The 60,948-nt window shown below is 44.2% G+C and overlaps 2 protein-coding genes and 3 pseudogenes across 9 annotated transcripts; 3 read left to right on the forward strand and 2 right to left on the reverse strand.

Annotated features, from left to right (window-relative positions):
- Positions 1–1,515: 1,515 nt before the first annotated feature.
- Positions 1,516–3,103, reverse strand: LOC311353096 (annotated as a pseudogene). Its single transcript has 2 exons — positions 3,097–3,103; positions 1,516–2,910 (listed from the first exon to the last, which is right to left on the reverse strand). The product of its transcript is annotated as an uncharacterized misc_RNA (transcript).
- Positions 3,104–7,804: 4,701 nt separating this feature from the next.
- On the forward strand, positions 7,805–22,154 carry LOC311353097 (annotated as a pseudogene). Its single transcript has 8 exons — positions 7,805–8,248; positions 9,193–10,902; positions 12,062–12,526; positions 18,637–18,776; positions 19,492–19,555; positions 19,848–20,131; positions 20,294–20,360; positions 20,873–22,154. The product of its transcript is annotated as an uncharacterized misc_RNA (transcript).
- A 2,584-nt stretch (positions 22,155–24,738) lies between these two features.
- On the forward strand, positions 24,739–37,156 carry LOC311353301 (uncharacterized protein). 2 transcript variants are annotated; one of them, XM_084473166.1, is made up of 6 exons: positions 24,739–24,807; positions 25,491–25,554; positions 25,849–26,132; positions 26,315–26,378; positions 26,894–28,074; positions 35,545–37,156. In XM_084473166.1, exons 2-6 carry the CDS (start codon positions 25,542–25,544, stop codon positions 36,580–36,582), a joined length of 2,580 nt encoding a protein of 859 aa, XP_084329292.1. In that variant the 5' UTR covers positions 24,739–24,807; positions 25,491–25,541; the 3' UTR covers positions 36,583–37,156. The 2 variants fall into 2 exon arrangements, with proteins under 2 accessions (XP_084329292.1, XP_084329293.1); XM_084473167.1 differs by lacking the exons at positions 24,739–24,807; positions 25,491–25,554; positions 25,849–26,132; positions 26,315–26,378; positions 26,894–28,074 and adding exons at positions 33,010–33,117; positions 33,802–33,865; positions 34,155–34,438; positions 34,618–34,681 and having other exon boundaries at positions 35,204–37,156.
- A 4,442-nt stretch (positions 37,157–41,598) lies between these two features.
- On the reverse strand, positions 41,599–46,723 carry LOC311353303 (uncharacterized protein). 4 transcript variants are annotated; one of them, XM_084473169.1, is made up of 6 exons: positions 46,656–46,723; positions 45,449–45,732; positions 45,206–45,272; positions 44,389–44,594; positions 44,164–44,230; positions 41,599–42,934 (listed from the first exon to the last, which is right to left on the reverse strand). In XM_084473169.1, exons 2-6 carry the CDS (start codon positions 45,701–45,703, stop codon positions 41,619–41,621), a joined length of 1,911 nt encoding a protein of 636 aa, XP_084329295.1. In that variant the 5' UTR covers positions 45,704–45,732; positions 46,656–46,723; the 3' UTR covers positions 41,599–41,618. The 4 variants fall into 4 exon arrangements, with proteins under 4 accessions (XP_084329295.1, XP_084329297.1, XP_084329296.1 ...); XM_084473171.1 differs by having other exon boundaries at positions 45,206–45,269; positions 46,483–46,716; XM_084473170.1 differs by having other exon boundaries at positions 44,164–44,227; positions 46,483–46,716.
- A 3,023-nt stretch (positions 46,724–49,746) lies between these two features.
- LOC311353098 lies at positions 49,747–60,727 on the forward strand (annotated as a pseudogene). The gene is made up of 10 exons (XR_014684159.1): positions 49,747–49,836; positions 52,891–53,174; positions 53,354–53,417; positions 54,155–54,604; positions 54,723–55,242; positions 55,900–55,942; positions 57,339–57,485; positions 58,325–58,420; positions 58,603–58,666; positions 59,490–60,727. The product of XR_014684159.1 is annotated as an uncharacterized misc_RNA (transcript).
- The last annotated feature ends 221 nt before the right edge of the window (positions 60,728–60,948 follow it).

Consider the following 60,948-nt stretch of genomic DNA (forward strand, 5'->3'; position numbering starts at 1 on the left):
TGCTGCGTCTACTTGATGTCTATGGGGATTGCTATCTGGTTCTCCCACTTCCGTCCTCACTCCCTATGTTTCCCGTGTTACCGGTATTTCTGCCGGATGCTCGTGCTTAGGGGAAATTATTCCAATCAGACTCCACAAAATATAGGAGGGATGTCTAAAATTCGGATTAGCAATGGTTGAAAATACTTAGGATTATATTAGTACACAAAAAAACAAATTTTATAACATAGTTCTGGACTTTTTTAGATTAAAAAGAATGCCGAAATCGTACACATTCTACCATTTAAGGAGTCACATTTTGTAATTTATATTTGTTCATTATTTCTGTTCCAGAGAACATTTTGTATTGGATATTTGACACTGTTTGATTAATGTTGTGTTAGGAACACGCACACACACGCACACACACACACACACACACACACACACACACACACACACACACACACACACACACACACACACACACACACACACACACACAGTGTTGTATCAATTGGAAAATTGTACCTTCCGTTGACATATAAATGAAGAGCTGTGGCTGGGGGCGATAAATGTGAACGTCTGTTATACAAAGTTAACACAAAACCAATCAGACTGTTGTCGCCCTCTGCTGGTGGTTTCATGACCTCGTTAAAACGGACCAGAAGGGGCAGCCTGCAAAGGATAACTTTTAACTAATATTTGAGAATATTCAATGGGAATTAATCAAATAAAAAGGTTTAAAGTCCAACACAGATCATTGTAATAATCTTTAATTCTCTTTTAGGTAACACACATGCGTCAACATGATTATACTTTAGTAAATATTATTTTTAGAGCCTTTCTTCTTGTCCTCTAATACAGGGGTTCCAAACCTTTTCACTTCGAGACCCAAAAGAGACATTTGGGGTCTCCCCGCCGGGACCCAAACAAAAAAGAATAGAAATGTATTTATCTCATGATAAAAGTACATCACAGCCATAATCCATAAGTGTGTGTTAAGTTCACATAAGAATTTGCACAATTAACTTGAAAAATTAGGACAAAGAAGCAGTGAGTCAATAAACTCAGTGTTCCAGCTGGAGTGGGGAGTGCGGCCAAGCATATAAAGAACCCAGAACAACAGAAACAAAATCACCATCAGGGTAATAAATGTTAATTTTAACATTGTGATCTAGAGTGAGCGAAGCACAGAAGTCTCACTCAATGTTATCTGAGCCAGAGAGCGAACAGGTTGTCAGGTCCAGGCTCACGAGGAGAGAAAGAGAGAGAGAGAGAGAGAGAGTGCAGCTCAGTTGCCGAACAGCAGCTGAGCTGAACAAACACTCCTCTATTTGAATTAGGAAAATTTATTCACATATAGCGTATTTATGCATTTTACTCAATAACAATTGACGACCCAATAACATTTTTTTTTTTTAAACAAAACATTTTTACCAACATGTTTAATTTCTATCAATTTCATTACTCCGTTAATTCTCATCTAGAGCATCCTTGACCGCCAACAACAGCCGCCAACAAACCCGCCCCCAATTATATTGTATTAAATTTGGGTCTTAGGCCTATGGCCCACAAATCTTTGGCTATGGCCCACAAATGCTCAACAACGTTTCTTATTTCCTCATTCTTCCTCATGTGCTGGAGTTTCTTGATGCGCTCCAGGTAGCCAGGCTTGGCCTCTGACTTCTCTCCCTCTATCAGCAGGTCGATGTATTCAGGTGTTGAGAGTGGATCGGGCTTCAGAGCGATCTCCTTCAGGGTGTTGATACACTGGGCTGAGCACTTCATCAGCCCGACCATCTCGTCCTGTAGGCAGTCGTACTCCTGCTTCATCCTTTTGATGATGTCTTCAACGGACATTGCTTCTTTAGAGGCCTTCTCATACTTTTCCTTCAGCTCCTTGTAGGTTTGTTTCTCCGTCACCTGTTCATAGTCCCAGCGATACTTTTGGTTTAAATTAACCGACCAATGGCACTTGTTCTCACATTGTGTGCATTTGCCGTCTGATCCAATGGCAGGACAACGACTCTTGTCAGTATCGTTTGATGTGGAGCAGGGAAAGTGGCAGGTCGTTCGACATTGCTGACAGTTGAAGCAATTCCTTTTTTTGGAAATGTCAACTTGAACAGGTTTCATGATGCTGACCTCATACTGAAATTCCCCGTTGGCTGTGATCATTGCCTCGTATGTTTGGAGAATTTCAGATTCTTGTTCAATCTCCACAAGTTTAGCTAAACCCAATTTCACCTTAATCTGGAGATCTGGAGATTCTGAATGGAGATCTCCAGCTCACCTCTCTGTCTGAGCATCTCCTTGGTTAAGGTCAAGCTCTTGGTCTTAATGAAAGAGTAGAAAATAATCTTTTCATGCTGTTGGTTCCCATGCCCCAAAACATTTTATCAAACCCACCCCCGCCTTCATCATTATCATCATCATCATCATTGTCTTCACCTTTGTTGCTCGCACCAGGTACCTTGTCAGCAAACAAGGCAGAGTTATTGAATTTGAAGTGAATTGGTAAACCATCTTTCCTTTCATTACATGGGAGCCCAAACTCATTTACTGCGTCGAGAACCGGAGGGGGATGGCCATCTGCGAATGTCACCAAAATATGGATGTTCTCTGCCACATCTTTGCCAAATATGGAGATCACAGAGTCAAAGATGTATTTCTGTGGTTCTGTAAGCTGAGCTAGAGACGCTTTGGCCACGAAGCAGATGGTATCAATCTCGCTGACTCCATGTTCAGCTGAGAAAAGCCTTTGTAGCTGAGTTACAATCAACCTATCTCTCTCTGTGCCTCCTGTGTCTCCAAAACCCGGCGTGTCCACAATAGTCAGGGAGTAGTCGATCTGGAAGCCTTCATGGTTGAGCTTGTACACGGTGACTTCAGAGGTCTGGCTGTGAGCCTGAGCACCCCTGGGCACCCCTGCGGTCAGAGATAGGCTCGTTCAGCGCCTAGCTCTGGGGAGACCGCAGGGGTGCCCAGAGATAGGCTCGTTCAGCGCCTAGCTCTGGGGAGACCGCAGGGGTGCCCAGAGATAGGCTCGTTCAGAGCCTAGCTCTGGGCACCCCTGCGGTCGGGGAGACCATGGTGTAGCCTGCAGGGGCGAACTGGCCATCGGGAGGTTCGGGAGATTACCCGAACGGCCGGACGATTTCAGGCCGAGCCGGCCGGCCGTAATTTTTATTTATATTTTCATTTTTTTATTATATTATATTATATATTAGAATATATTATATTATATTATTTTTTTCAATTGAAGATGTAAAAAAAGAGAACAAGTAAGCCGTTATTTGGGCTGGCCTGCTGGATATTTGCTTACAGCGCGAAACGGAGCTCTGGCCTGACGGTAAAACGGGGCCGATGTATTACTGTCAATTTAGAGGGGGGATCACCCCCACAGTGTATGGGGGCAAAGCGAGCGGCCAAAGCGAGTGGCCGAACAGCCCCTCCAAACTTGGACTGCTCCGCGGTCTGTCATTTCTGATTGGCTCAGCCTGACACACGGTGGTCACTTACTTCCAGTTAATCTCAGTTACACAGAAATACGAAAAATGTCAAAAAGGAGAAAAGGTGGTGGAGAGGAAAAATAATTGGGTGGCGCTCAGAAGTTGAGGTTGAAAAGAAAAAAAATGTTAGAGCAAGACGCAGCCAAATGTGCTAAATTAACCGACCTTTTCCGTGGAAAAGCCAAGGTTGACGCCCCTGTCAGCGAGACCAATGATAAGGCAGGAACAGGACACAGCAGCATAGCTATGACAGGTGCGCTAGCGGACATGTTTGGCAATATAATAAGACTTAAACTAATTATGGAAAAGTACCAGAGACGTCGGAGAACCCGACGCAGTCTATTCATAATATTGTAATGACCACGGAAGAGGCAGTGAATGAAGTATTGATTAGACAGCGATTTATTAGATACCACCGCTAATAAACCATTGGAACACTTCAACACTGGTAACCACAGCAACGCCGGTAACCCCAACAAACCCTGTGAAGCCCAATCCCCATGAGAGTTCCCCCCCCCCCAGCTAAAAGTATTAAAGTTTAAACCTGGGTTTGCTCAGTGAGCACAACCGTATAATAAACGTTTAACGTGTAGCCGATAGTATTTTTCATGCAGATGTAGCTCTACACCGACAGATTCAGGGTCCAGCAGAGAGAAGCTAAACACTCCGCCGGCAGAGCAGCCGGAGGAGTCGGCATACGACCGAGAGGTCGGAACAATGGAGCGTCGGAGAAATTATATATACCCGAAATGAACTGACAGCTGTCTGCTGAAACATCACTTTCACAAATGAGTTTGTTGTTGCTGGTGACGTAAAGAGGTCAACCGGTGTCTCTATTACCACTAGTCGAAATGGGCACAGCGCCACTTATCGTACCGGGTCATGACACGCTTTGGCCAATGAATCGATTTACTCACCGCCATGTATACGCGGACAATTGCAGTTGTCCAATTGAGGAGCATAATCGAGCTATGGCTTTAATCGAATTAAGCTGTGCATGTAAACGTACTGAGTGTTGGACCTGGTGATTACAGCCTACAGTTGCAATGCAAATGAAAACTTGACACCTTTCAACTACAGAGGGCAACTGTAATTTCAATGGACAGCAATACAAAATATCAAACTCCACAATTGAAAAATACAATTCTATAGAGATTCCAAACAACAGAAGAGCAAACAGACCTAACATCCAAAGCTTCTCCTCGTGTTTCCCTATAATGTATGATTGGATTCCAACTTCTGCGCTGTTGTATTGTTTTTTTATTGTAGGCCTACTCAGAACAGACCAATAAGCGGGCTAAAGCAGAATAAACCGATACGCTATAGGCCTAATTAAATGTCTCTTTTTTATTCTGTCATGATCATAGTTGCCACACAATAATTGCGTATGAAACAGCGTTTAAAACAGCTTTAAGTTGGTCAAACGATGTTTGACGCCGTTTTGCAAATTACGGCGCAATTTGCGCAATGAACGCCGTTTCAAACGCCGTTTGACCAACTTTGAGCCGTTTTAAACGCTGTTTCATATGCAAATTAATACGGCTTAAAGTTGGTAAAACGGCGTTTAATATGCCATGAAGTTGGCCGTTAACTAACGGCGAATTGTGGCATAGGCCTATAGGCCCTAGGTCATTACCTCAAGATAATAATCTAATAATCTAAAGCGACTGCATCACCTTCTCTCCCATGATGTTCAGCAGCTCGCGGATTTCACAGTCTCTCCAGTAGAAGAATTTAAGCAAAACAACATTTAGGCTTATCATTTTTGCGAGACCAACCAGCACAGAAAACCAATGCATGATAAATGGCATAGAACTAGAAAGAGTATCCAAAATATAATTGATGGGAGTATTAATAGACAACTAATTAAGTTGGAAACCTCACATACATTACATTAAAGCCAAATTATCAAAATCAATAGCGATGCTGAATTAAACCAAAGACCAACTGAATCAAACCTCTCTACAAATAAACAGCTATACGAATTATAGGCCTACATTAAACCACCTACAGAAAACCAACAAATCCATCCATTATTAAATTAAGTTCAGATAAGTTTAATGTTCAAAGCAAATAATCACCAATTGCCGCATATCATACAGGAGTTGTTCCAAATGAGAGAAAGCAAATATAAGTTAGGAGGAACCTGTATATTCCACAAACCACCAATAATAAGAACCAATGCATAACTTCACTGTATTACAACAAAGGTTGTTAGTCTGTGGTGATGATGAGCTGAAAAAAATGTACCAATATATCAAAACTAAAAAAACTATTTTGAAACATTGCTATTTCTTGTTTGATGGTTATGGTTAATCTGTTATTTTTTTTGTTGATTTGTCTTAACTTATGAGCTGAACATCATAGACACTGATTAATTCAAACGGAATATTTATTTTCTATGAATAATTATGAAATAATAAGAAGGGGTAGGACCAGAAAAGTTTTCTCCCCCTTTTGAATAGCCTATGAACTTTATTATTTTACTTATGTCTGTGTTGCTTACGATCCTGATGATGTTCTTTTTTTTTTTTTGTATTCATCTCTCAGATCTCATAAGTCCCATGGGGACTACCAGAAGGGGCGAGACTTACAAGCTATATTGTTTGAGTTATATTTTTGTTGCTTGGGATCCTGAGGATCCCATTTGGTTTTTTTTATTTAAAAAAATGCATTTTCCTTTCTCATTATTTGGTTTGTACTATTTTTTTAACATAAAAAAATGAAAAATAAAAAATCGGGGAAAGGTTACCGCCCCTTTATCTACTTGGCCCGCCCAGAGAATTTGGCCCGACCGCCCATGATAAAATGAGCTACGACCGTACGAGCGAGTCGCGACGCATTGTTTTTTTACGGAGAGACATCATGGTTTGCAAACGAGCGAAGCATGGCAGTTGCTCAGTGTTTGGATGTACAAATGAACACAAAGGTCTATTTTTAGTTCCTTCATCCAAGCCTCTGAAGAACCAGTGGGTTAATTTTAGTTTCTCTGGAAATGCGCCGACACAACTTCCCAAAGTGTTGTATGTCTGCGCCAAACATTTCACCAACGACTGCTTCGTCAACTTGGGCCAATACAGAGCTGGACTTGCTGAACTTCTGAAAATTAAGTCTAGATCAATACCAACTCTCCTCGGCTTAGCTACAAACCTCGGGCAAGTAAGTAATCTAACGCTATATCATCGTGTTTTATTGTATATGGTTACCTTGTTGTTACCCGTTGAATGTGGCTGTAGCATTAGCGCTACAGCTAACAGCCCAGTTACTGTCGCTAATGTAAAGGTAGATAGCATCAGGTATGTGTGTGAATACACACATTGTAACGCGAGTGTTGTACACTTATTTGTTATTTGGATAACCGTTGTTGTTGTTAGCGTGTGCATCTCTGCAAACCAGGATGATCAGATGAGAATGGGCACAATTCGAGGCGTCTTACAGCAAAGGGGGTACAGGCACTGATCTCTACTGCTTGGATACCAAGGGAATGTCCCGAATCTTTAAGAATGTCTGGTCACCTTACTACAAACGAACACAACTGTCTTTTACCAGCTACGTGACCGCAGTAGTTCTAGCGTTTTACTGATGTGGAGATAATTATGGCCTGATAACTCTTCCTAAATACTTTAAAGAACTAAGATACTTTAAGTTAATCAAGTTCTGCCGCGAGGAGCCGAGTGTACAGGTTGGAAATCATCTTCTCATTCACCATCCAAAAGAGATGCTTCCTCCGTTGCAACTCCAGCACACACCCATAGAAAGCACATACCTTTATGTTTCAATGTGTCGTTAGTGGGGATTGACAATTATTCTGTGCAAATGAACAAATATGTATTGTGTGTGTGTTTCCTTCCTTATGTGGAAAGCAGCAGACCCCAGACAGCATTTCAATCAAGGTTGAAGAGGATATTGGTGGAGACATGCCCACTGTAGGTTAGTAATACACATTGCATCTATGCAATCAAACAACCTGGATCCACTGAGGATGTACTTGATGCTACCTGCGCTAAAAAGCCTGGTCCTCTTTTGGGGGAGGAGGGGGCTGGAGGAGACATCCCTCTCCAAAACTCTGAATCTGTGTCTGCAGTACAGATTCTAAACCCGCTGTGTCAGTTACATACACATACATTGAAATAATTTATTTGATGTGTTCAAATACACACTGCTTCCTTTTGTGCAAATAATGTATCAAAACAATTACTATGTCTTTTTTTTCTCCCTCTGCAGAAGACTGTGATGCCTTTGGAGATCACAGCATGCAACGCAGCGCCACCTTGGATAGTCTGCGTGTGAACACCCTTGGCTCCCCCCACATGTCCAGTCACAACGGGGAGCTGAGGATCCTGAGCGTCTATGGAAAAGGGGAGGGCCCACTGGCGGTGGACGGCCATGACACCTTCTTTACGGCGTTCAAAGTGGAGGCCCTGAACTCGCTGTCTGCCGACCACAGTGTGGCCAAGAGCCTGGATTGCGGCGAGCGGTCGGTCTGCCACGAGGAGCTGAGTGTGCAGGTTGGAAATCATCTTCTCATTCACCATCCAAAAGAGATGCTTCCTCCGTTACAACTCCAGCACACACCCATAGAAAGCACACACCTTTATGACTCAATGTGTCGTTAGTGGGGATTGACAATTATTCTGTGCAAATGAAAGCATGTGTCTTGTGTGTGTTTCCTTCTTTATGTGGAAAGCAGCAGAGCCCAGACACCATTTCAATCAAGGTTGAAGAGGATATTGGTGGAGACATGCCTGCTGTAGGTTAGTAATACACATTGTATCTATGCAAGCAAACAACCTGGATCCATTGAGGATGTACTCGATTCTACCTGCGCTAAAAAGCCTGGTCCTCTTTTGAAAAGCATCATGAGCAGAGCCTTGCTAAACACAAGGACTATGTCAGTGTTTCCCACACATAGGCCAATGTGTGGCACTGCGCCACAGATTGAACAACGAGCGCCACAAATTGATTACGCTTTTCTTATTTATTTTTACTTGAACGCGATTTTTAAATGTAACTCCGCCAGCCCCCCCTGTCATCAATCCCGTCCGTCTGCATGTAATCGCGCCCCCCCCCCCCGTCAACAATCCCGCCCGTCCGCCCGCAACGCAATTCCACCCCCCCTGTCAACAATCCCCCCCGTCCGCCCGCAACCCACCAATTCCACAACAATTCCACCCGCGGTTATAACGTAAGCATAATAAGCAGTGGAGGTTTTAGGCACAGGCGAAAAACGAGACACACGAGAAAGAAAATGATCTGCGCATCCCCCCCCCCCGTCAACAAATCCACCACACATTGCTACCTGGTCTGTGGGAAGCACTGTATGTATAAAGTTTATAATAGAATGGTTTACATCTTCTTCATGGCAGACGGGTATCAGGAATGCTGAGATTAGCTCTGACTCCCAATATTACTACAGTATTGGTAAAACATGTAATTGGAAACAACAGATGACCTGGGTTGTCTTCATGACTTCCCGCAGCCTTAAAAGGCAGAGATGTAGCGGTGCCTTCTCAGCTGGAGACTTTGACCCTTGACCACCCCAAGGGGGACAAGAAAAAGGCATAATCAACAAATAGAAAGAAAGAATGTCAAAATAAAATGTTTCCACTCCACAGGTGTTTACAAAGGACATACTGTTTCCCTTCGATTAAATAATTTATTAATACCTGTCTTAATATCTTCGCAGTCCTCTCTGCAGAAGACTGCGATGACATTAGAGACGGCAGCACACAGCGCGGCGCCTCCTCAGAGAGTCTGAGTGTGGACCCCCCTGGCTCCTCCCACATGTCCAGTAACAACGGGGAGCTGCGGATCCTGAGCGTCTACGGAAAAGGGGAGGGCCCACTGGAGGTGGATGGCCATGACACCCTCTTCACGGCGTCCGAACTGGAGGCTATGAGCTCGCTGTCCGCCGACGAGCGGCTCGTCCACTGTGAGGAGCTGGCGGGCGGCCGCAAGGGCCGGCCCTGTGTCTTGTGTGGCAAGGGTTTCCCCAAGAATGCCAAGATGATCATCCACATGCGTTCCCACACCGACAAGAAGCCGTACGAGTGCGACCAATGCATGAAGCGTTTCGGACAGAAGGGCAACCTGAAGATCCACATGAGGACTCACTCTGTGGAGAAGCCCTACAGCTGTGACCAATGCACAACGCGCTGCAGTGAACGCTCCAAACTGAAGGTCCACATGAGGATTCACACCGGGGAGATGCCCTACAGCTGTGACCAATGCATGAAGTGCTTCAGAATAAGCTCCTCCCTGAAGATCCATATGAGGACTCACACCGGGGAGAAGCCCTACAGGTGTGACCAATGCACGAAGTGCTTCAGATTGAGCTCTGCCCTGAAGATCCACATGAGGACTCACACCGGGGAGAAGCCCTACAGCTGTAACCAATGCATGAAGCGCTTCACACAGAAAGGCGCCCTTGATAGACACATGATGACTCACACCGGGGAGAAGCCCTACAGCTGTGACCAATGCATGAAGCGCTTCAGTGAAAGCTCCTCCCTGAAGATCCACATGATGACTCACACCGGGGAGAAGCCCTACAGCTGTGGCCAATGCACGAAGCGCTTCAGATTGAGCTCTGCCCTGAAGATCCACATGAGGACTCACACCGGGAAGAAGCCCTACAGGTGTGACCAATGCACAAAGCGCTTCAGATTGAACTCTCGCCTGAAGAGCCACATGAGGACTCACACCGGGGAGAAGCCCTACAGGTGTGACCAATGCACGAAGAGCTTCACACAGAGAAGCACCCTGAAGATCCACATGAGGACTCACACCGGGGAGAAGCGCTACAGGTGTGACCAATGCACAAAGCGCTTCAGATTTAGCTGTGACCTGAAGGTCCACATGAGGACTCACACCGGGGAGAAGCCCTACAGGTGTGACCAATGCACGAAGTGCTTCACACAGAGAAGCGCCCTGAAGATCCACATGAGGACTCACACCGGGGAGAAGCCCTACAGTTGTGACCAATGCACAAAGTGCTTCAGTGAAAGCTCCGGCCTGAAGATCCACATGAGGACTCACACCGGGGAGAAGCCCTACAGCTGTGACCAATGCATGAAGCGCTTCAGTGAAAGCTCCGCCCTGAAGATCCACATGAGGACTCACACCGGGGAGAAGCCCTACAGCTGTGACCAATGCACAAAGTGTTTCAGTGAAAGCTCCGCCCTGAAGATCCACATGAGGACTCACACCGGAGAGAGGCCCTACAGCTGTGACCAATGCATGAAGCGCTTCAGACAGAAAGGCGCCCTGAAGATCCACATGATGACTCACTCCGGGGAGAAGCCCTACAGCTGTGACCAATGCAGGAAGCGCTTCAGACAGAAAGGCGCCCTTGATAGGCACATGATGACTCACACTGGGGAGAAGCCCTACAGCTACCAGAGAATTGGTCCTGACTGCCCATGATAAAATGAGCTACGACCGTACGAGCGCCGCATTGTTTTTTTACGGAGAGACATCATGGTTTGCAAACGAGCGAAGCATGGCAGTTGCTCAGTGTTTGGATGTACAAATGAACATAAAGGTCTATTTTTAGTTCCTTCATCCAAGCCTCTGAAAAACCAGTGGGTTAATTTTTGTTTCTCTGGAAATGCGCCGACACAACTTCCCAAAGTGTTGTATGTCTGCGCCAAACATTTCACCAACGACTGCTTCGTCAACTTGGGCCAATACAGAGCTGGACTTGCTGATCTTCTGAAGAATAAGTCTAGATCAATACCAACTCTCCTCGGCTCAGCTACAAACCTCGGACAAGTAAGTAAACTAAAGCTATATCATCGTGTTGTTTTACTGTATATGGTTACCCATTAAATGTGGCTGTAGCATTAGCGCTACAGCTAACAGTCCAGTTACTGTCGCTATTGTAAAGGTAGATAGCATCAGGTATGTGTGTGAATACACACACTGTAACGTTTTGTTGTTGTACACTTCTTTGTCATTTGGATAACCGTTCTGTTGTTCGTGTAAGAGTGTGCACCTCTGCAAACCAGGGTGATCAGATGAGAATGGGCACAATCGAGGCGTCTTACAGCAAAGGGGGTACAGGCACTGATCTCTACTGCTTGGATACCAAGGGAATGTCCCGAATCTTTAAGAATGTCTGGTCACCTTACTACAAACGAACACAACTGTCTTTTACCAGATATGTGACCGCAGTAGTTCTAGCGTTTTACTGATGTGGAGATAATTATGGCCTGATAACTCTTCCTAAATACTTTAAAGAACTAAGATACTTTAAGTTAATCAAGTTCTGCCGCGAGGAGCCGAGTGTACAGGTTGGAAATCATCTTCTCATTCACCATCCAAAAGAGATGCTTCCTCCGTTGCAACTCCAGCACACATCCATAGAAAGCACATACCTTTATGTTTCAATGTGTCGTTAGTGGGGATTGACAATTATTCTGTGCAAATGAAATAATATGTATTGTGTGTGTTTCCTTCCTTATGTGGAAAGCAGCAGACCCCAGACACCATTTCAATCAAGGTTGGAGAGGATATTGGTGGAGGCATGCCCACTGTAGGTTAGTAATTGCATCATTGCATCTATGCAATCAAACAACCTGGATCCACTGAGGATGTACTTGATGATGACGAGCGGCTCGTCCACCGCGAGGAGCTGGCGGGCGGCCGCAAGGGCCGGCCCTGTGACTTGTGTGGCAAGGTTTTCCCCAACAATGCCAAGATGATCGTCCACATGCGTTCCCACACCGACGAGAAGCCGTACGGGTGCGACCAATGCATGAAGCGTTTCGGGCAGAAGGGCAACCTGAAGATCCACATGAGGACTCACACCGGGGAGAAGCCCTACAGCTGTGACCAATGCATGAAGCACCTCAGAATAAGCTCCTCCCTGAAGATCCACATGAGGACTCACACCGGGGAGAAGCCCTACAGCTGTGACCAATGCATGAAGCGCTTCAGACAAAGATCTGCCCTGAAGATCCACATGAAGACTCACTCTGGGGACAAGCCCATGGCCGTGTTGCCCCGTAGTTTGGTCTTCATGCTCTTCTGAAAATCGTATGTCGGCCACCGTTGCCTAGCTTTCTGTCCGTTTTGTTTTTTTCTTTCCCCCCTGCTCATCTGTCCTGTCAAGTCCGCCCCAGCAACGAAACGTTAGTACATGTGCTTGATGGGTCAACACAACAGTAATGTTATCAACAAGTGTGACCAATAAAATGCAAGTGTTAAAGAGCTCTCGTTGATGGGCTGCCCGATCCGTACAACACAGCGATCCCAAAGACAACGTGAAAAATAAATGTAAGCATTTGAAAAACAATCAATAAATATTGTTGTATAGCTATTGACTAAGTAATGGGGTAGCGCCCACACAAGCTACATTTTCTCAAGCATTTCTGAAGTTCCAGAGCAGCAGAGCTTTTAACTGCACTCTGAAATAAAACTGCAAAAGGATCAGTAAAAAAGTGACGTCTCCGTCATTTTGAAATAATCGTAATTAAATGTGTAATTTAAAAATATATGTATTACTTGGCAAATTCTAATCTTATACACTAATACAGTTTTAATTCACAAAATTCAACAAATTCACTCATTCCCTTTTCAAAAAGAAGTGGAGAATTGTCACAAAAGGGCTCCTCAAGATGCAGATAAAAACTTCAAAACAATGGACAATTTCTCTAGAAGTGTTACTGTTTATTAAAAAGGCATGAATGTTTTTAGAAATGGATTTGTGGCCTTTGTGCCCTCAGAAAATTGCCCCGCTGCAGGCCAAGTAGCCTTGCCACTAAAATCACAAAATTCCAGGCCTGGTGTGCACATGCTGAAGCTCAAGAGCAATGCAGTGCTTTGACACGGGGCAACGGAACGCTTTGATTGACACCTCTATCCTGTATTCGTTGAAATGATTGCTTTAAGTTTATTTTCATCATGATTGAAGACGCTTTCCAACTCTTTATTTGCATTCTGTTTTTATTGTCAATTGATGTGTTTGATGAATAACTTATTCTTAGGACACTTCGGACAGCAAAATACATTTCATTTCAGAGCTTGATCCTGGGAAGGTACAGGCAGCGAAATGACCACGCATACATTCAATGAGACGATGGGTGTGCATGATTCTTATTTGAAACGTTCACATCGTGGGTAAATGCAAAGGTATCAACGGTGAGGAGGAGTAACAAGAGAGTTTAGGATTGGCCAGAGGGGAGACAAGTTAAATTGCAATACACTATGAGTGAAGTTGACAGTGCTGCAAGACTTTGAAGCAGTGGTTCTCAAACTTTTTCGGTCATCCCCCACTTTGGTCAAGGGGGATTTTTCAAGCCCCACCTACCCCCATCGACCCAACAAAATGCTAATGAAATACACCAAGCTTAACGTTTCCAAATTTATTGAAGTAACATGTATCTAAATTATAACTCAATAACATCAAATATCAGCACGTTCAACAATAGACCAAATAAAAGTGCAGCTGTGTCATAACTTGCATCAAGTTCAAAAATAGAGAATATAAAAGTGAAGCTGTGTCATGACTTGTATCAAGTTCAAAAAAATAACTTATGAGACCTAACCCTGCGTGGCTGCAAAGCTGCAAGCTTAAAATGTTAAAATGTATTAAAAAAAAAAAAAAATCATTGTTAGTGACACAGCTACAAAATATGCGAGCAATGCCCCCGGCCGAGAAGCGAGCTCGAGTGTCAGCGGACACACTATCGGACGTAGAGGATTCCAGTGATGAGGCTCCGCAGCATCGGGACGAACCTGCCTCTTGATTACGACACCTAAAGATGACTCTTTTGGTGTGTGATCGTAGTGGGGAGAGCACGGTCGTTCATTCCCAATATTGCTCAGATTGACAGATTTATCCTCGCCATCCCTGCTCAGTGCATCTAGCGCAGCAAGCGAGCGAGTGGTGCTGGATCTGAGAGATAGCCTATTCAGGAGCGGAGGAGTCAACTAAAACCGTCAACAGTGGATGATGTGCTTTTTTGCACGGCAATCTAAAGCACCACGCCAAACCCCGCTAGTGTAATTCCCCGGCGTTCCATCTTATGTGTCTAAGTTTCCTTCGGGTGCGGGTCTGGCGTCGGTATCAATTTATAGCGGGTCTGGTCGGGTGCGGAATGTAATTCGCGCTACTCTCGGAACACGGGTCAGATGTGGGTTTAAGTTTTGCGGGTAAGGACGGGTGCCAAAAACCAGCGTAGGGCCCCGAAAACCTTAGCAGCGGGCCTGGGTGTGGGTTTGCAAAATAAGAGCCGTGCAGGACTCTGCTCTGCTTATCTCTCTCCATCCCGCTCTGCCTCTGGCTCACACACACGCGTCACTTTTTTAGATCCCCTTCAGCGCGAAACATGTAGGCCTATTTGCCACATCTTGCTCCGACTGTTGACAAATTTTAAAATGTTTAGCTACCCTGGCCTACACCCAAATTTAGGATTGAGTTGCAATCGGCAAGGCAGGTTAACGAGCAGCGACGCGGCGCCCCGGATATAGAATGACGAGTTGGAGCGCGGCGACGGCACCTATTTTATTGCATGAACAAATATCAATATATAGGCCTATCTTATATCGACATTCTGATTGAAAATACGACATATGACTTTTGGCCAATATCACCCAGCCCTACTGTCAAGCTTTCGCTTCTACCATAATTTTCAGTGACATTTCCTTCCGTTTGTCGCGTCTCACCTGTCACGTCTCTATTCCCCACCAGTGGGGCGCGCCCCACACTTTGAGAACCGCTGCTTTAAAGGAATCTACACAACAAAGAAGTCAATTGGCCTCAGTGTTTGACCTGGTGATTACAGCCTACAGTTGCAATGCAAATGAAAACTTGACACCTTTCAACTACAGAGGGCAACTTGTTGTAATTTCAATGTAGGCCTACAGCAATACAAAATATCAAACTCCACAATTGAAAAATACAATTCTATAGAGATTCCAAACAACAGAAGTGCAAACAGACCTAACATCCAAAGCTTCTCCTCGTGTTTCCCTACATGTATGATTGGATTCCAACTTCTGCGCTGTTATATATATATATATATTTTTTTTTATTATTGTAGGCCTACTCAGAACAGACCAATAAGCGGGCTAAAGCAGAATAAACCGATACGCTCTATAGGTCTAATTAAATGTCTCTTTTTTTATTCTGTCATGATCATAGTTGCCACACAATAATTGCATAGGCCTATGAAACGGCGTTTAAAACGGCTTTAAGTTGGTCAAACGGCGTTTGAAACGCCGTTTTGCATGCAATGAACGGCGCTTCAAATGCCGTTTGACCAACTTTTAGACGTTTTAAACTCCGTTTCATATGCTAATTAATACGGCGTAAAGTTGGTAAAACGGCGTTTAATAGCCTACGCCGTGAAGTTTGCCGTTTACTAACGGCGAATTGTGGCATAGGCCGGCCCTACGTCATTACAGCAAGATCTAAAGCGACTGCATCACCTTCTCTCCCATGATGTTCAGCAGCTCGCGGATTTCACAGTCTCTCCAGTAGAAGAATTTAAGGAAAACAACATTTAGGCCTATCATTTTTGCGAACAGACCAACCAACACAGAAAACCAACGCATGATAAATGGCATAGAACTAGAAAGAGAAATATAATTGATTGGAGTCAGCGCCGTCGTATAGGGGGGAAAGGTTATGACAATTATAAGGGCCCACAGCCCGCTAGGGCCCACACACAGCCCCCAGTAGCCTCTATGACAAAATGATTATGTATACACTGAACTAATATATATTCATACGAATGAATCCGAATTAAAACAAAGCCACAAATCATACAATATTCAAATTTTAATAATTTCAATAATCCCCTTGGCCCCTTCTTAAAAAATGGTTTGGTCCACACCGCGGTTCGTTCTTCCCAGGGACGTGCACACTCAGGAGTTTTGAGGGGCAGGTGCCGAATTGTTGACGTGGGGGGGGGGGGGGAGGGGGTTTGATCGCGGACGAGCGCTATTGCGGGCGCGATTGTTGAGGGTGGATCGCGGACGAGCGCTATTGTTAACGGGGGGTTGGATCGCGGACGAGCGCTATTGCGGGCGCGATTGTTGACGGGGGGAGGGGGTTGGATCGCGGACGAGCGCTATTGTTAACGGGGGGTTGGATCGCGGACGAGCGCTATTGCGGGCGCGATTGTTGAAGAACACTCTTTTAATACGAGGCAAAAATGTGCACGTGCCTGGTTCTTCCCATGGTTCTTCCTCATCGGAAGTGAGTGAGCGATGAGACTTACAGTGAACAAACAAGCCAATTTAAACTTTAGTTGAGATTAGATTAGGCTTGTTGTTGTTGTTTTTGATATTTGTTTTACAACAACGTATTCCATGTGCTCTTTGTTTCACTTGCACATTTAAGTTAAATGCTACATATTTACCTGTGGACTATCTTGAGCCAGGACACTTTGTTTTTTGCATATCAGTGCCTGATTGTTAAATACAATAAAATACCCACACCTATTTGTTGAGTGATTAATTGAAAATGTATTTGCAATCAGAGGTGTAATAACGTGTTGCAAATCAGGGAAATCAGAATAAGACAATTAATATTACATAATTTACATAATAATACTCTGACTTGTTAAGTCGTTAAATGTAAAAAGGGAAACAAATTGGGTGTATTACACCAGGCACCGTCAAGAACACTGAAAAACAAGAACATTTAAGGTGGCAATGAATGGGGGAGAGGGGCCCACACCGATATTCTTTCAGGGGGCCCAGAATTCCTAGCAACTGCCCTGATTGGAGTATTAATAGACAACTAATTAAGTTGGAAACCTCACATACATTCAGTAGCGGTTCTACATTGAATTGCACCCCGCCCCGGGCGAGACCCCCTCCGTGCGCCCCCCCCCCCTCGAAAAGTTGTTAACGGGTGGGTGGGTGGGGGGGGGGGGGGGGGCACGCGATTGCGGTCTGGTGGAGTTGTTGACGGGCAATGCCGCCCTGGGCGGCTGCCCACTTTGCCCGTACCTAAAACCGCCACTGCATACATTACATTAAAGCCAAATTATCTAAATCAATATCAATGCTGAATTAATCCAAAGACCAACTGAATCAAACCTCTCTGTATACGTTGGACTGCTTCATATATTAGGCCTACAAAACAAATACACAGCTATACGAATTATAGGCCTACATTAAACCACCTACAGAAAACCAACAAATCCATCCGTTATTAAATTAAGTTCAGATAAGTTTAATGTTCAAAGCAAATAATCACCAATTGCCGCATAGCATACAGGAGTTGTTCCAAATGAGAGAAAGCAAATATGAGTTAGGAGGAACCTGTATATTCCACAAACCACCCATAATAAGAACCAATGCATAACTTCACTGTATTACAACAAAGGTTGTTAGTCTGTGGTGATGATGAGCTGAAAAAAATGTACCAGGCCTATATCAAAACTAAAAAAACTCTTTTGAAACATTGCTATTTCTTGTTTGATGTTTTTGGTTAATCTGTTATTTTTTTGTTATCGTTTTGTCCAAAAGCTTTGATTTGTTTTAACTTATGAGCTGAACATCATAGACACTGATTAATTCAAACGGAATATTTATTTTAGGTAGGACCAGAAAAGTTTTAAACTTCTCCTCCTTTTGAACATGAACTGTATTATTTGAGTAATGTCTGTGTTGCTTACGATCCTGATGATATTTTTGTTTTATTTTATTTTTTTGCATTTTTGCATTCATATTTTACGAACTCATAGGTCCCATGGGGACTACCGGAAGGGGCGAGACTTACGAGCTATATTGTTTGAGTTATGTTTTTGTTGCTTGGGATCCTGAGGATCCCAAATTTTTAGCATTTTCTTTCTCATTATTTTGTTTGTACTATTTTTAACATTAAAAAAAATGAAAAATAAAAAAAATCGGGGAAAGGTTACGTCCCCTTTATCTACTTGGCCCGCCCAGAGAATTTGGCCCGACCGCCCATGATAAAATGAGCTACGACCGTACGAGCGACGCATTGTTTTTTTCCGGAGAGACATCATGGTTTGCAAACGAGCGAAGCATGGCAGTTGCTCAGTGTTTGGATGTACAAATGAACACAAAGGTCTATTTTTAGTTCCTTCATCCAAGCCTCTGAAGAACCAGTGGGTTAATTTTAGTTTCTCTGGAAATGCGCCGACACAACTTCCCAAAGTGTTGTATGTCTGCGCCAAACATTTCACCAACGACTGCTTCGTCAACTTGGGCCAATACAGAGCTGGACTTGCTGAACTTCTGAAAATTAAGTCTAGATCAATACCAACTCTCCTCGGCTTAGCTACAAACCTCGGACAAGTAAGTAAACTAACGCTGTATCATCGTGTTGCTTTACTGTATATTGTTACCTTGTTGTTACCCTTTGAATGTGGCTGTAGCATTAGCGCTACAGCTAACAGTCCAGTTGCTGTCGCTAATGTAAAGGTAGATAGCATCAGGTATGTGCGTGAATACACACACTGTAACGCGAGTGTTGTACACTTCTTTGTTAATTGGATAACCGTTCTGCTGTTCGTGTTAGAGTGTGCACCTCTGCAAACCAGGATGATCAGATGAGACTGGGCACAATTCGAGGCGTCTTACAGCAAAGGGGGTACAGGCACTGATCTCTACTGCTTGGATACTAAGGGAATGTCCCGAATCTTTAAGAATGTCTGGTCACCTTACTACAAACGAACACAACTGTCTTTTACCAGCTACGTGACCGCAGTAGTTCTAGCGTTTTACTGATGTGGCGATAATTATGGCCTGATAACTTTTCCTAAGTACTTTAAAGAACTAAGATACTTTAAGTTAATCAAGTTCTGCCGCGAGGAGCCGAGTGTGCAGGTTGGAAATCATCTTCTCATTCACCATCCAAAAGAGAGGCTTCCTCCGTTGCAACTCCAGCACACACCCATAGAAAGCACATACCTTTATGACTCAATGTGTCGTTAGTGGGGATTGACAATTATTCTGTGCAAATGAAATAATATGTATTGTGTGTGTGTTTCCTTCCTTATGTGGAAAGCAGCATACCCCAGACACCATTTCAATCAAGGTTGAAGAGGATATTGGTGGAGGCATGCCCACTGTAGGTTAGTAATACACATTGCATCTATGCAATCAAACAACCTGGATCCACTGAGGATGTACTTGATGCTACCTGCGCTAAAAAGCCTGGTCCTCTTTTGGGGGAGGAGGGGGCTGGAGGAGACATCCCTCTCCAAAACTCTGAATCTGTGTCTGCAGTACAGATTCTAAACCCTCTGTCAGTTACATACACATACATTTAAATCATTTCTTTGATGTGCTCAAATACACACTGCTTCCTTTTGTGCAAATAATGTATCAAAACAATTACTATGTCTTTTTTTTCTCCCTCTGCAGAAGACTGTGATGCCTTTGGAAATCACAGCATGCAGCGCGGCGCCACCTTGGATAGTCTGCGTGTGGACACCCCTGGCTCCCCCCACATGTCCAGTCACAACGGGGAGCTGAGGATCCTGAGCGTCTACGGAAAAGGGGAGGGCCCACTGGCGGTGGACGGCCATGACACCCTCTTCACGGCGTTCAAAGTGGAGGCCCTGAACTCTCTGTCTGCGGACCACAGCGTGGCCAAGAGCCTGGATTGCGGCAAGCGGTTGGTCTGCCACGAGGAGCTGAGTGTGCAGGTTGGAAATCATCTTCTCATTCACCATCCAAAAGAGAGGCTTCCTCCGTTACAACTCCAGCACACACCTTTATGACTCAATGTGTCGTTAGTGGGGATTGACAATTATTCTGTGCAAATGAAAGCATGTGTCTTGTGTGTGTTTCCTTCTTTATGTGGAAAGCAGCAGAGCCCAGACACCATTTCAATCAAGGTTGAAGAGGATATTGGTGGAGACATGCCTGCTGTAGGTTAGTAATACACATTGTATCTATGCAAGCAAACAACCTGGATCCATTGAGGATGTACTTGATTCTACCTGCGCTAAAAAGCCTGGTCCTCTTTTGAAAAGCACCATGAGCAGAGCCCTGCTAAACACAAGGACTACGTATACAGTTCATAGTAGAATGATTTTCATCTTCTTCATGGCAGACGGGTATCAGGAATGCTGAGATTAGCTCTGACTCCCAATATTACTAAGTATTACTTACTTATGTAATTGGAAACAACAGATGACCTGGGTTGTCTTCATGACTTCCTGCAGCCTTAAAAGGCGGAGATGTAGCGGTGCCTTCTCAGCTGGAGACTTTAACACTTGACCACCCCAAGGGGGACAAGGAAAAGGCATAATCAACAAATAGAAAGAAAGAATGTCAAAATAAAATGTTTCCACTCCACAGGTGTTTACAAAGTACATACTGTTTCCCTTCGATTAAATAATTAATTAATATCTGTCTTAATATCTTCGCAGTCCTCTCTGCAGAAGACTGCGATGACATTAGAGACGGCAGCACACAGCGCGGCGCCACCTCAGAGAGTCTGCGTGTGGACCCCCCTGGCTCCTCCCACATGTCCAGTAACAACGGGGAGCTGCGGATCCTGAGCATCTACGGAAAAGGGGAGGGCCCACTGGAGGTGGACGGCCATGACACCCTCTTCACGGCATCCAAACTGGAGGCTATGAGCTCGCTGTCCGCCGACGAGCGGCTCGTCCACTGTGAGGAACTGGCGGGCGGCCGCAAGTGGCAGCCCTGTGTCTTGTGTGGCAAGGTTTTCCCCAACAATGCCAAGATGATCGTCCACTTGCGTTCCCACACCGACGAGAAGCCGTACGGGTGTGACCAATGCATGAAGCGTTTCGGACAGAAGGGCAACCTGAAGATCCACATGAGGGCTCACTATGTGGAGAAGCCCTACAGCTGTGACCAATGCACAATGCGCTGCAGTGAACGCTCCAAACTGAAGGTCCACATGAGGACTCACACCGGGGAGAAGCCCTACAGCTGTGACCAATGCATGAAGTGCTTCAGTGAACTCTCCAACCTGAAGGTCCACATGAGGACTCACACCGGGGAGAAGCCTTACAGCTGTGACCAATGCAAGAAGTGCTTCAGTATAAACTCCTCCCTGAAGATCCATATGAGGACTCACACCGGGGAGAAGCCCTACAGCTGTGACCAATGCATGAAGCGCTTCACACAGAAAGGTGCCCTTGATAGACACATGATGACGCACACCGGGGAGAAGCCCTACAGCTGTGACCAATGCACGAAGCGCTTCACTAAAATCGTCTCCCTGAAGACCCACATGAGGACTCACACCGGGGAGAAGCCCTACAGCTCTACAGCTGTGACCAATAAACGAAGCGCTTCAGTGAAAGCTTCTACCTGAAGATCCACATGAGGACTCACACCGGGGAGAAGCCCTACAGCTGTGACCAATGCACGATGTGCTTCAGATTGAGCTCTGCCCTGAAGATCCACATGAAGACTCACACCGGGGAGAAGCCCTACAGGTGTGACCAATGCACGAAAAGCTTCACACAGAGAGGCGCCCTGAAGATCCACATGAGGACTCACACCGGGGAGAAGCCCTACAGCTGTGACCAATGCACGAAGAGCTTCAGTGACCGCTCCTTCCTGAAGATCTATATGAGGACTCACACCGGGGAGAAGCCCTACAGCTGTGACCAATGCATGAAGCGCTTCAGACAGAAAGGCGTCCTTGATAGGCACATGATGACTCACTCCGGGGAGAAGCTGTGACCAATGCAGGAAGCGCTTCGGACAGAAATGGGCCCTTGATAGACTCATGATGAGCCACACCGGGGAGAAGCCCTACAGATGTGACCAATGCGCTTCAGAGAGAGCTCTGCCCTGAAGAGCCACGTGATGACTCATACCGGAGAGAGGCCCTATAGGTGCAGATCCACATGAAAACTCACTCTGGGGAGAAGCCCATGGCCGTGTTGCCCTGTAGTTTGGCCTTGATGCCCTTCTGAAAATGGTATGCCCATCGGCCACCGTTACCTTGGTGCCTAGAGCTTTTTTTTTCATTTGCTCATTTGCCTTTTTTCCTTCCTTGTATTTTTCTGCCCCGGCAATGAAATGTTAGTACATTAATGTAACAGTAATTTTATCAACAAGTGTGACCAATAAAATGCAAGCGTTAAAGAGCTCTCGTTGACGGGCTGCCCGATCTGTACAGCACAGCGATCCCAAAAATAGCGTGAGCATTCGAAAAATCATCAACAAATAGCTGTTTTCTGAATCGTATAGCTTTTGAGTAGCTTAGCTATTTTATTGACCAAGTAATGGGGTAGGTATAGATCTCAGGGATGCTTGAGTCAGTTTACGGTCCCCCCCTCTAGAATGCAGCATCATTCTAATCAGAAGTTTCCTAGCATTGTTCACCCTTCACTCCTTGTTTGTCTAACGAAAGTTAAGCGAAAAGATGATTTGTTTTTCATGTTAACTTCAGGTGTCAAAGATATCAATGAATTAAACGAGAACTATTTTTTAAATGTTAAATCAAACGTTTGACACATTGCATCAAGGGATAATATCATGTACATTATCCAGATTACATGGATACTTAAGAAATTTATAATTTGACAAAATATAACTATCATTGACAATAACAGCTCTAAAAATGTGAGATGCCCACGCCGACCTGTTTTTTTATTTTTAGATCACCCACCAATTCCATCGCTTCCAATTGGGCTAGCCAATCACACCGGATCCCATCTCACCTCATGGACCTGCAATCTGGGTCATTGACCGTTAGTTGATTTCCACGCTCCGTTGAGAAAAGATGGTATAGGCTCCTGTAGAAGCCACAAAAATCAGACATGTGCTTAGATAAACACGTTTATTCACAATTTCATTTGAAGCCACTACACTAACCATAATCCTAAAGTAGCCTTACACAACGCATGACGACACTATACACACACACACACACACACACACACACACACACACACACACACACACACACACACACACACACACACACACAATATGACAACTTGTATAAACTAGAAAAAAACATTTCCTGCAGTGATGTATTGTGCAAAGAGAGGTTGAAATATGTTTAAGTAAAGGCACATAGTTTAAATGTTAAATGGCTTAAATCAAGTGAAGGGATTTGAACATTCTAAATGGATAATGTAAACAATGTAAACCTGCACATCATTTAAAAATGTAAAATGGCGGAAAACACATGAAGTGAACATAGTGAATGTGATCCAGTTTAAATACATTTGAGATAAAATCCCAGACAATTAGAATATCAGTTACCTGTGAAGAGTAATTTGTCTTAGTGTGTGTGGTGAACAATAGGCTACAGGACATTTTAAAATAAGGTGAGTTAAAAAGGAAATAGTCCAAGGCAAATGTTTGATCCTCAGTCAAAAACTGGGACGGACAGATCATTATATTTACACTTGTATGATTAAAATGGTATTTTATAAGAGAAGGCAGGCAATGTGATCATAAAATAAATATTTAATCCACTGAATCCTCAGAATGCTCTATATAATCATTAGTGATGGATTGTAACTGCCCTTAGGCCTACTGAAGTAGGCCTACTTTATTCTTTATTTGGATCGTGGTCGCCATAGTCTTCCTCTTTAGTCACTACGCTGATAACAGCTGTTAGAGATGCGTAGGCCTACGGATAAATTGTAGTTTTCTTTGCATGAAAAATTATCATTTAAATCCACAAACAACATATGTGTAATCCGGGGCATATAAAGACTGGGACCAGAAAATAATTACTTTCTCTCCATTGAAATCCATTCATATTTTACGATCTCACAGGTCCCATGGGGACTACCGGAAGGGGCGAGACTTACGAGCTACATTGTTTGAGTTATGTTTTTGTTGCTTGTGAACCGGAGGATCCGATTTGGTTTTTAAATTTAATTTCTTGCATTTTATTGCTTATTGATAATTTTTTTTGTATTCATTTTAACATAAATAAAATGAAAAATAAAAACTACGGGGAAAGGTTACCTCCCCTTTATCTGCTTGGCCCGCCCACAGAATTTGGCCCGACCACCCATGATAAAATGAGCTACGACCGTACGATCGCCGCATTGTTTTTCTCCGGAGAGACATCATGGTTTGCGAAGGAGCGAAGCATGGCAGTTGCTCAGTGTTTGGATGTACAAATGAACACAAAGGTCTATTTTTAGTTCCTTCATCCAAGCCTCTGAAGAACCAGTGGGTTAATTTTAGTTACTCTGGAAATGCGCCGACACAACTTCCCAAAGTGTTGTATGTCTGCGCCAAACATTTCACCGACGACTGCTTCGTCAACTTGGGCCAATACAGAGCTGGACTAGCTGAACTTCTGAAGAATAAGTCTAGATCAATACCAACTCTCCTCGGCTCAGCTACAAACCTCGGAGAAGTAAGTAAACTAACGCTATATCATCGTGTTGCTTTACTGTATATGGTTACCTTGTTGTTACCCGTTGAATGTGGCTGTAGCATTAGCGCTACAGCTAACAGCCCAGTTACTGTCGCTAATGTAAAGGTAGATAGCATCAGGTATGTGTGTGAATACACACACTGTATCGCGAGTGTTGTACACTTCTTTGTTATTTGGATAACCGTTCTGCTGTTCGTGTAAGAGTGTGCACCTCTGCAAACCAGGGTGATCAGATGAGAATGGGCACAATTCGAGGCGTCTTACAGCAAAGGGGGTACAGGCACTGATCTCTGCTTGGATACCAAGGGAATGTCCCGACTCTTTAAGAATGTCTGTTCACCCTACTACAAACGAACACAACTGTATTTTACCAGCTACGTGACCGCAGTTTTACACAAAGTGAGTACATAACAGTTATAGCGTTTTACTGATGTGGAGATAATTATGGATAACTCCTAAATACTGCCGCGAGGAGCCGAGTGTGCAGGTTGGAAATCATCTTCTCATTCACCATCCAAAAGAGATGCTTCCTCCGTTGTAACTCCAGCGCACACCCATAGAAAGCACACACATTCAATGTGTCGTTGGTGGTGATTGACAATTATTCTGTGCAAATGAAATAATATGTATTGTGTGTGTTTCCTTCCTTATGTGGAAAGCAGCAGACCCCAGACACCATTTCAATCAAGGTTGAGGAGGATATTGGTGGAGGCATGCCCACTGTAGGTTAGTAATACACATTGCATCTATCAAGCAAACAACCTGGATCCACTGAGGATGTACTTGATGCTACCTGTGCTAAAAAGCCTGGTCCTCTTTTGGGGGAGGAGGGGGCTGGAGGAGACATCCCTCTCCAAAACTCTGAATCTTTGTCTGCAGTACAGATTTTAAACCCTCTGTGTCAGTTACATACACATACATTTAAATAATTTCTTTGATGTGTTCAAATACACACTGCCTCCTTTTGTGCAAATAATGTATCAAAACAATTACTATGTCTTTTTTTTTCTCCCTCTGCAGAAGACTGTGATGCTTTTGGAGATCACAGCACGCAGCGCGGCGCCACCTTGGATAGTCTGCGTGTGAACACCCCTGGCTCCCCCCACATGTCCAGTCACAACGGGGAGCTGAGGATCCTGAGCGTCTACGGAAAAGGGGAGGGCCCACTGGCGGTGGACGGCCATGACACCCTCTTCACCGCGTTCAAAGTGGAGGCCCTGAACTCGCTGTCTGCGGACCACAGAGTGGCCAAGAGCCTGGATAGCAGTGAGCGGTTGGTCTGCCGCGAGGAGCTGAGTGTGCAGGTTGGAAATCATCTTCTCATTCACCATCCAAAAGAGAGGCTTATTCCGTTACAACTCCAGCACACACCCATAGAAAGCACACACCTTTATGATTCAATGTGTCGTTGGTGGGGATTGACAATTATTCTGTGCAAATGAAATCATGTGTCTTGTGTGTGTTTCCTTCTTTATGTGGAAAGCAGCAGAGCCCAGAAACCATTTCGATCAAGGTTGAAGAGGATTTTGGTGGAGACATGCCTGCTGTAGGTTAGTAATACACATTGTATCTATGCAAGCAAACAACCTGGATCCATTGAGGATGTACTCGATTCTACCTGCACTAAAAAGCCTTGTCCTCTTTTGAAAAGCATCATGACCAGAGCCCTGCTAAACACAAGGACTACGTATACAGTTTATAGTAGAATGATTTACATCTTCTTCATGGCAGACGGGTATCAGGAATGCTGAGATTAGCTCTGACTCCCAATATAACTACAGTATTGGTAAAACATGTGATAGGAAACGACAGATGACCTGGGTTGTGTCTTTATGACCTCCTCGCATCCCCCCATCACCCCAAGGCGGAGACGTTGCGGGGCCTTCTCAGCTGGAGCCTTTGACCCTTGACCCCCCCCCCCCTTTTCCTTGTCAAATAGAAGTTAAAAAGAATGTCAAAATAAAAATGTTCCACTCCACCGGCATTTACAAAGCACATACGGTTTCCCTTTGATAAAATAATTAATTAATACCGTTGCTTTCTGTTTTTGTTTTCCTCTCTGCAGAAGACTGCGATGACATTAGAGACGGCAGCACACAGCGCGGCGCCACCTCAGAGAGTCTGTGTGTGGACCCCCCTGGCTCCTCCCACATGTCCAGCAACAACGGGGAGCTGTGGATCCTGAGTGTCTACGGAAAAGGGGAGGGCCCACTGGAGGTGGACAGCCATGACACCCTCTTCACAGCGTCTGAACTGGAGGCTATGAGCTCGCTGTCCGCCGACAAGCGGCTCGTCCACCGTGAGGAGCTGGTGGGCGGCCGCAAGGGCCGGCCCTGTGTCTTGTGTGGCAAGGTTTTCCCCAACAATGCCAAGATGATCGTCCACATGCGTTCCCACACCAACGAGAAGCCGTACGGGTGCGACCAATGCATGAAGCGTTTTGGACAGAAAAGCGCCCTTGATAGACACATGAGGACTCATACCGGAGAGAGGCCCTATAGGTGTGCCCAATGCAAGAAGAGCTTCCAACAGAAAAGCACCCTGAATAACCACATGAGGACTCACACCGGGGAGAAGCCCTACAGCTGTGACCAATGCCCGAAGCGCTTTGGAAATAACAAAAATATGAAGATCCACATGAGGACTCACACCGGAGAGAGGCCCTATAGGTGTGCCCAATGCAAGAAGAGCTTCCAACATAAAAGCAACCTGAATAGCCACATGAGGACTCACACTGGGGAGAAGCCCTACAGCTGTGACCAATGCATAAAGTGCTTCGGAACTAAATCACATCTGAAGGTCCACATGATGACTCACTCTGGGGATAAGCCCTACAGGTGTGACCAATGCATGAAGCGCTTCGGAACTATATCACAACTGAAGATCCACATGAGGACTCACACCGGGGAGAAGCCCTACAGCTGTGACCAATGCATGAAGCGCTTCAGACATAAAGGCGCCCTGAAGATCCACATGAGGACTCACACCGGGGAGAAGCCCTACAGCTGTGACCTATGCAGGAAGCGCTTCGTACAGAAATGCGCCCTTGATAAACACATGATGACTCACACCGGGGAGAAGCCCTACAGCTGTGACCAATGCATGAAGTGCTTCGGAACTATATCACAACTGAAGAGCCACATGAGGACTCACTCTGGGGAGAAGCCCAACAGGTGTGACCAATGCAGGAAGCGCTTCAGTGAAAGCTCCTCCCTGAAGATCCATATGAGGACTCATACTGGGGAGACGCCTATGGCCGTGTTGCCCTGTAGTTTGGCCTTGATGCCCTTCTGAAAATTGTATGCCCATCGGCCACCGTTGCCTTGGTGCCTAGAGCTCTGCCCGTTTTGTTTTTTTCCTTCCTTGTTTTTTTTTCCGGCCCCATTGGGCCCCATTTCCTGCCCAATCTGGCAACACTGGTGACCCCCATGACGGTGACATCACGTACACAATCCTTGGCCTCAGGCCTGCAACGTCTCTAAAATGGCAGAGGGAGGGTTATTGTCATTTTGAAATAATCGTAATCAAATGTGTAATTAAAAATATATATATTACAAATTCTAATCTTATACATTAATACAGATTTAATTCAACAAATTCACCCATTCCCTTTTCAAAAAGAAGTGGAGAATTGTCTCAATAGGGCTCCTCAAGATGCAGATTAAAACTGCGAAACAATGAACAATTTCTCTAGAAGTGTTACACTGTTTATTAAAAATGCATGAATGTTTTTAGAAATTGATTTGTGGCCTTTGTGCCCTCAGAAAATTGCGACCGTGCGATAGGTCACTTGCGAGGGTTAGGGTTAGGGTTAGTGACCAAGCATACCAAGCATACATTCAATGAGACGATGGGTGTACCTGATTCATATTAGATTTTTTTCACAGCGTGGGTAAATACAAAGATAATGGCGAGGAGGAGTAACCAGAGAGTTTAGAATTGGCCAGAGGAGAGACAAAGTTAAATTTCAATACACTATGGGTGAAGTGGACAGTGCTGCAAGACTTTAAAGGCATCTACACAACAAAGAAGTCAGTCGATTGGCCTCGGTATTGGACTTGGTGGCTGCAGTTGCAATGCAAATGAAACCTAACACCTTTCAACTACAGAGAACGGGAGGTATCTCTAGGAGGAGGAGGAGAATGTATAGAAATTCCTTTCAATTGACTAGCAATTATATAAACAGGGTTTATATAATTAAATTAAAATATGAGAATAAAAATATAATTAAAACATACAATATAAACAGGGTTTATATTATTAAATTAAAATATGAGAATAAAAATATAATTAAAACATACAATATAAACAGGGTTTATATAATTCTATATTATTGTTACGCTTATTACAAATTGCCTGCAAAGTTCACTTCTGAAATAGACTGCAATTGAATCACACATTATAGGCCTACATGTTTGTGTTCTTCTAGTTCATACCTTGGATTGTATCACAATAGGCAATAATGGTTGAAGATTATCCACTTACAAAGGTCACTGGTTAAGTGTATAGATCTCAGAGATGCTTGAGTCCGTTTACGGTCCCCCCTCTAGAATGCTGCATTATTCTAATCAGAAGATTCCTAGCATTGTTCACGAGGCTTTTCTGTTGGTCTTGGGGCGTGATACGTGCCTACCGAGTTTCATACATATTGGTGAAACGTGGCGCAGGGGCTGCTTTTTAAAGATGCTGTAGGGGGCGCTACAAACACGTTGGGTTCAACTTGTTCAGAATTTGATTCCGAACAACTTTTGTAATAGAGTCAACATCATAGGAGTCCAACTTGATGTTGATATGAGCAATTAACTCTTTTTGACGATTTTTAGCCTCTGGCGGCCATGTTGTTTTGTCAATCAACTTAATTTTACTTGAGGAGTTGGAACTTTGGGCCCCAACAGCCACTGTCCCGCTTAAATCAAACATTGCGTCTATGATCTTTGGCGATTTTAGTGACAGGCCACGCCCATTCCGATGTCACGCCCTATTTGAAAATATGTCGGGTTTAACTTGTTCAGAATTTGATTATGAACAACTTTTGTATTGGGGTCAACATCATAGGAGTCCAACTTGATGTTGATATGAGCAATTAACTATTCGCATTTTAAACCATGCCTGTTTTAGAACTCAATGGCTCATGGGGGCTTTAAACTTTATTGTACAGACTAATCTTTAGGTCAGATTTAAGATAATGGTCCATAGATGATCTGGGCTAAAGGATTTTTGTCAAAGTCAAAAAACCTGGGATCGTTAGGTAATTTACTGTTTTTAACTAAATTCAAAATGGCGGCAAATCTGGGAACCGGAAGTCATAGGTTCTTGAGGCATATTTGTTCAGCATGTAGATATGCATATGTGAGCAAAGTTTCATGAGTGTAGGTCAAACCGGTTAGGAGATATGCTTGTGCAAAGTTTGCATTTTTTGGACAGTTGGTATAGCGCCACCTTTGGGCCAATCAGTGTAATATTTGCTGTTTGCTAATTTTGGGTCAACCTCTACAGGTCTAGTAAGTTTCATAAAAAGCGTGCGATCGGTGTAGGCTGTGTAATGCAAACGCGGCGGAATAATAATAATAACACTAACAATTTCAATAGGTTGCCTCGCACTTTGTGCTTGGCACCTAAATATAACGATGCTCGGGCAGTGGGGAAGTTGGTGGTTAAGGTGGAGAGCTTGGTTCCTAAAGGAAGCCAGCAGGGGCCTAGGGGAGTTGTGTATGGAGTGTTTGCTGGCTTGCCAGAGAAGGAAATCTTGGATAATGTCAAGGGTGGCCAGGTAATTGAGGTACTGAGATTTAGGCGCAGGGAGGGAGCCAATGGGGATTGGCTCTATTAACATTCTCAGACAGTGTGCTTCCACAGAGAGTGTTTTGTATGAAGTATGGCCTACCAGGTTAGAGAGTACATCAGACCACCACTGCACTGTTATAATTGCCAGCGATTTGGACATGTGGCTGGGTCTTGTCGGGGTAAAAGAAAGTGTGCAAAATGTGGTGGAGATCATGTTATTCAAAATTGTGAGGCGGATGCTCCGAAGTGCCCTAATTGTGGTGGGGATAATGCAGCAGCATTTCGTGGCTGTATGCACTCAGTCCAGTATGGGTTGGAGATTTGAATGTGCATAATCCTTTATGGGGCTGGGGCAGTGACCACAGGGATAGTAATGGTGACTATAGAAGACTTTTTGGATAAGTATGATCTGGTAGTGATAAATGATGGAAGGCCAACTAGGTATGATATTCTAAGAAATACATGTAGTCCTATAGATTTATCAATTGCTTCTTCAAATTTAGCTAGAATTGGTGAATGGGATGTAACAGACAATTACACTCTGGGTAGCGATCATTATCCAATTATGTGCAGGTTTGGTAGGGATTTGAGGAGGGGAGTGGAAGAGAAAGTTCCTAAATATAATTTTTGTAAAGCTCAGTGGGATAAATTCCAGGAGAGCGGAGTAGAAGAGATTAAGGGCAATGGCAAGAAGAGTTATTATTAAAGAGGGGAAGAGATGTAGTTTTGTGGTACGCTAGGTCCTGAGACTCCAGTAAGGCAGCTGTGGTCAGCTGTATGGAAAATGTCAGGGGTATATAAAAGTAGATCAATACCTGTGTTACAGAAAGGAGAGAGTGTAGCAGTTTCCAATAAAGAAAAAGCAGACATGTTTGTTGAAAGTTTTTCAAGCAGTACATAGTTCAGGGAGCCTGGGAGTTGAAGGGAGGTGTAGGAAGAGGATAGAGCTGATGACAGGTAATCAGTGGAAATTGGAGGGGAGTTTAGACAATGCTAATCCCATTAATCAGTTTTTTACTGTTAAAGAGCTGAAAGAAGCAATTATGTCTGGGGAAAATACTACCCCAGGGAGAGACAGGTTGTCATATGAGTTATTCAAACATCTGGATGATATTGCACTCAAGGACATTTTGGCTTTGTTTAATATTATGGTCCTAATCTTGAAGCCGGTAAAGAGGCATCTGACCCTAGTTCATACCGTCCTATTGCACTCACAGCAGTGCTGTGTAAAATTATACTTATTGAAATGGCAGAAATGTCCTTATGGTTAAGGCGTATTAAGTTAGGGTTACAGTATTGGGTAAAACTAAGTGGGTGTCGTCAAACTTTTCCAGCAAGGTGCCTGTTAGAAGAGTCTGATGGAGGCAATAAGTATAAAACATTTTTTGCAAATATAAACCAGTGGGCCTGGTGGCTGGGTTTGGAACAGGTTAGTATAGCGGAACATACAAGCTGGCTACCTATGACATATTGGGTGCTGCCCGAGCTGAACATTGAACTGGTCTTTCTGCAGGAAGAAGATAAGAAGCTGCTAACTCCAAAAATAGCAGAGCATCTAAACTAAATTCGAGACAATACTTTGATTATTTTTACAGATGGATCTAGAGATCCAGTTAGTGGGAGAGCTGGGTTTGGGATGTATGTGGAGCAGCTTGGGGTGAAGATTGGCCGGTGGCGCAACTCTAATGGGAGCTCTGTTTTCACATCTGAGTTAATGGCAATCCTATGGGCTTTAAGGTGAATTGAGGAACCTGGGGTAGACACTATTTCTCTTGTGTATGTATTGTATGTATTTCTCACTGTGTAGATCAGGCTTGGGTCACTGTGGGCTAAATCACTTTTAATTTATTGTAGGAAAACATGTATCTGGTTTATGTGAATGTGGGAGTGTAGAACATATAGGACAGAAATACATATATTTTTTGATACTGTTAGGACCTGGAGTTGAGGCCTTTTCTGTTTTTTCTTTGTTTGGTCACTGTGAGAACCACAAACTGATCTCCAAGGCAATTCTGCAATTCCTGCACAACACAGGACTGTATGTAAAAATATAATTCAACATCGGACCTGGGGAGGGCAGTAATACGCTAGAAAGCGTCTAAACTGCCGGAATCCTACAAGAAGAAGAAGAAGAAGCTCGACCGCCCCCGCCCATGATAAAATGAGCTATGACCGTGCGAGTGCCGCATTGTTTTGATCTGGAGAGACATCATGGCTTGTAAACGAGCGAAGCATGGCAGTTGCTCAGTGTTTGGATGTACAAATGAACACAAAGGTCTATTTTTAGTTCCTTCATCCAAGCCCCTGAAGAACCAGTGGGTTAATTTTAGTTTCTCTGGAAATGCGCCGACACAACTTCCCAAAGTGTTGTATGTTTGCCCCAAACATTTCACCGACGACTGCTTCGTCAACTTGGGCCAATACAGAGCTGGACTTGCTGAACTTCTGAAAATTAAGTCTAGATCAATATCAACTCTCCTCGGCTCAGCTACAAACCTCGGACAAGTAAGTCAACTAACGCTGTATCATCGTGTTGCTTTACTGTATATGGTTACCCGTTGAATGTGGCTGTAGCATTAGCGCTACAGCTAACAGCCCAGTTACTGTCGCTAATGTAAAGGTAGATAGCATCAAGTATGTGTGTGAATACACACACTGTAACGCGAGTGTTGTACACTTTGTTATTTGGATAACCGTTCTGCTGTTCGTGTTAGCGTGTGCACCTCTGCAAACCAGGATGATCAGATGAGAATGGGCACAATTCGAGGCGTCTTACAGCAAAGGGGGTACAGGCACTGATCTCTGCTTGGATACCAAGGGAATGTCCCGACTCTTTAAGAATGTCTGGTCACTCTACTACAAACGAACACAACTGTCTTTTACCAGATACGTGACCGCAGTAGTTGTTGTCTCAGTACTGATGAGATAATTATGGCCTGATAACTCTTCCTAAATACATAAATAGTTAATAAGTTAATCAAGTTCTGCCGCGAGGAGCCGAGTGTGCAGGTTGGAAATCATCTTCTCATTCACCATCCAAAAGAGATGCTTCCTCCGTTGCAACTCCAGCACACACCCATAGAAAGCACACACCTTTATGACTCAATGTGTCGTTAGTGGGGATTGACAATTATTCTGTGCAAATGAAATAATATGTATTGTGTGTTTCCTTCCTTATGTGGAAAGCAGCAGACCCCAGACACTATTTCAATCAAGGTTGAAGAGGATATTGGTGGAGGCATGCCCGCTGTAGGTTAGTAATACACATTGCATCTATAAAGCAAACAACCTGGATCCACTGAGGATGTACTTGATGCTACCTGCGCTAAAAAGCCTGGTCCTCTTTTGGGGGAGGAGGGGGCTGGAGGAGACATCCCTCTCCAAAACTCTGAATCTGTGTCTGCAGTACAGATTCTAAACCCTCTGTGTCAGTTACATACACATACATTTAAATAATTTTTTTGTGTTCAAATACACACTGCCTCCTTTTGTGCAAATAATATATCAAAACAATTACTATGTCTTTTTTTCTCCCTCTGCAGAAGACTGTGATGCCTTTGGAGATCACAGCATGCAGCGCGGCACCACCTTGGATAGTCTGCGTGTGGACACCCCTGGCTCCCCCCACATGTCCAGTCACAACGGGGAGCTGAGGATCCTTAGCGTCTACGGAAAAGGTGAGGGCCCACTGGCAGTGGACGATCATGACACCCTCTTCACCACGTCCAAAGTGGAGGCCCTGAACTCGCTGTCTGTGGACCACAGCATGGCCAAGAGCCTGGACCGTGGCGAGCGGTTGGTCTGCCGCGAGGAGCTGAGTGTGCAGGTTGGAAATCATCTTCTCATTCACCATCCAAAAGAGAGGCTTATTCCGTTACAACTCCAGCACACACCCATAGAAAGCACACACCTTTATGATTCAATGTGTTATTGGTGGGGATTGACAATTATTCTGTGCAAATGAAATGTGTCTTGTGTGTGTTTCCTTCTTTATGTGGAAATCAGCAGAACCCAGACACCATTTCAATCAAGGTTGAAGAGGATATTGGTGGAGACATGCTTGCTGTAGGTTAGTAATACATATCTATGCAAGCAAACAACCTGGATCCATTGAGGATGTACTCGATTCTACCTGCTCTAAAAAGCCTGGTCCTCTTTTGAAAAGCATCATGACCAGAACCCTGCTAAACACAAGGACTATGTATACAGTTTATAGTAGAATGATTTACATCTTCTTCATGGCAGACAGGTATCAGGAATGCTGAGATTAGCTCTGACTCCCAATATTACTACAGTATTGGTAAAACATGTGATAGGAAACGACAGATGACCTGGGTTGTGTCTTTATGACCTCCCCGCATCCCCCATCACCCCAAGGCGGAGACGTAGCGGGGCCTTCTCTGGAGCCTTTGACCCTTGACCCCCCCCAAGAGGGACAAGGAAAAGGCATAATCAACAAATAGAAGTTAAAAAGAATGTCAAAATAAAAATGTTCCACTCCACCAGTGTTTACAAAGCACATACGGTTTCCCTTTGATCAATTTATGAATTAATACCGTTGCTTTCTATGTTTTTGTTTTCCGCTCTGCAGAAGACTGTGATGACATTAGAGATGGCAGCACAGAGCGCGGCGCCACCGCAGAGAGTCTGCGTGTGGACCCCCCTGGCTCCTCCCACATGTCCAGTAACAACGGGGAGCTGAAGATCCTGAGCGTCTACGGAAAAGGAGCCGGCCCACTGGAGGTGGACAGCCATGACACCCTCTTCTCGGCATCCGAACTGGAGGCTATGAGCTCGCTGTCCACCTACGAGCGGCTCGTCCACCGTGAGGAGCTGGCGGGCGGCCGCAAGGGCCTGCCCTGTGTCTTGTGTGGCAAGGTTTTCCCCAACAATGCCAAGATGATCGTCCACATGCGTTCCCACACCGACGAGAAGCCATACGGGTGCGACCAATGCATTAAGCGTTTCGGACAGAAGGGCAACCTGAAGAGCCACATGAGGACTCACTCTGTGGAGAAGCCCTACAGGTGTGACCAATGCACAAAGAGCTTCAGTGAAAGCTCCTCCCTGAAGATCCATCTGAGGACTCACACCGGGGAGAAGCCCTACAGCTGTGACCAATGCATGAAGCGCTTTGGACATAACAAATATCTGAAGATCCACATGAGGACTCATACCGGAGAGAGGCCCTATAGGTGTGCCCAATGCAAGAAGAGCTTCCAACGGAAAAGCACCCTGAATAGCCACATGCAGATTCACACCGGGGAGAAGCCCTACAGCTGTGACCAATGCATGAAGCGCTTCGGAAATAAATCACATCTGAAGATGCACATGAGGACTCACTCTGGGGAGAAGCCCAACAGGTGTGACCAATGCACGAAGAGCTTCAGTGAAAGCTCCTCCCTGAAGATCCATATGAGGACTCACACCGGGGAGAAGCCCTACAGCTGTGACCAATGCATGAAGCGCTTCAGACATAAAGGCGCCCTGAATATCCACATGAGGACTCACTCTGGGGAGAAGCCCTACAGCTGTGACCAATGCAGGAAGCGCTTCGGACAGAAATGCGCCCTTGATAGACACATGATGACTCACACTGGGGAGAAGCTCTATAGGTGTGACCAATGCACGAAGGGCTTCGGAAATGAATTACATCTGAAGATCCACATGAGGACTCATACCGGAGAGAGGCCCTATAGGTGTGCCCAATGCAAGAAGAGCTTCCAACAGAAAAGCACCCTGAATAGACACATGAGGACTCACACCGGGGAGAAGCCCTACAGCTGTGACCAATGCACAAAGCACTTCAGACATAGCTCTGCCCTGAAGATCCACATGAGGACTCACTCCGGGGAGATGCCCTACAGCTGTGACCAATGCACGAAGCACTTCAGACATAGCTCTGCCCTGAAGATCCACATGAAGACTCACTCTGGGGAGAAGCCCATGGCCGTGTTGCCTTGTAGTTGATGCCCTTCTGAAAATCGTATGCCCATCGGCCACCATTGCCTTGGTGCCTAGCGCTCTACCCATTTTGTTTTTTTCCTTCCTTGTTTTTTTTCCGCCCTGGCAACGAAACGTCAGTACATGTGCTTGATTGGTCAACACAACAGTAATGTTATCAACAAGTGTGACCAATAAAATGCAAGCGTTAAAGAGCTCTCGTTAACGGGCTGCCCGATCCGTACAGCACAGCGATGCCAATAACGGTGTGACAATAAATGTAAGCGTTCGGAAAACTATCAACAAATAGCTGTTTCCTGAATCATATAGCTTTTGAGTAGCTTAGCTCTTTTATTGACCAATTTATTTATTACAATTTTTATTGTAATGGGGTAGCGCCCACACAAGCTACATTTCTCAATCATTTCTGAAGTTCCAGAGCAGCGGAGCTTTTAGCTGCACTCTGAAATAAAACTGCAAAGGATCAGTAAAAAAGTGACGCCTTCGCCAGCGTTGCCAAATTGGGCCCCATTTCCTGCCCAATCTGGCAACACTGGCGACCCCCATAACGGTGACATCACGTACACAATCCTTTGGCCGAGGCCTGCAACGTCTCTAAGATGGCAGAGGGAGGGTTATTGTCATTTTTAAATAATCGTAATTAAATGTGTAATTTAAAAATATATGTATTACTTATGGCAAATTCTAATCTTCTGCACTAATAGTTTTAATTCACAAAATTCAACAAATTCACTCATTCCCTTTTCAAAAAGTGGAGAATTGTCACTACAGGGCTCTTCAATATGCAGATAAAAACTGCAAAACAATTATTAATTTCTCTAGAAGTGTTACACTGTTTATTAAAAAGGCATGAATGTTTTTAGAAATGGATTTGTCTATTTATGGAAAATTAAAATCATATATATTTTTACTTTTTTAACAATTTTTTTGCATTCTGTAATGCCATTTTTTGCATTCTGTTTTTATTGTCAATAATTGATGTGTTTGATGAATAACTTATTTTTAGGACACTTCGGACAGCAAAGTACATTTCATTTTAGTGCTAATCATGCGAAGATCCAGGCAGCGAAATGACCAAATGAGACGATTGGTGTACATGATTCTTATTGGAAACCTTCACATCGTGGGTAAATACAAAGGTAACAACGGTGAGGAGGAGTAACCAGAGAGTGCTGCAAGACTTTAAAGGAATCTACACAACAGAGAAGTCAGTCGATTGGCCTCAGTATCGGACTTGTTGGCTACAGCCTACAGTTGCAATGAAAATGCAAACTAACTTTTTCAACTGCAGAGGGCGGGAGGTATCTCTAGGTCCAAGGAGAATGTATAGGAATTCCTTTCAATTGACTAGTAATTATATAAACAGGGTTCATAAATTATAATACAAATATAATTAAAACATAGGCCTACAATATAAACAGGGTTTATATAATTTGTATACAGTTGTATATTATTGTTACGCTTATTGCAGATTGACTGCAAAGTTCAGTTGTGAAATAGACTGCAATTGAATCACGCATTATACATGATTGTGTTCATTACACTTAACCTATTCATTCTGTGTGCTTTATGCCAACTATATCTTGTTTTGACTCTCTTTTGCTGTCTTTCTACTGCCATTATTATACCTGGGATTGTATCACAATAGGCAATAATGGTTGAAGATTATCCTCTTACAAAGGTCACTGGTTAAGTGTATAGATCTCAGAGATGCTTGAGTCAATTTACGGTGTCCCCCGCTAGAATGCAGCATTATTCTAATCAGAAGAGTCCTAGCATTGTTCACCCTTCACTCCCTAAAAGATGATTAATTTATCATGTTAAGGGTTAGCATGTACAGGGGCATGTTAAGTGTCAAATATATCAATGAATGGTTGGCGGAAAGAGAACTATTTTTTAAAATGTTAAATCAAACGTTTGACACATTGCATCAAGGGATAATATCATGTAGGGCCTACGTTATCCAGATTACATGCAAATCAATAATTTTACACAATATAACAATATCGTTATTGACAATAACGGCTCTAAAAATGTGAGATGCCCACGCCGACCTGATTTTTATTTTAGATCACCCACCATTTCCATCAATTCCATCACTTCCGACTGGGCTAGCCAATCACACTGGATCCCATTTCACCCCTTAGCCCAACCCCTGGCTTTTGCGCGCGCAGGGTAGGGCTGTCCCAATAGAGCGCAACAGGTTGGTTCTGGAAGTAAAAATCCCATTAATTTTCTCCAGAGGTTTTTGTTAAATGGATTTGAATATTCTAAATGGAATAAACATGTAACATGCACACCATTTAAAAAATGTAAAATGGGGGAAAACACATAAAGTTAAGTTAAACATAGTGAATGTGAAAGTTTGAATAGAGATTTGAGATAAAATCTCAGACCATTATCAGTTAGGCCTACCTGTGAAAAGAATAATTTGTCTTCGTGCATGTGGTGAACAATATAGGCTACAGCACATTTTAAAAGGTGAGTTAAAAAGGAAATAGTCTCTTATAAAATGGTATTTTATAAGAGAAGGCAGGCAATGTGATCATAAAATAAATATTTAATCCACTGAATCAGAATGTTCTATAAAATCATTAGCGATGGATTTAGAGATGCGTAGCCTAGGCCTACGGTTCTCACTGCCACGTAACAAACTTCGAGTCTACATCATTTGATGTAGTAGGCCAATTGTTGTAGATTAAACTAGCCAACGGAGTTTAAAAAAACGGCTGGATGAACGAGGATCTGACTGGAAAACTGAACTTCTGTCCTCGTCTCCTAGTCTGGGATTCGTATCGATGTCACATCAGTAGGTCTACTGCCACCTAAGTGGAGGTCAAGCGCGGCTACAACACAACCATGGCTGTCATACCGTGAGGATGTACAAAATACATCCAGGCCCCTGACGTCGTATGGAATCAGCCGTTCAAAGCCTCAAAGTCTGCACGAATCCTATGATAACTTGATGGCAGGGGATGCGGACAAGGAATACACCGCAGGAGCCAGTGGCAGCAGACCAAGTGAATTATTCCTCGTCTTATACTACCATCTACAGGCTAAAATCTGACACTGCATGTTAATGCTTCAGACATTCTAATGGGATTTAAATAAAAAGTTAAATGTGGGCATTTACTGTAATTTGCTGTAATTTCAATGGACAGAAATACAATATATCAAACTCCACAATTGAAAAATACAATTATATAGAGATTCCAAACAACAGAAGAGCAGACAGACCTAACATCCAAAGCTTTATGGCATTAAGGGGAACATCTTTCCTTCATAATTATGTCTTATTTATATATCTTCCATATATAATGCCATTATTGTTTTCTTGACTTTTCATTTTGCTCGGACCCCGTTAATCACCACTTGCGGTTATATATGTTTTTGTCATTGTTTTGTCCAAAAGCTTTGATTTTTTTTTACTTTTGAGCTGAACATCATAGACACTGAATATTAATTGTTTAGAAATTTCTTGCTCATTTTTTACGTATTTTTTTTTACATTAAAAAATGAAAAATTGTGAAAAATAAATGATAGTCGCCCAAATGCGCCTTGCGAACATCGTGGCACGGTGGCCTGGGTCAACCCATGATTCAATCGTCCTTACAAACAGCTCGGTTGGGAATAGGTTGGAGGCTGGCAGAGTGTGTGGTGTGTGGCTAATTGGTAAAGTGCATTTATTTGAAAATCTGGACATGTTGGTTAGCCTGCTGTAATTGTACCGTAAGGAGACAGCCGTTACGCCTTACGCACATGGCTGTTAACCCCCCTCGTCAACCCACTGTCCGAGAGCAGAGATATAACAATATCCATGCATGCACTCGGTCAGTCGTGGTGTGCCGCATTGTGCAGGCATGTGGGCTTCTGCACAATGTTGCGCACAGGCACGGCGTGCCATTACGCGAACTGGACCTCCCAGACCCCGGACCAAACATAGAAGCCATTCGAACCCGGCAGCAGTTAATAGCCAGAATATAAAAAAGGTAAACGGAGACAACATTCATTTTTTAACTAGTTCTTTGAATGTTAGACTCATGTCTTGTAAGGCCTCAGTTATTTGTTTGAAGTTGGAATTAATTTCATGAAGGCCCCTGACGATCTCCTCCTGTGAATCCCGCACAGCGCGTGTTAAAACCAGGCCTTTTCCACTGGCAGCAGAAGGGGGCCAATAGGCAGTGGAGACAGAGACGCCGGACACGCCTGGCTGGGAGTCTTCCTCTGGCATCAACGCATCATGAATTGTGCGCCACCTGCTCCTTGGCTGTCTGTGATTAAATATGTATATAAAATATTTCAATCACATTAAGGAGAACAAGAGAACGTTTTTTTATCGCCGGCAAAACATTAAACATGTAGAGGGAAATGCAGGCTAGCCCCTCCTAACAGGTATAAGAACGTTCTTCAAATATATGAAAATAATTGTACCTTCCGTGGGATCCTGGGGCCTCATTTATCAACCGTGCGTAGAAAAGGATCTAAATTCTCCCTTACGAATGAAATTTAGGATGTGCTTAAGTAAAAAATATATATCTGTATTTATCAAACGTGCGCAAGGCTATCGTAGGCTACGCATATCAGTAAGTAATCTATCTTGATAAATCCCAGCTGTAGGCCAACTTAAGTACCATGCTGGTGCACGATCAGATCATTTGCATTCAGAAACGCCTCCAATTAACCATATATATTACAATTAAAAGATAGCTTGCTGCATGGGAAAAAGTGAGATCCAGTTAATTAAGTTGGGTTAGGTCACTTGGCCTGCAGCGGGACATTTTTTTGAGGGCACAAAGGCCACATGCCAGGGCATCAAGGCCATAAGTTCAAAAACATGATTTTGATTTCTAATAGCACTAATGCCTTTTTAATAAAGTGTAACACTTCTAGAGAAATTGTTCATTGTTTTGTAGTTTTTATCTACATCTTGAAGAGACCTTTTGCGATAATTCTCCACTTCTTTTTCAAAAGGGAATGAGAGTGAATTTGTTGAATTTTGTTAAGTGTTACAACTGCATTTTATTGGTCACTTGTTGATAACATTACTGTTGTGTTGACCAATCAAGTACATGTACTTTGGACTTTGGGCAGAGCGCTTTCGAGTGAGTCCTCATGTGGACCTTCAGGGCAGAGCTCTGTCTGAAGCACTTCGTGCATTGGTCACAGCTGTAGGGCATCTCCCCGGAGTGAGTCATCATGTGGATCTTTAGCTTGCAGCTCTGTCTGAAGCGCTTCGTGCATTGGTCACAGCTGTAGGGCATCTCCCCGGAGTGAGTCATCATGTGGATCTTCAGCTTGCAGAGCCGTCTGAAACTCTTTGTGCATTGGTCACACCTGTAAGGCTTCTCCCCGGTATGAGTTCTCATGTGGATCTTGAGGGCAGAGCTCTGTCTGAAGCTCCTTGTGCATTGGTCACAGCTGTAGGGCTTCTTCCCGGTGTGAGTCATCATGTGGCTATTCAGGGCGCTTTTCTGTCTGAAGCGCTTCATGCATTGGTCACACCTTTCGGGCTTCTCCCCAGTGTGAGTCCTCATATGGATCTTCAGGGAGGAGCTTTCACTGAAGCTCTTCATGCATTGGTCACAGCTGTAGGGCTTCTCCCCGGTGTGAGTCCTCATGTGGGTCTTCAGGGAGGAGCTTTCACTGAAGCGCTTCATGCATTGGTCACACCTGTAGGGCTTCTCCCCGGTGTGAGTCCTCATGTGGTTCTTCAAGGAGGAGCTTTCACTGAAGCTCTTCATGCATTGGTCACACCTGTAGGGCCTCTCCCCGGTGTGAGTCCTCATGTGGCTCTTCAGCTTGCAGCTCTGTGTGAAGCTCTTCGTGCATTGGTCACAGCTGTAGGGCTTCTCGCCGGTGTGAGTCCATATGTGACGCTTCAGTTTGTATTTCTGTTGGAAGCGCTTCGTGCATTGGTCACACCTGTAGGGCTTCTCCCCGGAGTGAGTCCTCATGTGGATCTTCAGGTTGCCTTTCTGTCCAAAACGCTTCATGCATTGGTCGCACCCGTACGGCTTCTCGTCGGTGTGGGTACGCATGTGGACGATCATCTTGGCATTGTTGGGGAAAACCTTGCCACACAAGACACAGGGCCGGCCCTTGCGGCCGCCTGCCAGCTCCTCACGGTGGACGAGCCGCTCGTTGGCGGACAGCGAGCTCATAGCCTCCAGTTCGAACGCCGTGAAGAGGGTGTCATGGCCGTCCACCTCCAGTGGGCCCTCCCCTTTTCCGTAGACACTCAGGATCCGCAGCTCCCCGTTGTTACTGGACATGTGGGAGGAGCCAGGGGGGTCCACACGCAGACTCTCTGAGGTGGCGCCGCGCTGTGTGCTGCCGTCTCTAATGTCATCGCAGTCTTCTGCAGAGAGGAAAACAAAGACGGAAAGTAATGGAGTATTAATTAATTATTTAATCAAAGGGAAACAGTATGTACTTTAACTTCTATTTGTTGATTATGCCTTTTCCTTGTCCCCCTTGGGGTGGTCAAGGGTCAAAGGCTCCAGCTGAGAAGGCACCACTACATCTCCGCCTTTTAAGGCTGCGGGGAGGTCATAAAGACACAACCCAGGTCATCTGTTGTTTCCTATCACATGTTTTACCAATACTGTAGTTATATTGGGAGTCAGAGCTAATCTCAGCATTTCTGATACCCGTCTGCCATGAAGAAGATTTAAATCATTCTACTATAAACCGTATACGTTTAGCAGAGCTCTGGTCATGATGCTTTTCAAAAGAGGACCAGGCTTTTTAGTGCAGGTAGAATCAAGGACATCCTCAGTGGTAGAGTTGTGCAATGTCCCCTAAATTGGCACGACTGAAGTTGTGTTCAAGATCTGCTCAAGTGTGATCCACACAAAAGACGGGCAGGCGACCAATCTACATGACCACTTGCGTATGCGCCTCGAAGAAGTTCATAGAAATGATGATAGAACAAAATATCACTGAGCATAGAGCAGGATTGTTATTATTTAATTAGGATATCAATGCTGCGCGCCTCCCCTTTGCAACAGAATTTGTTTAAGAAATAAAACCATTTAATTTAACATACACACACTGAAACAGATATTTTAGTTTTAAAATAAAGCGGGTCTGCAGGATCGCTGCACACCCCAGTCAGTAAAAAAAGTGAACGGTCACGGTCACATACGACTCCGTAGTCAATGCTGTCAAAGCATCGTGGTGATGGCAACTTTCTCCACCAAGGACAGGATCTCACGGAGGGAGGCTGCTGCTTCACTGTACATTTACTCCAGCCGCAGTTTGCCGACATGGCACGGTGTAATGTGGCTCAAGAAATGCGATCAGATCGCAGAAGACTAACACGTCGCGCCTCTGGCATAGGCAACCGTATTTAAAATAGCCTGCATTAGTTATATTCTCAATTTAATTTACATAGCAATCCCTTCAAAGTTTTTAGGTTACCTATAGAAGAGACTAGGATTAGTGTGTCTGACATGGGGGGGGGGGGGGGGGGGGCGTGGCATCACGATGGTGGCTGACCATCATGATATCTGTCAGCCATCATCCATCGGCACACTCAGTGGATCCAGGTTGTTTGCTTGCGTAGATGCAATGTGTATTACTAACCTACAGCGGGCATGTCTCCACCAAAATCCTCTTCAACCTTGATTGAAATGGTGTCTGGGGTCTGCTGCTTTCCACATAAAGAAGGAAACGCACACAAGACATTCTTGTCAATCCCCACCAACGACACATTGAATCATAAAGGTGTGTGCTTTCTATGGGTGTGTGCTGGAGTTGTAACGGGGGAAGCATCTCTTTTGGATGGTGAATGAGAAGATGATTTCCAACCTGCACAGGGGCCTCCACTTTGAACGAGGTGAAGAGGGTGTCATGGCCGTCCACCGCCAGTGGGCCCTCCCCTTTTCCGTAGACGCTCAGGATCCTCAGCTCCCCGTTGTGACTGGACATGTGGGGGGAGCCAGGGGTGTCCACACGCAGACTATCCAAGGTGGCGCCGCGCTGCGTGCTGTGATCTCCAAAGGCATCACAGTCTTCTGCAGAGTGAGAAAAAAATTACAGAAAGTAATTGTTTTGATACATTATTTGCACAAAAGGAGGCAGTATGTATTTGTACACGTCAAAGAAATGATTTAAATGTATGTGTATGTAACTGACACAGAGGGTTTAGAATCTGTACTGCAGACACAGATTCCGAGTTCTGGAGAGGGATGTCTCCTCCAGCCCCCTCCTCCCTAGACTCAAAGCTCAGGCGGGTGACCAGGTTGAGGACAATGAACGAACTCCATCGCAAAATGATCTGAGCACAACATGACATGCGAGACAAGCGCAATTATTCTATTTTGACAATAAAAGAGCAACAACATATCCTTCCCTGTAAGCTGATCAGCTAACTTTCATACATTTCAAATGTAGTGATGTTTGAGAATGAAAACCCAGCTCATGTGGCATCTGCCTTGAAACCCTTCTGGGCTCTTGACTGATTCCATCTTTGAAATGTAACTCCCAAGTTTGAGTCGTGTTTTAGCACGGCTCTGGTCATGATGTTTTTCAAAAGAGGACCAGGCTTTTTAGCGCAGGTAGAATCAAGTACATCCTCAGTGGATCCAGGTTGTTTGCTTGCATAGATGCAATGTGTATTACTAACCTACAGCAGGCATGCCTTCACCAATATCCTCTTCAACTTTGATTGAAATGGTGTCTGAGGTCTGCTGCTTTCCACATAAAGAAGGAAACACACACAAGACATATTCTTTCATTTGCACTGAATAATTGTCAATCCCCACTAACGACACATTGAATCATAAAGGTGTGTGCTTTCTATGGGTGTGTGCTGGAGTTGTAACTGAAGAATCTCTTTTGGATGGTGAATGAGAAGATGATTTCCAACCTGCACACTCAGCTCCTCGCGACAGACCAGCCGCTGGCCGCGGTCCAGGCTCTTGGCCACGCTGTGGTCCGCAGACAGCGAGTTCAGGGCCTCCACTTTGAACGCCGTGAAGAGGGTGTCATGGCCGTCCACTGCCAGTGGGCCCTCCCCTTTTCCATAGACACTCAGGATCCTCAGCTCCCCGTTGTGACTGGACATGTGGGGGGAGCCAGGGGGGTCCACACGCAGACTATCCAAGGTGGCGCCGCCCTGCATGCTGTGATCTCCAAAAGTATCACAGTCTTCTGCAGAGGGAGAAAAAAATGACAGAAAGTAATTGTTTTGATACATTATTTGCACAAAAGGAGGCAGTGTGTTTTTGTACACGTCAAAGAAATGATTTAAATGTATGTGTATTTAACATTGACACACAGGGTTTAGAATGTGTACTGCAGACACAGATTGAGAGTTTTGGAGAGGGATGTCTCCTCCAGCCTAGGGCTGGACGATATGGACCAAAACTCATAACGCAATATTTGAATTTGTTTGAATGGCGATATACGATATTTTAACGATATTTTGAACAAAACGGGCAAAGTGTGTAGTTTTAACTCAACGCCACAAGTAATCACCATCAACTAGGGATGGGCGTAAGTATTCGATTACTCGAGTAGGCCTACTCCTCGTTTCAAATGAACTCGGTTGGTGAACAGGCAAACTGGAGCTTGCGTTGTTGTTTGTAGTAGGGTGACCAGACATTCTTTAGAGTCGGGACATTCCCTTGGTATCCAAGCAGAAGAGATCAGTGCCTGTACCCCCTTTGCTGTAAGACGCCTCGAATTGTGCCCATTCTCATCTGATCATCCTGGTTTGCAGAGGTGCATACTCTACTCTACTTTACAGTGTGTGTATTCACACACATGCCTGATGCTATCTACCTTTACATTAGCGACAGTAACTGGGCTGTTAGCTGTAGCGCTAATGCTACAGCCACATTCAATGGGTAACAACAAGGTAACCATATAAAGCAACCCCATGATATAGCGTTAGTTTACCAACTAGCAAGTAGGTCCAGCTCTGTATTGGCCCAAGTTGACGAAGCAGTCGTTGGTGAAATGTTTGGCGCAGACATACAACACTTTGGGAAGTTGTGTCGGCGCATTTCCAGAGAAACTAAAAGTAACCCACTGGTTCTTCAGAGGCTTGGATGAAGAAACTAAAAATAGACCTTTGTGTTCATTTGCACATCCAAACACTGATCAACTGCCATGCTTCGCTCGTTTGCAAACCATGATGTCTCTCCGGAAAAAAAACAATGCTGCAAAGCAATTCTTCTTCTTTTGTATTTTTTTTTTGGTGGTTAGCAAATAACTTATAGATGCATTACCGCCATCTACTGGTATGGACTGTGGAATAAATGACTATATATATATATATATATATATATATATATATATATATAACTAATTTATAACCTATATTTTTCCAAACAAATTAGTTACACAATTAGTTTAAAAAAATGAAATAGAATTTGAATTATTTTACTTATTGGAATTCTTTTGTAAAATATCTATTTAATCAAACTGTACTACTCACTTGTCTCTCACAATCAATTATAACATGTCCTACAGTCTCTTCTTGCCCACGGGTAGAAGAGTGGTCACATAAATGGGGTTTCAAATTTTTTGTGGAAAAGACAATGATAATGTTTTTCACTAGGAAGAAAATTGGGAATGAGGTTAAATTAAAAATATACAACCAGGAGTTGGAGAGAGTAAATCAATATACATTTTTAGGTTTATGGTTTGATGATAGGATTACATGGGCTGTACATATTAAGAAAGTGGTGGACAGGTGTAAAAAAAACCACTTGTGTAATGAGGTGTTTAGTTGGGTACTATTGGGGGGCAGATAGAACAGCGTTAAAGGCTATATACACTGGGTTAGTGAGATCGGTGTAAGACTATGGCTGTGTAGTGTTTGGGTCAGCAGCTAATACAACTCTTAAAAAAATAGACAACATTCAGTATCAGGCTTTGAGAGTATGTCAGCTGTCCTTGAACTACTGGATGAACCTACGGGGCCACAGTCAGGATCATCCAGCACAAAACACTTTAAAACCATTTTGGGAAAAGGAGAAAAGGGAAACAAAAAGTTTTGGATGGACAGTGAATCAGAGAGCAGTACAATTCAGTATAGCACAATTAAATGTAGTTCCAACAGTACCGGTACCGATAATTCCACCTTCTGCCAGAGGCTACAGTTGATTTAAAATTATTAGAAAACAAAAACAAAAATAAACAATTAATACAGGAGTACATAAATTCTATGTTCAAATTTATACAGACGCATCTAAAGACTCAGAAAACAAAGTAGGGGTAGCTTTTACTGTACCGGAATTTCAAGTGAAGGTAGGGAAGAGGGTTAATAATGAAATATCAGTATATACAGGTGGATTGCTGGCAATACTGTTAGTGATGCAGTGGGTTGAGGACACCAGGCCATTAAGGTTGGTCATTTGTTCAGATTCCAGTTCAGCATTAAAGAGCCTACAGTTCAACCATTCAGACAGCAGACCAGATATTGTGATTGAGGTGCAACAAACATTATACCGTATTCAAATGATGGGGCTTATAGTTATATTTTTATGGGTTCCAGCACACATTGGAATAAGGGGTAATGAAATGGCAGATAAAATGGCAAAACACGTTACAAAAATGAGTAAAATTGATTTAAGTATTAATATAGGTAAAACTGGAATTAAAGGCGAGCAATAACTGAATAGGAGATGGCAAAAGCTATGGGAGGAAGAGCGGAAAGGACTACAGAGTCCAAAGGAAAGTGGGAGAAATGAGATGTGGAGGGAAGAACAGAAGAGAGGAGTCAGATCTGTCGAAACTCAGATTTGGGCACACAGGGCTGAACAGTAGGCTACACCGTTTTTAATAGAAGTGAAACAGGCAGATGTGACTGTGGGCAAGAAGAGAGAACATGTTATAATGGATTGTGAGAGGTATGAGCAAGACAGAAGGCAGATGAAGGAAATTTTCAGAAAAGAGAAAGTACAGTTTGATTTAATAGATATTTTACAAAATAATTCCAATAAGTGTCATCAAATAATTTTTTTTTTAGGGTAACTCATTTGTTTGGAAAAATATAGTTCATAAATTAGTTGAATTTTTATTATTTATATATATTTATTATTATTATTATTTTTTTTTAGTAGGGAGGTTGTTATTTATTCCATACTCCATACCAGCAGATGGCGGTAATGCATCTATAAGTTATTTGCCAATCGCCAAAAAACAATACAAAAGAGGAGGAAGAAGAACGTCGAATTGTTTATTCTCTGTAGAGACCACATGGTTTGCAAACATGGCAGTTGATCAGTGTTTGGATGTAGAAATGAATACAAAGGTCTATTTTTAGTTCCTTCATCCAAGCCCCTGAAGAACCAGTGGGTTAATTTTAGTTTCTCTGGAAATGCGCCGACACAACTTCCCAAAGTGTTGTATGTCTGCGCCAAACATTTCACCGACGACTGCTTCGTCAACTTGGGCCAATACAGAGCTGGACTTGCTGAACTTCTGAAAATTAAGTCTAGATCAATACCAACTCTCCTCGGCTCCGCTACAAACCTCGGACAAGTAAGTAAACTAACGCTATATCATCGTGTTGCTTTACTGTATATGGTTACCTTGTTGTTACCCGTTGAATGTGGCTGTAGCATTAGCGCTACAGCTTACAGCCCAGTTACTGTCGCTAATGTAAAGGTAGATAGCATCAGGTATGTGTGTGAATACACACACTGTAACGCGAGTGTTGTACACTTTGTTATTTGGATAACCGTTCTGCTGTTCGTGTTAGCGTGTGCACCTCTGCAAACCAGGATGATCAGATGAGAATGGGCACAATTCGAGGCGTCTTACAGCAAAGGGGGTACAGGCACTGATCTCTACTGCTTGGATACCAAGGGAATGTCCCGACTCTTTAAGAATGTCTGGTCACTCTACTACAAACGAACACAACTGTCTTTTACCAGATACGTGACCGCGGTAGTTCTAGCGTTTAATTATAATGAGATGAATTTAGATAATGTGATGAACTTTTAAGATATATGAAAGATAGAATATGTAATATCATTTCATAGCTCTAATTTTAAGTATTTAAGCTAATGTTATTCACTATTAAACATGCTTATCTTCTTACAACTTGCACCTGGAATATATACAAAGTAATAAATGGAGTACTAATTTGACCTTGTTGTCTCTACACAGGCCAGCACACAAGTGCTTACATTCAGCTGCTTCTTTCAAGGGATGTTGCCTGCCAGACAGACCACCTGGAAACACATACTATAGGCACACAGCTATCCTTAAAGACTTTGCAGCCCCACTTTAGAAGTGAAGGTATGTATGTACTTTCCACCTTGAGTACCTTTTACTTTAGATGTAGTAGATCCTAGAAAGCATAGATTATACGCTGACTGCTAGATTCTACCTGTGCTAAAAAGCCTGGTCCTGTTTTGAAAAGCATCATGACCAGCTAAAACAGACTCAAACTTGGGAGTTGCATTTCAAAGAGTCAAGAGCCCAGAATGGTTTCAAGACAGATGCCACATGAGCTGTTTTTTCATTCTCAAACGTCAATCATTCAAAATGTATAAAAGTTAGCTGATCAGACGTAGGGTCCACGATGGCCCGTCACTCAGGTGTGTTTTGGTCTGACCGCAGCAACGGAGGCAGAATGGGCAGAACTCATCGCGATCATCTTAAATGTTGCTGCAGCGATGCATCATATATTCCGTTGCATCCACAACATTTTCATCAATCAATGAAAGATTGGAGCATGAGTTACAGCGTTACTGGAGAAAGAGAGCATCTTTTTTTGCTTCATTTCACATCTAACAAACACTGGGACAAATGTAGTTGATTTCTGTGTTTAATTTGTAATCAGGGAGATAGTCTTAAGTTGACGTGTCAGACTTGCAACCGGTCGTCCGGGGTTAAATCCCCACGCAATTAGTAATATAGGAAGGATAAATCAAAGAACTTTTGATGCCATTTATTTTCCATTTCTTTGAATATTCTTAATTATGGAATTAATAAAATAAAGGGAATTACAAAATTAAGCCAACGGCAAGAATACTATGAAATACTCTGGACGCGAAAATCACAGGGCAAGTGCTAAACCATTCACCCAACTGCTGATTCCTGATTTTGTTATAATACATAGATTTGTATATAAATGTGTTAAATAGCCACAGTAACAATAGATATCATTTCATTGAATTATTTCATTTGCATAATTTAATCTTAGACCCTTGATGAAAATATACACTGTTTGTACTTCATATACAGTGGGGCAAAAAAGTATTTAGTCAGCCACCAATTGTGCAAGTTCTCCCACTTAAAAAGATGAGAGAGGCCTGTAATTTTCATCATAGGTATACCTCAGCTATGAGAGACAAAATGTAAAAAAAAATCCAGAAAATCACATTGTCTGATTTTTTAAGAATTTATTTGCAAATTATGGTGGAAAATAAGTATTTGGTCACCTACAAACCAGCAATATTTCTGGCTGTCACAGGCCTGTAACTTCTTGTAACTTCTTCTTTAAGAGGCTCCTCTGTCCTCCACTCGTTACCTGTATTAATGGCACCTGTTTGAACTCCTTATCAGTATAAAAGACACCTGTCCACAACCTCAAACAGTCACACTCCAAACGCCACTATGGCCAAGACCAAAGAGCTGTCAAAGGACACCAGAAACACAATTGTAGACCTGCACCAGGCTGGGAAGTCTGAATCTGCAATAGGTAAGCAACTTGGTGTGAAGAAATCAACTGTGGGAGCAATTATTAGGAAATGGAAGACATACAAGATCACTGATAATCTCCCTCGATCTGGGGCTCCACGCAAGATCTCACCCCGTGGGGTCAAAATGATCACAAGAACGGTGAACAAAAATCCCAGAACCACACGGGGGGACCTAGTGAATGACCTCCAGAGAGCTGGGACCAAAGTAACAAAGGCTACCATCACTAACACACTACGCCGCCAGGGACTCAAATCCTGCAGTGCCAGACGTGTCCCCCTGCTAAAGCCAGTACATGTCCGGGCCCGTCTGAAGTTTGCTAGAGAGCATTTGGATGATCCAGAAGAGGATTGGGAGAATGTCATATGGTCAGATGAAACCAAAATAGAACTTTTTGGTAAAAACTCAACTCGTCGTGTTTGGAGGAGAAAGAATGCTGAGTTGCATCCAAAGAACACCATACCTACTGTGAAGCATGGGGGTGGAAACATCATGCTTTGGGGCTGTTTTTCTGCCAAGGGACCAGGACGTCTGATCCGTGTGAAGGAAAGAATGAATGGGGCCATGTATCGTGAGATTTTGAGTGAAAACCTCCTTCCATCAGCAAGGGCACTGAAGATGAAACGTGGCTGGGTCTTTCAGCATGACAATGACCCTAAACACACCGCCCGGGCAACGAAGGAGTGGCTTCGTAAGAAGCATTTCAAGGTCCTGGAGTGGCCTAGCCAGTCTCCAGATCTCAACCCCATAGAAAATCTTTGGAGGGAGTTGAAAGTCCGTGTTGCCCAGCGAAGACCCAAAAACATCACTGCTCTAGAGGAGATCTGCATGGAGGAATGGGCCAAAATACCAGCAGCAGTGTGTGAAAACCTTGTAAAGACTTACAGAAAACGTTTGACCTCTGTCATTGCCAACAAAGGGCATGTAACAAAGTATTGAGATGACCTTTTTGATATTGACCAAATACTTATTTTCCACCATAATTTGCAAATAAATTCTTTAAAAATCAGACAATGTGATTTTCTGGATTTTTTTTTAAAATTTTGTCTCTCATAGCTGAGGTATACCTATGATGAAAATTACAGGCCTCTCTCATCTTTTTAAGTGGGAGAACCTGCACAATTGGTGGCTGACTAAATACTTTTTTGCCCCACTGTATGTACATTTATGACAAAATCGGCAAGGCTTGGCGGAACCTTCTGATAGTACACTTGTTGCCGAGGGATGGATTTCTCTGAAACACCGCTCAAGTTAGCCTGACCGTTAGCCTGCTACCGACCAGGTTAGTTTGGTCGGATAAGTTGCCATGGTTACTTAGCGTAGATTCCCTTAAGTCACGTTAATGGAACGCAACTCTAGCTGAAAGAAGCCAGGCTAAGCGAAATAAGCCTGGCTTTGTGCTTAGCTTGGTTGATGGAATACCCCTCTGGTCACCCGCCTGAGCTTTGAGTCTTGGGAGGAGGGGGCTGGAGGAGACATCCCTCTCCAGAACTCTGAATCTGTGTCTGCAGTACACATTCTAAACCCTGTGTCAGTTACATACACATACATTTAATTAATTTCTTTGACATGTACAAATACATACTGCCTCCTTTTGTGCAAATAATGTATCAAAACAAAAAATGTCTTTTTTTTCTCCCTCTGCAGAAGACTGTGATGCTTTTGGAGATCACAGCATGCAGCGTGGTGCCACCTTGGATAGTCTGCGTGTAGACCCCCTTGGCTCTCCCCACATGTCCAGTCACAACGGGGAGCTGAGGATCCTGAGCGTCTACGGAAAAGGGGAGGGCCCACTGGCGGTGGACAGCCGTGACACCCTTTTCACTGCGTCCAAAGTGGAGGCCCTGAACTCGCTGTCTGCGGACCACAGCGTGGCCAAGAGCCTGGACCGCGGCCAGCGGCTGGTCTGCGGCGAGGAGCTGAGTGTGCAGGTTGGAAATCATCTTCTCATTCACCATCCAAAAGAGAGGCTTCAGTTACAACTCCAGCACACACCCATAGAAAGCACATACCTTCATGACTCAATGTGTCGTTAGTGGGGATAGACAATTATTCAGTGCAAATGAAAGAATGTCTTGTGTGTGTGTTTCCTTCTTTATGTGGAAAGCAGCAGACCCCAGACACCATTTCAATCAAAGTTGAAGAGGATATTGGTGAAGGCATGCCTGCTGTAGGTTAGTAATACACATTGCATCTATGCAAGCAAACAACCTGGATCCACTGAGAATGTACTTGATTCTACCTGTGCTAAAAAGCCTGGTCCTCTTTTGAAAAGCATCATGACCAGAGCCCTGCTAAACACAACTCAAACTTGGGAGTTGCATTTCAAAGATGCAATCACTCAAGAGCCCAGAAGGGTTTCAAGACAGATGCCACATCATGAGCTGGGTTTCATTCTCAAACATCACTCATTCAGAATGTATGAAAGTTAGCTGATCAGCTTACAGGGAATCACAAGTTGTTTCTTGTTATTGTCAAAATAGAATAATTGCGCTTGTCTCGCATGTCCTGTTGTGCTCAGATAATTTTGCGCTGGTGTTCGTTCAGTCAACCTGGTCACCCGCCTGAGCTTTGAGTCTAGGGAGGAGGGGGCTGGAGGAGACATCCCTCTCCAGAACTCTGAATCTGTGTCTGCAGTACACATTCTAAACCCTGTGTCAATGTTACATAAACATACATTTAAATCATTTACATACTGGGCCCTAGTTAGACGGTTTAAGATGCAGACGTGAAGCGCAAAGTCGAAGTAGCTTTGTGGGCAGTCCTAAGGCGCTGTTGCTATTATGACAGCAAGATAATTTAGCTTTGTGCCCGACGCAAATCTAAAATGGATTGGTCTGAAACCTGTAGGTGTGTTTTGGGCGTAACATGCAATTATCCAATCAGAGCATCATCTCCCATTCCCTTTAAGAGCGAGGCGCGCATGTTCCATGGCGCGTTGCTATTATGACGGCGGATTTACCAGGCGCACGCCAGGAACGGTTCACAGCCGAGGAGACCGATGTGCTCGTCAGGGCCGTAAAAGAAAGAGAGGTAATCTTGTACGGGGATGGGAGAAACCCACCCAGATTACCTTTAGTAAAACAGGCGTGGGAGGAAATCGCCACTGTTGTTTCAGCCGGTGGCATCCCTAGGTCATCGTACCAGTGCCGTAAGCGGTACAACGATGTCAGACGAAGGGGTAAATCCAAGCTTGCCGGCAACAAGAGAACACGACTTTTAACTGGAGGTGGATCTGCCAGTACCCAGGACCTGAAGCCAGCAAAGGACATCGCTGCCTCCACCCTCACCGCGGAAAGCGTTGAGGGATTTGGGGGCTTTGAAATCGGCACCCAATGTGATACAGCTGTCCCACCACAAGGTACACAATTAAGTTTCACATATATAGCGATGTCTCGTCAAAATATGTTTAATCATTATTGATATGAAATAAATCAAACAAAACACAAAAAAAACAAAATCAAAACAATGTCACGCAGCTCCTCAGGAAGAAGACCCTGGCCTCGGGACCAGTGAGCAGAAGCCCATCAGTGCGCACGGGCCAGCTGAGGAGGGAGCCACACAAAGACCAAGGAGCACGGGATCCAGACCCACGCGCCGTGGCATCACCAGACCGGAGGAACAGCCGTTCCTGCAGCTCCAGCAAACCGGCTTCGACATGCTGGAGCGGGAGCTGTCCGGGATGCGGCAGAATACGAACGCCCGTCTTGACCGGGTGGCGAGGTTGCTGCGGCCTCTCGGGCGCATCGCCTCGAGTTTGGAGAGGATTGCTGCAGCCATGGAGCGTGGGCCTCCAGTCACACCACCACCTCCTCCTCCCGTGGGGCCCCTTCCTCCTCCTGTTGTCCCCCTTCCTCCTCCTCCTGTTGTGCCCCTTCCGCCTCCCCCCACTCTATCTCCGTCCACCCGCTCCACCAGGAGCACATCTGGTATCGCCACTCCCGGACCCTTCCATGTCCAGTCCCGGTGTGGCGGGCGTAAGCCTAGAGGGAAAAATAAGTAGGCCTAGGCCTTAGGCGTCTGTTTAAATCTTTTCATTTATCGTTTGTATTTTAAATTTTTTTTTTCAGTTACGAACAGTCTAGATTTTTCTTTTGGACAAAATGTAAATAAAAAAGTCACAAAGACATACTTTGCTTTCCGATGTTTTGGGCTCACTCTCTCTCACTGAATCACAAGGTTATGAATGCATGGTAATAATTTCACAATGTAGTCAAAGAAAAGACCGGAGATGTCATTAGTTTGCTTACCTCACTATATACGATGCAGCTCTTCTGTCAGGTGAGCTCTCCTCTCCCGCGCTGCTGCTGGGGCATTCGGGTTTAATGGCAGCGGCATATGCAGTTCAGCCTCACGTCTCCTGAAGTCCTCTAATCTATCCTCATTTATGTCATCGACACATCCATGATTCATGGCAATGTTGTGTAAAACACAACATGCCACAAAGAATGCTGCGACTTGTTGAGGACCGTACTGTAAAGTACCACCTGACCTATCCAAACACCTGAAGTGCATTTTTAGTAGTCCGAATGTTCGTTCAATTACACTGCGTGTTTCGGTGTGTTTTGTGTTGAATTGTGTTTCACGCACTGTTGATGGCATAATAAATGGGGTCATGAGCCATGTTTTTAATGGATAGCCGTTGTCCCCCAACAGCCACCCACCCAAGGGAGGATTCCCTTCGAAGATGGCAGGAATGGTAGAGTTTGACAATATGAATGAGTCATGGCTTGAGCCAGGGTAATTCGCAAAGACATGGGTGATTGTACAAGCAGCGTCGCAAATTACTTGTATGTTGATTGAATGAGTTCCCTTGCGGTTGATGTATATCAGTGAGTTTACTGTTGGGGCACGTAGCTGCACATGGGTGCAGTCTACAGCACCAAGGACGCCAGGGAACCCATATTTAGCTGAAAACGCCTGCTTTGTTCTTTCCTGGCTGTCAGGTGTGACGGGGAATTTGATGTATTCCCCAGCATGTCGGACTAGACATGACGTAACTGCACGTATAGCCGAACTTGTTGCAGATTGCGAAATGCCTCCAATAGAGCTAAGGGGGTGCTGGAACGACCCAGACGCATAGAATTGCAGTGCCGCTGTAACTTTAACTGCAACGGGGAGGGCATAGGGACAGGATGCATCAGTCCCCAGCTCATCTGCCAGGAGATGGCAGACATCTGTCACAGCCTGACGGGTCAGGCGTAGCTTAAGCCTACATTCCTCCTCACTGAGGGAGAGGTAGGTCTGTCTGGGCCGGTAGACCCTCTCCCCCCGGCGTCCGATCCGCTGTCCCAAGACGTATTCCATATCACTGCAATAGAAAAATTATGAGCAACCGCAACTTAACTGGTAAGTTGGAGAGTAAGGTTTAGGACTTATGGACTTACATGTCAAGGTGATTTCGCAGTCTTCAGAATTGTTTCCTCATTCTTGACGGACACTTTGACAGGTGTCCTATACCTATGCGTCTTGCCGCTATTGGTCAACCAGGTTAACTTGATCTGTCATTATGCCTAAATTAACCTGAATAATTTGGGTAAATGTGTACGCTAGATGTATGCCTATTTTTTCAAATCTTCATGGACACCACAATTATTTCCCTCCTGTGGTAATATTTTATAATCCTTGTAATTATGTATGGTTTGCAGAAATTGGAACTGCTGCGTCCGTGTAGATGAGAGAAGCAAAGTGTATGCGCGTTGTGCACACGTTACATTAGGCTTGCGCCCTTAAAATAGCATCTGAACAACGCGCCACTGACTTCAGACTAGGTATTTCCCGGTCAGTAGCGCAATGTTTAGATCGGTAAAATAGCACCAAGTATCATTTGCGCCGGAACACGCCTCAGCTTTTCGCCGACACACCTCTACAGGCGCAAGTGTAGTGGCCCCTGGTTGCTGCGGGGGAAAATCAGCTTTGCGCCGGGTGCAAACTAGCAACGATACATACGTCGGTGTAGAAAGTAAATTGCGCTGGGTGCAAGATAGGGCCCACTGCCTCCTTTTGTGCAAATAATGTATCAAAACAATTACTTAACGTTTTTTTTTTTCTGCCTTTGGAGATCACAGCATGCTGCGTGGCGCCATCTTGGATAGTTGCGTGTGGACCCCCCTGGCTCCTCCCACATGTCCAGTCACAATGGGGAGCTGAGGATCCTGAGCGTATATGGAAAAGGGGAGGGCCCACTGGCAGTGGACGGCCATGACACCCTCTTCACGGCGTTCGACAGTCACATCAAATCAGTTACAAAATCTGCATATTATCACCTTAAAAACGTAAAAGACTTAGAGGGCTCATGTCCGAAGACCGAAGACTTACAAAAACTTACGTAGGCCTACATGCCTTTATCACTAGCAAGCTTGATTACTGCAATGGTCTCCTTACAGGTCTCCTAAAAAAAAACTAAGACAAATACAGCTTGTTTAGAATGCTGCTGCTAGAGTTCTAACAAAGACCAAAAGAATTGAACATATTACACCAATTCTTAAATCGTTACATTGGCTCCCTATATGTCAGAGAATTGATTTTAAAATCATGTTGCTAACCTATAAATCCCTACATGGTTTAGGGCCAAAATATTTAACTGATATGCTTCCACTACATAAGCCTTCTAGGCCACTAAGATCCTCTGAGACCAATCTGTTAATTATCCCCAGAGTCAACACGAAACATGGGGAAGCAGGATTTAGTTACTATGCAACAAATAGCTGGAATAAACTCCCTGAGGATTTAAGACTTGCCCCAACTCTGACAGCTTTTAAAACAAGACTGAAGACTTTTATGTTTGCTTTAGCTTTCTGCTAAATCTTAAATCTACAATACTTCTATCTATTTTTTATTTTATTACTAACTTTGCCTTTATTTTCTCACTTTCTAAAATACATTTTTTTTAACTTTGCCTTTCTTAAATGTTTCTGAAATGTTTTTTTTTTAACTTTGCCTTTATTTTCTATCTATTTTACTTTTTAGTTATCTATTATTTTCTTTTATTGTATGACAATGTTTATATGTGAAGCACTTTGAGTCTGCCTTGTGTATGAAAAGTGCTATATAAATAAAGTTGCCTTGCCTTGCTTTCAAGGTAGAGGTCCTGAACTCGCTGTCTGCGGACCACAGCGTGGCCAAGAGCCTGGACTGCGGCCAGCGGCTGGTCTGCCGCGAGGAGCTGAGTGTGCAGGTTGGAAATCATCTTCGCATTCACCATCCAAAAGAGATGCTTCCTCCGTTACAACTCCAGCACACACCCATAGAAAGCACACACCTTTATGACTCAATGTGTTGTTAGTGGGGATTGACAATTATTCAGTGCAAATTAAAGAATATGTATTGTGTGTGTTTCCTTCTTTATGTGGAAACCAGCAGACCCCAGACACCATTTCAATCAAGGTTGAAGAGGATATTGGTGGAGACATGCCCGCTGTAGGTTAGTAATACACATTGCATCCACGCAAGCAAACAAGAACCTGGATCCACTGAGTGCCGATAGACGATGGCTGACATCATGATAGAGAGCCACCATCGTGATGCCACGCCCCCCACCCCCCCCCATGTCAGACACACACTAATCCTAGTCTCTTCTATAAGTAACCTAAAAACTTTGCAAGGATTGCTCTGTAAATTAAATTGAGAATATAACTAATGCAGGCTATTTTAAAAACGGTAGCCTATGCGTGACGTGTTAGTCTTCCGCGATCCAATCGCATTTCTTGAGCCACATTACACCGTGCCATGTCGGCAAACTGCGGCTGGAGTAAATGTACAGTGAAGCAGCAGCCTCCCTCCGTGAGATCCTGTCCTTGGCGGAGAAAGTTGCCATCACCACGATGCATTTGAAAAGCATCATGACCAAAGCCCTGCTAAACACAGTTTATAGTAGAATGATTTACATCTTCTTCATGGCTGACGGGTATCAGGAATTCTGAGATCAGCTCTGACTCCCAATATAACTACAGTATTGGTAAAACATGTGATAGGAAACAACAGATGACCTGGGTTGTGTCTTTATGACCTCCCTGCAGCCTTAAAAGGCGGAGACTTAGCGGTGCCTTCTCAGCTGGAGCCTTTGACCCTTGACCACCCCAAGGGGGACAAGGAAAAGGCAAAATCAACGAATGGAAGAAGAAAGAAAGAATGTCAAAATATAATTTCTCCACTCCAGAGGTGTTTACAAAGTACATACTGTTTCCCTTCGATAAAATAATTAATTAATACCATTACTTTCTCTGTCTTTGTTTTCCTCTCTGCAGAAGACTGCGATGACATTAGAGACGGCAGCACACAGCACGGCGCCACCTCAGAGAGTCTGCGTGTGGACCCCCCTGGCTCCTCCCACATGTCCAGTAACAACGGGGAGCTGCGGATCCTGAGCGTCTACGGAAAAGGGGAGGGCCCACTGGACGTGGACGGCCATGACACCCTCTTCACGGTGTTCGAACTGGAGGCTATGAGCTCGCTGTCCACCTACAAGCGGCTCGTCCACCGTGAGGAGCTGGCGGGTGGCCGCAAGTGGCAGCCCTGTGTCTTGTGTGGCTAGGTTTTCCCCAACAATGCCAAGATGATCGTCCACATGTGTACCCACACAGACGAGAAGCCGTACGGGTGCGACCAATGCTTGAAGCGTTTCAGACAGAAAGGCAACCTGAAGGTCCACATGAGGACTCACTTTGAGGAGAAGCCCTACAGGTGTGACCAATGCACGAAGCGCTTCCAACAGCAATACCAACTGAAGCGTCACATATGTGCTCACACTGGTGAGAAGCCCTACAGGTGTGACCAATGCACGAAGAGCTTCACACGGAGCTGCAAGCTGAAGATCCACATGAGGACTCACACCGGGGAGATGCCCTACAGGTGTGACCAATGCGTGAAGCGCTTCAGTGAAAGCTCCTCCCTGGAGAGCCACATGAGGACTCACACCGGGGAGAAGCCCTACAGCTGTGACCAATGCATGAAGCGCTTCATTGAAAGCTCCTCCCTGAAGATCCACATGAGGACTCACACCGGGGAGAAGCCCTACAGCTGTGACCAATGCATGAAGCACTTCAGACATAGAGGTGCCCTGAAGGTCCACATGATGACTCACAGCGGGGGGGAAGCCCTACAGGTGTGATCAATGCATGAAGCACTTCGGACAGAAATGCGCCCTGAAGATCCACATGAGGACTCACACTGGGGAGAAGCCCTACAGGTGTGACCAATGCACGAAGAGCTTCAAACAGAGCTGCAAGCTGAAGATCCACATGAGGACTCACTCGAACCCGCTCTGCCCAAAACAGTCTGTGTAACGCTTATCAGTTAAATTTTCAATTGCAAAACATAAAAGGAAAATTGGAATATTTGTAATATATTCCTTTTTTTGTTCGTAGAGTAAATACGGAAACACGATTCTTTGGTATTTTATTTATTTCGCCAATGTGTTGAGGTTGATAGAAAATTGGATAATAGAAAAAATAGAAAATCTGAAATTCTGTTTCTGAATGCATCTCTCGGCTGCGGGGAAGCCAAAACCCTCCCCTCCCTGAATGATCAGTGGCTGCGCACAGAAAACGCAGGGGACACGTTGGGACTTATTGTGAATAAAAACAGCTAAAGTAAAGATGTAAAATCTTTGTAAGAGTTTTGATTAAAAGCCATAATGTTGAAACCATCCAAAGTATACTTTCCACGCACCGTTATATTGAGAAAAGATGGTATAGGCTCCTTTAG

The sequence above is a fragment of the Micromesistius poutassou genome (genome assembly GCF_964030765.1).
Source record: "Micromesistius poutassou genome assembly, chromosome: 9".
In the NCBI taxonomy this organism is placed as follows: domain Eukaryota; kingdom Metazoa; phylum Chordata; class Actinopteri; order Gadiformes; family Gadidae; genus Micromesistius; species Micromesistius poutassou.

Bases quoted from the DNA above. Each gene is read 5' to 3' on its own strand.
- LOC311353301 (XM_084473166.1), top strand. The intron at 26,379-26,893 runs GTTAGTAATACA...TCCTCTCTGCAG, and splicing joins TGGAGACATGCCTGCTGTAG to AAGACTGCGATGACATTAGA. The intron at 28,075-35,544 runs ACGCCTATGGCC...CACACCGACGAG, and splicing joins TGAGGACTCATACTGGGGAG to AAGCCATACGGGTGCGACCA.
- LOC311353303 (XM_084473169.1), bottom strand. From the start codon at position 45,703: ATGCAGGGCGGCGCCACCTTGGATAGTCTGCGTGTGGACCCCCCTGGC. The intron at 45,273-45,448 runs GTTGGAAATCAT...TTATGTGGAAAG, and splicing joins GCGAGGAGCTGAGTGTGCAG to CAGCAGACCTCAGACACCAT. The intron at 44,231-44,388 runs GTTGGAAATCAT...TTATGTGGAAAG, and splicing joins AAGTGGAGGCCCCTGTGCAG to CAGCAGACCCCAGACACCAT.